This window comes from Astatotilapia calliptera, chromosome 17 (assembly GCF_964374335.1).
Source record: "Astatotilapia calliptera chromosome 17, fAstCal68.1, whole genome shotgun sequence".
NCBI classification, from domain to species: Eukaryota; Metazoa; Chordata; class Actinopteri; order Cichliformes; family Cichlidae; genus Astatotilapia; species Astatotilapia calliptera.
Genome location: NC_137438.1, coordinates 34899423 through 34971511, shown reverse-complemented (window position 1 = coordinate 34971511; position 72089 = coordinate 34899423). Strand labels below are relative to the sequence as shown.

General features: G+C 41.2%; 1 long non-coding RNA gene across 1 annotated transcript; it reads left to right on the top strand.

The window, feature by feature from the left end:
• Positions 1 to 27904: 27904 nt before the first annotated feature.
• On the top strand, positions 27905 to 28478 carry LOC145421239 (uncharacterized). The gene is made up of 2 exons (XR_013902560.1): positions 27905 to 28168; positions 28252 to 28478. It is a non-coding gene; the product is annotated as an uncharacterized LOC145421239 (long non-coding RNA).
• The last annotated feature ends 43611 nt before the right edge of the window (positions 28479 to 72089 follow it).

The window sequence follows — 72089 nt, the reverse complement described above, 5'->3', positions numbered from 1 at the left end:
TGGGGTGCTGGAAGGTGCTCTGCCTGGAGACTCTGTTGTCCTACTGGGAGACTTCAATGCTCACGTGGGTACCAACAGCGAGACCTGGAGGGTCGTGATTGGGAGGAATGGCCTCCCTGATCTGAACCCGAGCGGTGTTTTGTTATTGGACTTCTGTGCAAATCACAGTTTGGCCATAACAAACACCTTGTTCGAACATAAGAGTGTCCATAAGTGCACGTGGCACCAGGACGCATTAGGCCGCAGGTCGATGATCGATTTTGTAATCGTATCACCAGACCTGCGACCATATGTTCTGGACACTCGGGTAAAGAGAGGGGCTGAGCTGTCAACTGATCACCACCTGGTGGTGAGTTGGATCAGGTGGCGGGGGAGGACGTTGGACAGACCTGGTGCACCTAAACGCGTAGTAGAGCAGAGGCCCCAGTCCGCGAGATCTTCAACGCACACCTCCGGCAGAGCTTCAACAGCATTCCGAGGGAGACTGGGGACATTGAGTCCGAATGGACCATGTTCAGCATCTCAGCCCATTGCTACAGGCCATTTGATCCCTATACAACCGTTGCAAGAGCTTGGTTTGCATTGCCGGCAATAAGTCGGACTCGTTCCCGGTGGGTGATGGGCTCCGCCAGGGTTGCCCTGAGGTGGTTTGGGCATCTGACAAGGATGCCTCTTGGGCGCCTCCTGGGTGAGGTGTTCCGGGCATGTCCCACCGGGAGGAGGCCCCAGGGCAGACCCAGGACACACTGGAGAGATTATATCTCTCGGCTGGCTTGGGAACGTCTTGGTGTTCCCCCGGATAAGCTGGAGGAGGTGGCTAGGGAGAGGGAGGTCTGGGCTTCTCTGCTTAGGCTGCTGCCCCCGCGACCCGGCCCCAGATAAAGCAGAAGAAGATGGATGGTAGCAAAAATTCTCTCTGTTATTAATGTCAGTGTGCTTAATTTAGTAATACATTTATCAAATTAATAGGTATTGCTGAATTTAACCTTGACTTAGCCTCTCTCAACCTTTCTGTAAATATTGCAAAATCAAATGTTTGAACCTCTGACATGATCACTGTCACACTGTGGAGGCTCTTCATCATGCAGTAAGGTTAGTGGTCAACATCGAGTTAACAAAGTGTTTGAGGGCATTAACATCATCAGTTTTTTTCCAGGATATAAGAAACATTTAATCTATACAGGCCACTAAAAGTTGTACCACCTATTCCACTGTTCTACCAGCTAACCACACAGCACTCAATCTGGCCACTCACTGATACAGTAAGAATATGATAAAGAGACTGACAGGCAAACTTGCAAGCCACAGCACACATGTAAGCAAAATATGATGAGCAGCTGTTGTTAATTTCCCAACCTGTCTGTCACCCAGACCGTTTTTGCAACTGAAGGCATTCTGAACTTTCTCTACGGCTCCAAAGAGGCCAATAAAATGAGCCATAATTGTTATGTAGATGAGGAGTGAGGTTATGTCCCCGGGTATATAAAAATATATCTTTATATGGGAGCATGGTAGGTAATGAGCAGTCATTATGATAGGAGCTGTCTTAGATTGCACACTGAGTCACATCCCAAGGGCTCCACGCTGCAATATAAACACAAATATACACACATGCACGCACACACAGACAATGCTGGGAGTTTTCTCTCTGGGCTGCAATCAGAAGGAGGGCGAAGAGAACAGCTAGCTGAAACCGAAGCTTTTCAAAGGTCTCGAAGAGAAAGAGATTCATAGAGAGAAGGAGTTACATACAGAAAAGACTGAAAGAGAATAATCCCGCCACACAAATGTAGGAATGTCTTGGCTTTTACACACATCTACCATCAGTTTAAAAAAAAATCTGGAAAGTTTGGTGTGTTTGGCAGCAACACCCTCTAAATTAAACACAACCATGAATGTGATTTTATCGGCGTCACTCCTCCTATCTTTTGCTCCACTACAGGAGTTTCTGTACGTCGTGCATCACATTTAAATACTATTGTGGAGTCAGATAAAAGCAAAAGGGCAGTATTATCATTTTCACCACAAGAGACCCCACATTCACAGCTTTAGCAGCAGCCGCACCTCTCTTCAATAAACTATCAGCTGCGCTGGCACACTTTGAAGTCTCAACCACATTCATGCAGGAATTAAAACCAAAATTAGCACAAATAGGATGAGGTGTTGTAATCATGCTGTTTTTGGGCTTAATTAAAACCTCTGTGTCTTTAAGAATTTGACTTTTGCACTTTTAGGATAAAATAAAATTGGTGTCAAGTGAACATTATTGCTTGTTACAATGAAGTAACCAAAAAGTTACAATAGGACTCCTTCTTCAGCCTGGTGGCTCCCTTCACCTCTGGTGTCCACCATTTGGTTCGGGGGTTACCACCATGACACATGAGCATTGAAGTCTCCCAGTAGGACAACAGAGTCTCCAGGCAGAGCACCCTCCAGCACCCCACCCAGGGACTCCAAGAAGGTTGGGTAGTTTGAGCTGCGCAGATGACAGTCAGGACCCATTCCCCGACCCAAAGGTGCAGGGAACAGACTCTCTTATTCTCTGGGGAGAACCCCAATTTACCGGCAGCAAGCGAAGGAGATACTAGAATACCCACCCCAGCCTGCTGTCTCTCACCGGGGGCAATTCCAGACTGACAGAGTCCAGCCCCTCTCCAGGAGACTGGTTCCAGAGCCCAAGTCATGCATTGAGGTGTGCCTGACTATATCTAGCCAGTACCTCTCAACCTCACGCGCTAACTCAGGCTCCTTCCCCACCAGAGAGGTGGCATTCCATGTCCTAATTGCCAGTCTTGGAAGCCGGGGATCAGTCCGCCAGGGCCTCCGTTCCTGACCACCGCCCGACCCACAATGCACCCGACTCCTGCAGGTGGTGGGCCTGCGGGACGATGGGCCCATGTCCCCTTTTTGGGCTGTGCTCGGCCGGGCCCCATGGGCTAATGCCATCAGATGCTCGCCCTCAGGCACCCTCCCCAGGCCTGGTTCTAGGGCGGGGCCCCGGTAACCCTATCCCGGGCAGGGTGAACTGTTCCCTTGATGGTTTTCTCATAAGGGTCTTCTGAATCGCTCTTTGTCTGGTCCTGCACCCAGGACTAATTTGCCATTGGAGACCCTACCAGGGGGCAGAACCCCCCTGGACAATATAGTCCCTCCACCACAATTAGGTAGTGATTCGCAGAGGGGCTCTGCACATATTTCATGCTTTAAAAGCATTTTTCAGACCTGCCTATTCTTAATGTAGCTGTTCACACCGAATGTGTAATTTTGCTGGACAGATTTGCTTCATTTATTTTATCCAACCAAGATTGATTTTTCCAATTTCTGCAAATAAACAGATCTGACCAATGAAATCACTGCATTTGGCAACATTGCGCTTGTAACTCAAAATATGCACCGTTAATGATCCATATTAACGGTGGATAATAAATCCACTATTTATGAATACAATGATCCATAAATAGTATAATAATACTATTTTACCCCAGACACACAGCTAAATGCTGTTTTCCAGGGAACTGATTTGCCGGTGAGTTTTACCCGCTGATCTGTAATTTGGAGCAGCTGAAGAGCAGGTCTGCAGGTCAGGTTACAATGGCAGTGTAGCCTGGTAAGAAGCGAACTGCCTGTGCAATACCGAAATCCCAGGGTTAACCTTAAAGTTACCTGGTTAAGACCAAATCCTGCTTCGTAGTACAGGGAACGGGAATCAGAGTGGGTAGTGCCACTTTATATTTTTAGCTTCTTTCATTACACATTTTTTCTGTCTTCCCCTGTCTCTGTTTTTAACGTCAGTGTTGGATTTTATCTTGCAGTGTCCTCATGTATCTTACAGTTTTGGATTCCTGTTTTTGTTTCACTCTTAGACTTTGTGTATTCTGGATTTCAGCAGCTAAATTACAAGCTCACTTGTTTATTTTTTCAACGTGCCTTCTTATCCTGCATATGTAACCTCTGTTCTTTTAGTTTAACATGGCACATGCGTCACATTGTTCAGGGGTGAAAGACTTTGACCTTTTGATCCACCATGACCCAGACCCTGCCCATACATAGATATTTTCACTCTTTATTACTTTTCATCCACACTTAAGTGGTTTTCCCAGCCTCAGTGATAATACAACAGAGAGACTAGTCAGCTGCACCATTGGTCTTACAATGCAACTGCTGCATGTCATGTAGTGAGAAAAAAAACCTTCAAATAAAAGTTCATTTTCTGCATCTGCTGGATTTACAAGCAGGTAATTATTAACTACGACATTAGAAATATCTTTAAGGTAATATAGTGTCTTCTTTTTTCATGCAGCTTGCTCTGCTCCTGAATAGGGAAAAAGATCAGTTAATATTTGTGTAACGAATTACTGTTAGCATTATAAGGCATATGTTTTGGTAAGCTGGTGTCAAATGTGTTTGTCTCATAAGCCAGTTTGCACAGGTCTTTGGGTACGCAGAAAAAAGGATTATGAGGTCTCAACCAGTGCAACGCAGATGTTATGCACAGTTTAAATCCCTTTCAATAAACTGTCTTGAACAACAAAGAGATCCACAGCTCAGTACAAACAGAAAGAAGTGCCAACAAAAAGTACAATATCAAAATGGCATGGATTAGAAATGCAAACAAAGCATGGACCATTTTAATTGTTTTTAAATGCCATGGACAGATCAACATGTAGACATAATTCGCTGTGATATTCTGACACCTACATAGGCATACACGCTGGCAACTGTAGAGGGGGTTGAGCACAAAATGTGGTAATGCACACAACGCCATCAAGGAAAGGTAATGTAAGGACATCTAGTCAGGTGCAACCAAGGAAGGCCTGGGTGTTAACTACACAAGTCAGGGTAAATAATTAACTGGCAGTTGTCTACAGACTGGTGATGCCCATTTCACAACACTACCCTGCTTGAAGAACAGAAATGAGGCAATGTGCCCACTAAAGGCTAGGATTAAAAGGCAGCTAGCTAATAAACATACACACAGTTGAAGGAAATCTAGTTACTAACTGAAAGGTGAAAGTAAATAGAAATAGGTAGAAATATCAACATGGGGATTTTGCTGAATAACATGATCAGTCATTTGTGGTGTTTTTTGTAATGCTGACTTTTCATCATGTTATTAAACCTAAGGGTCATTTTCTCTGAAAGGAAGCAGAGGGCACTTTCTAATATCCACTGTCCTTGGCTGAATTGCTGGTCAACTTCAAAGCTATTAGAGTAGGACAAGGTCAGTGGTTGTAAAACAGCTTGTTTTCTGGGGGTAGAGTCAATGGACCGAGGAGAAGGGAAGAGGTAAGTGGAGATCTTATCTGGGCTGCGCACGCTCTGTTAAAGAGGAAACTCCTTTTCAACTGCCTGTCAAGAAAAGTTGATTATCTGCATAACAGTGACAAACACTTGAAGCAGATCTGTACGGGCAAATTAATGAAAGGGTGTGGGTAGGGTTAAGTAAAGTCAGTAATATGACTAATGTTTTTACGTGGTCTGGATAAAAAAAAAAAGGTATTTCAAATACCAAATAACAAAGTTCAAGAGCCTTTTTGTACCAGCAAGGTGATTCCAAAGAGCTATTAGCGTTAAAACCTGGGCCTGAACCGTAGTTATATTAATCCAGAAACAACACTGACTTGATGATATCTGATTGAACAGCCCCAAAAGCCTCCTGTTAGTTGCAGTGCATACACACATTAAAAGGGAGTTTTTCCTTCACCACTGTCACCAAGTGCTTACTAATAGGGGTTTGTTTGATTGTTGGGCTTTTCTCTGTATTATTGTAGGCTCTTTATCTTATAATCTAAAGCACCTTGAGTTGACTGTTGCTGTGATTTGGAGCTATATAAATAATCCTGAACTGAACTGAAACGGAATAGATGTTACAAAGCTGTGCAGACCTTAGGAGAACTGAATGTATTGACCCTGTTCTTTAGGTCTGTCAACGCTTGTAACCTCTTACAGTTAGTCCATAAATGTAATTTTACGTACTTAATAGGTCCAGGTTTTTTTTTTTTGTTTTTTTTTTCTTTTTTCTTTTGCAACATCTCTTAGGTGATTCTGCGAAGGTAAGCGGGGTAGGCAAGGTAAACAAGTGGGATGAGATGCAGTTCATCATGAGCTGACAATAATATTTATTCAAGGTCAAACAAGGAAAAAAACAATAACAGATGGAACCTCCTGTGTACTACATGAGCAAACAGTGAATAAACATGGATACACTTTGTTTCCTCTTTTTAGAACTCAAACTAGAACTCGTTTTTCATCGGTTTGCCATTCTTTATTTTCAAAAACGTCTTTCACACATCTTTCAAAATTATAGTTTGAAGACACAGAAACTACTTTACCACATGCTGATGAGTGGTGGATGAAATGAATACGCTGCTGATTGGAAAGTCAAAAATCTTGGCTGACTGATGGAGTTTCAGATCATGTTTCAACCTCAAAACTGACAGCCTAAAAATTTTTTGGAAGCGAACATACTGTATGCTCCAACCACCGAGCCATAAGTTATGCCCTGGTAGGAAATCATGGAGAACACTGAGGCTCAAATTCATTCCTTGTCAAAACAGGACATACTACAGTGGCCATTAAATTGAAAGGAATGTAGGGAGCGCGTCTCATAATTTCTCTCTCTGTGTCTCTCTTGGCCTCGGCCTTTTGGAAAAGCAAAATGAAAGACAGGCTCTTGTTTGCATGCTCAGGGCAGATGCATGCGTGTGTGTGTGTGTGTGTGTGTGTGTGTGTGTGTGTGTGTGTGTGTGTGTGTGTGTGTGTGTGTGTGTGTGTGGGTAAATGAAGGATTATTAGATGATGATGAGGGGACACAGGACAAGGAACACATTTCGCAGATGACCAGATCAAAGAGTGACAGCTTGGTGGATCCCTTTGTCTCACTTTGTTTGACATCTCTCTCTACCTGGCTCCTCTCTTTTTTGGACAACCACTAAAAGTCCACTAATCTAATTAGGGTTTGCTTAAAGAGACAAAGTGGAGCCTCATCTGGACTGAGTTCGAGAAAAAACGGCTTTTTTTTTTAACTGTGGCTTGGAAAATCTCCAGTTTTGAGGGAGGAGCAGGGATTTTGCTTATCATCACTGCTTCACGTCTCATCTCTTTGCTGCTTTCAGGTTTGCTCCTTTAAGGACAAGAGCTTATCTCTTGTATCCAAAAAGTGCTGCATTCAAGGCAATCGCATGCGTGTATAAGACAGACGCTCAGGTTGACTCTAGGGACACGGAACAAGTGAAAGATAAGAAGCAACTCTAGATTAAAGCAGGGATTAAAATGAAATGGATTATTAATACTGGTAGATTAATTGCTGTTTTCAATCTAATATTTAAACCCCAGAGTAGATCCATACTGAGCAGCCACATACAGCTGATTAATAATGGAGATGGAGCTGGCAGCCCACATGTAAACAATGTGTTTAACATCCACTCACTCTGACAAAAACATTACACTGTGATATATCCAAAACATGCCAAGTCATCATGATGTTAGCTATTATATTACAATTGAACTCAAAGTCTGAAATGACAGTAAATATGCATTAAGATGGGAAAGCAGATAATGTCGCACACATCGCCATGTTGACACTGTAGTTTTGAACCAGCGGTTGGGTTTTGTTTGGCTTGCGGCGTAATGGTGAGTGTGATTTTACTACAACAAGGGTGTGGCTGCTCTCAACTTTACCACACACACACACACACACACACACACACACACACACACACACACACACACACACACACACACACACACACACAAACTGTCTTTCAGCATTAAAGAGCCAGTGTAGTCATAAATCTGAGAATCCTCACTCTTGTTCCTCTTTGTCTATGTGTAGCAGCCGGCAATAAGGGGTGAAATTCACAGTAAGATGTAGATCATTATTTAAACTTATTTCTCTGTCTAGATTTATTTAAGTATTCTAATCTAAACATTCAGAAATAAGTGTTTGTTGGCATGCAGAAAAGCTTGAATCCATCCTGCCTTGTAACAGTGGTTCAGGCTGAAGGTGGTGGTGTAGTAATGTAATAATGTGGGGGACATTTTCTTGGCACACTTAGTAACAACTGAGCATCATTTAAGAACACCACAGACTACCTGAGCATTGGCGCTGACCATGTGCATCGCTTTATGGTCACAGTGCTTGCAGCAGGATAATGCTTTCTTGAAGGTTGTTTAAAGAATTGTGTCATGGATGCGCAATGGACAAATTTGTGATGCCATCATGTCAATATGGATCAAAATCTCTGAGGAATGTGTCCTGCAACATGTTGAATCTATGCCATGAAGACTTAAGTCAGTTCTGAAGGCAAGGTGTTAATAGAGTGACCAGTAAGTGTACATTCTGTCTTTTAGTGTAGAATTTTCCTGTGTATACTCAGGCATCACAACCTTTTGCAACTTAAAATCTGCACACAAAAGACAAACAGATCAAACAGATATACTCTGTCATGATAGTAGAACTGCTTTTACTACTAGCTGTGTTAACCAAACCGGTCAGGCAAGCCAGCCTCCTTTAAAACTGTTGGGTGGAGACATGTGCATGGGTAACGGCACGTTGACCTTGCTGCTCTGCAGGCATTTCCAAACAGATAGAGGTAGTTTTCCATCTGTAAAGCACCACAGGAATCAGTGCCAGTATTTTTCCTCATGTTTTTAGTACACAGCATATGGTATAGAGAATGTAAAGGTATGACACAGAGGCGGAAATAAAATACTAGTTTTAGTTTCGAAGAGTTCGAAGTGGGCTCTCCAGGAATTGTGTGTGCAGTACATGTGTTGGTAAACACGTGCACTTGTCTACCTTTGCACTCAGGTCTGTGCTTATAATTGTTAGAACACTATGACCTTGTAGGTGCAGCTCAGTATGTACTCTTGTGTGCGTGCAGACCCGGGTAAAACATTTACAGTCACGGCCAAAAATCATGTCATGCAGGTGGCGATTAAATTTGCATTACAGGCCATAAAACTCCGGGTGTGTGCTGTATATTATCAGCAGGTACTTGAGTGTTTATATATGTAATAAAATTATTGTTCCACGATAAATCTGCAGTGATAATTCCACCCTGATGCCAGCAGATAACAACTGAGGAATATGCACAGATTACTTCACCTTTGGTTTTTTTTTTTTTTTACCTTGGTGTTAATAAGCATGACTTCCCTCTTGATGAGCATTTAAATGCAGATTCACTTCCTTTTATTGTGGCTTACAGTAACTGGTTCCGTAGGTTTTATTACAGTTTGTCGCGGCTACGGTGCTCAAGGTATTCACGGACACTGTGCACTACATATTTAACCAACCAAAACGTATAACTCATTCACTCGGTCGTTAATTTCATGTCAATAACGATCTCAGTCTAACTTCAGCTTTTAAATATTGCTACTGTAGCTAATTTGGTCAAATTATATATATATATATATATATATATATATATATAATTTTTTTAATTTCTCAAACCCCCCCTGACCTCTGCCCCTGAACCACTCCAGCCTCAGCTGACCATTAGTCAGTATTCTTCTGGAAACCACTCTGACCCACAAACCACTCTGGATCACTTGCCTCTGGCTCCTCACTTCCCCTCTCAGCTCAACCTGGTATATATATCTATCCCTCTTAACTGCACAGATTAAAAGCAGCATAACATTAGTCTTTATTAATAAACAGTTTAAACAACTGCAGTCCTGTCCTGGTCTGTGTTCTGCATCTGGGTTTAGCAGTAAAGGCCACTGGATTTAAAGTATACAGACTTAAGAGGTTCTTAAGGTTAATGTGTAGACAACAACAAAAAGCCAATCCTGAATTTTAATTACATCAGAAATCATTATTAAATCATTAAATCAATTAATTAGAGTCACATACATAAATGAGCACAACTCTTTAATAACTTCTGATTAATAACTTATGCCTCTTTTCCACCAGTACCTACTTGGTTCAACTCGACTCTACTCACTTTTGAGCGTTTTCCATTACAGTCGAGTACCACCGCTATGTGCTTGGGGTCGTTACAGCAATGTGGCCGAAGGTCCCGTGACATCATTTGTATGTGACACAACGCAACAATGGAGGAAATGGAGGTGATGGTATACCTGCTGAAAAACCAATGGTAAGCGTCTCCACCTCGTCGCCGGACCGTGGTGTTGGTTTCTGCGGGGTTCAGTTCTCTTGTTGTCGAGTTTCAAAAATGGCAGCTTTGATTTTTGAGAAGGGGTTGCTCTTATGATTCATCGAGTGACACCACTGACTGACCAATCAGTGGCACGCAGTCTACTGATGTCACATTTTCGACTTGATTCACTTGGAACCACGGTGAAGTAGGTACTAAAAAAGTACCAGCTACTACTAGAGAGTGCGAGAATGAAAGTCTGTGTCACACACCAGCAGTGTGATTTTGCAACCTGCTCAGAATAAGAAAGTGTGCACTCTGAGAGATATTTTAATGTCCTTTTACAACTTGTTCTGGTTGTTGTAATTGATATATAACACCTACATATAGTCACCTGATAGATGGCAAGGTCAGAGTTCACCCAAAGCTGCTGGAGGTTTGGGCCTGACAGGTGAAATATAGCTGAATGTATTAAGTATTAAATAAATATCTCTTCACTTATTCATTATACAGTAAAGGCTTTAGCTTGACTATTACCTCATCTGTAACTGTCTCAGTGTGCTGTAACTCTTCCTACACGCACACAATCATACACACTGCATGTGAATGAACTACCAAATACTCCAGTACTCCCTGCCTGCCTTGTCTTATCTTGAGCTTTAGCTTGTGCCTGAGCACTTCATTAGTCACACTGTCCTAGTATTAGGTTGGACCAAGAAAAATATCCCCCACGCATTACTCCACCAGCAGCAGCCTGAGCTGTTGATACAAAGCAAGATAAATCCATATTTCCATGTTGTTTATGCCAAATGCTGAGACTTTGACACTCATCAAACCAGGCAACATTTGGTGAGCGAATTGTAGCCTCAGTTTCTTGTTGTTAGCAGACAGTAGCGGTCTTCTGCCGCTGTTGCCCATCTGTTTCAAGGTTTGGAGATGCTCTTCTGCACACATTGGCTGTAATGAGAGGTTATTTGAATTAAAGATGCCTTTCTATCAGCTCAAAGCAGTTTTGGCCATTGTTCTCTGACGTCTGACATCAACAATTTCCTCTTTTTTAGGCCATTCTCTGTAAACCCTAGAGATGTTTGTGTGGAAAACCCCAGCAGGTCAGCACTTTCTAAAATACTCAGAGCAACCCATCTGGCAGCAAGAACCATGCCACGTTCAGTCGCTTAAGTCAAACTCTCCCACCATTCTCATGCTCAGTTTGAACTTCAGCAGTTTTTTTTTTTTTTTGACGATCTCTACATGCCTAAATACACCGATATTTGATAAGCGGATGAACAAATGTACCTAATAAATTAGCCTGAGAGTGTATTTCTTTATCTCTTTCTCTTGGTTCTGCACACCTCTTTTATCTCTGCTTCAGAGCGTGATTCAAACACTGTAATGCATCATCATGAGCCCACCATCCCTGTGTAAGGCACTGGCTGAAACAGCAAAGACATCCTGGGTAAAATGATGTCATGTTTAACCTAATTTGGTTGTCAAAAGAGACTTAAAGGTGTGCTAAGAACTGTGTCAGCACAATGAAGCATTAAAAGAACATGACATGTTTATCACTGTTTCTAATAGACTCAAAAGAAGAAAGAGTAACTTATGTAACTCTTAACAGATAATCAATGTGTGCATTTATAGTATATTCAAGATCTAAGAGTCTGCAGCAGAATCTACAACAAATGTGTAAAATGTGTGAAATTAACAAATAAGAGCCTTACTGTGGTTACTGATTTGACCTCCCCTGGTCTTATGAGAGGCTTTTGAGCGGCACGAGGAATCACTGTGTTTGAAAACTTCTTAAATTAAGACAGAGTAATAAGGGAAGAGTGTTTGTTGACCATCTGTCAGGGTGCCATGGAAACCTTGGGTGTTGCTGCTTGTAGCCACATATGTCTAGAGGAAATTGTTTGGTGAACACACATGACACAGCTTCCCTATCTCGTCTTATCCAACCTCAAACCAGGTGCTCGCACAACTGTTCAACAACAATAATCCCAAACAGGAAATGTTGACAGCAAGATGTCATTGTCTCTTTTGGTCTGTGAAAATGTTTTGGTTTTGTCAGCCAATAAATCAGTGAATGGGAAGGTGGAAAAAAATGGAGGCAAAAGTAGGTCTGTAAATGCCAAAACAACAAATCTGAAATCCAGATTTTATGTTAAAAGACAGACCTTTACATTTACTTTACAGTAAAGGATCGTAAATTGCTCTAACTCAGTAAAAGGTCAAAGCAAAGTGCTCCAAATTACCGGAAAAAGCTTTTTATACGAAAATGAATTACAATAAATATATATGCCACATTTAAGGAGAACCACAAACTAAATGCATACATGGACTTAAATAGCTCATTACATAACACATTTGTTAATTTAAGAGGTGTCGTTGCCACAAATCGATCGGGACGATCGTGGCTCAGGAGTTGGCAGTTCGTCTTGTGATCGGAAGGTTGCCGGTTTGAGCCCCGGCTCGGACAGTTTCGGTCGTTGTGTCCTTGGGCAAGACACTTCACCCACTGCCTACAGGTGTTGGCCGGAGGGGCGCGATATGGCAGCCTCGCTTCTGTCAGTGTGCCCCAGGGCAGCTGTGGCTACAACTGTAGCTTGCCTCCACCAGTGTGTGAATGAATCGTAAAGCGCTTTGAGGGTCTCAAAAAGCGCTATATAAATGCAATCCTTTATTATTAAATCATTTTATACTTTGCAGGATATTGCTGTTACATGGAACATTCCAATTTTTTCAGATGTTGCTTAGTTACATTTCTGCTGGACAGAGATCTGATGACTGTGGAGGCTGTTTGTACAGGATATCAGATGATTGGATCTTTGTGACCACGGTGTGGTCTTCTGCCGCTGTTGCCCATCTGTTTCAAAGTTCAAGATGTTGTGTTCTCAGAGATGCTCTTCTGCATACCTTGGTTGTAATGAATGGTTATTTGAGCTACTGTTGGCTTCGTATCAGTTTGAAGCTGTGTGGCCAGTCTCGTCTCCTCTCATCCGTCTAGAAGCCTAAATAAATTGCTACAATTGGATTGGTTGGTTAGGAAGTTATGTTAACGGGTAGTTTAGACTATGGTGGCCAGTGAGTGTAAATTAATGAGATGCATTTTGTGTTGTTTTCTAATCTAAATGGTCTTAAACAGGCAGCTGTGGATTCATCTAGGAAGATTTTAGGCAAAAATCTTGTTGAAATTCAGTCAACACTGTACATGAAAGAGGGTTGCACACTGCAGGACTCCAAACCGTAATCTTCTAAACATGGGTGACATCAATCTAAGTTATTATCAGCTAGCTAATGCACAATGCAGCGCTTTGTTATGAAGAACAGGTTTGCTTGAAATGTTAGGTAAAAGTTAAATACTCTATAATCTGTCTCAATATAAATATATTAAATGAGATAACATAAAATATACTTAGTGAAAAGCAAACACTGATTCCTCTGTATGTTTTTTATTACAACATGCCCAATCTGGAGAAAAATTAAGGCTCAGGCAATCTTCTTTCTCATCCTTTCTTGCCAGAGTGGCGGAGAATCTCCATGGATACCATTATTGAAATATGGGTCAGTCCTTTCACCTACTGGACAACTGGCCAACAAATTTAGCCGAGATGGGGATGTACCTGAATTTTTTTTTTTAAATGTAAGTCTAAAGTTTCCTCAAAAGACACATGCTGTTTATGACCAGAAAGAAAATAGGGTCACAATAGCGTTGGCAAGGGCAGAGCAGCTGTCTGAAATGACATTTCCTCCAAACAAACCAAGAAAAAGAGTTTATGACTGTGCATCATAACCAGATGTGATGGTGTCCTCGATGGGGTAATCCTATTAGCTTAAATCAACAGCAGCCTGGACGCTGGGAAATCAAAGTGAAACATATTGCTTGCACTGGGAGAAGGTCAGATGTAATTTGAAGAGTAGGTTATTTAAGTCAGTCAGCTAAAGCATGCAGTCAGCGCGGTTATTAAAGCACGAGCGCTGAAATTGAAAAAAGATTTTGATAGTTTACCTTTACACAGTATGATGTGTTCTGCTCTGCAGGAGAAGCTGACTTTATGAGAATAAATCAGCGGGACACCATCCATTCCTCAGACAGAACTGATGCCTCAGTTTTGCCAAAACATCTAAAAACGAAAAGAAAAAAAAAGAAGTGGGCAAATTCCAGAATAATTTTAAGCGCTCCTGACTCCACTGCAAGTCAGCCGACAAATTTATCCCTCATTAATGATAATAATACCCTTTTAAGGCTATTTTCAGCCAGCAGTGGTTGCCATCAGATACATTTTTAGCCTGTTTAAATGCTCTGTGCTTTTTCCAACTCAGTTTCAGAGGGAAAATAGATGCTGGTTAGAGAGACCTCAGACCGCAGCATGGAACTACGTCAGGCCCATTAAAACACCAGAAGTTCACTAAGTATAGGGAGCGATCCTCAGGTCGCATGCCGTTCCCCTCTCTCCTTTTCGCTCTTAATGTGTGATTATGAGTGTGTGGTGGTTATGAAGTCCAGGTTCATTTGTCAAGTTAGCAGGAAGCCTAAAATTTAGTGGAGCGATCTAAAATACAGGGCTGTAGTACTCAGGTTGTGCTTAGCTGAACCCCCATGATATTACATTTCTTAATTAACTTACAGATTAAAATCCAGTGTCAAAGCAAAGGTAAACACCTTCAGCCAGTGCCGAGGAAAAAGTTGGCAGTTTTCCCCACACTAGGGAGCGGGATGTCCTGACCCAGCTACGGTGCACTGCACATTTTAAAGCACCAGTCTTACCACCAGTTTTTATTTCAGTGTTACATGTTTAAAATCAGAGCTTAGCCACAAACAGCAGCCTATCTGAGCATGAAATCTACACTTTTATTTACTATGAAAGTCACGGTGATATTTACACTGTCAGGGTTACGGGATGTTAAAGGCCAATTTTGGTAACGCTCACTTCACAAGACTTGTTTTCAAAATGTCAACACTGATATTGAGATCGTAACGGTTATGATGATGCGTGCTGATCTGGAGCTGGTCTTTTCTGTTATGCGTAGTGACTGCAGCAGAGAAAAATGAGAACAATTTTAATTGGTTTACTTATTTCTTTACGTATTGCTTTCAAGGAGACGGACATACTTGTCATTTTTAATAAAGTGGTGTTGAGTAATAGTTCTTTGAGCTTTCTCAAGATCTTTCTTTAAAAACGTCACATTTTCAGTCCCTTGTATCAGAGTAATGTACTTTGTTTGTTGAGCAAATTCAAGCATTAAAAAAGTACCGAGATGTGTCAGATCCAAGAAATTATTTACGGGAGCTGCCAAGAAGCTTTTCTTAAAGAAAGAAAACAGGAAGAAAAGGCTCAGTTATGCAAAATTAAACAAAACCAGTGAGGGAGAATCTAAATTTGAAACTTTTAGTTCAAATTGTACAGAGGATGACACAGGAGTAAGGTAACAGTAACAGTGAGAGTCTACAACCATCTGTGAAACACGGTGGAGGCTCTGTCATGGTTTGGGACTGCATTTCAGCCAGTGATGTTGGGAATCTTTTCAAAACTGATGGAATTGTGAACACAGAAATTTCAGCTTCATTTTTCAGCACGACAGTGATCCCAGACACACTGCTAATGCAGTAAAAGCATACCTGGAAAGAAAAACACTCAGTGGAATATTATCAGTCATGGTACTGTTGTTGGCATTGTTTGGGTCAGATTCTCACACAGTCCCTCCATGACTCTCTCAGCAGTAGTGCGATACATAGTCAATGTCAGCAGCAGCCCTTGATGGAAAGGCTGATCCAGAAGCAAGGACTGCGATGGTCTGGCCATGTCTGCACCATGAGCAACCATCGCCTGCCATACCGCCTTCTGCTGAAGGAGCGGCCTGCCCACTGGAGAATCAAGTGTGATGCACCCAAGAAGACTTGGATCGAGCAAATTGAAGACGATCTTAAACAATGACGTCTAACCATCGAGCAAGCAAAGGTCAAAGTATATTGTTGACCAAGATGGAAACCCTGGCTTCGTGGACCGCCAGCTAGGGACGGAAGAAAAGATCAGTAATGAATTAGCCTCCCCGGAGCCTGGACCTCAACCTTTTTGAAGGACCGTGGGATCATCTTGACCGAGAGCAGAACAAAAGGCAGCCAACATCCAAAGAAGAGGTTTGAATGTGCTTCAAGAAACTTTGAGAACTATTCCTGAAAATACTGTATAGGAATTTCTTTTATTTATGTATTAATCACATTATTTTATTGTATAATGCCTTGGTGCCACTGGATTTTAACATGTCTGACACCCAAGACAAATGGTGGGGGTGTAGTAAGGAAGTTGGGAGAAGCAGACCACTCCACAAGGGAGTGTGAACCTTAAGGTGTGAAACAGCTGTGTACTGCCTTTTGTTCCTGGAGAAGGTATTTAACTGAGAGACATGCTAGGCTCAGTGAGACTCTGCTGACCTGCCCCGCGGTCATGTAGGTTCTCCACAAGCTTGGTTTTCTGTTCTTTGTGTGTTTGGATTAAAGAATGTTAGCTACCGCTCACCGCTCGTCTGCAGGCTTTATTTAAATGGAAAACTTCCACAACAATACTTAAAAACAAATGACAAGAAAGCTTTCCTAAGAGAGTTCAGGTTGTGTTGAAGAATAAAGGTTGTCAAACCAAATATTAACTTTTCAGCTTATTTTAATTTTACATATTTAATTTTATGTACTGGACTGTTTGCATATTAGTCATGTCACTACTGCCTACTGGTGATGGCCAGAGGGGCCGATGGTTCGATATGGCAGCCTCGCTTCTGTCAGTCTGCCCCAGGGCAGCTGTGGCTACAACTGTAGCTTGCCTCCACCAGTGTGTGAATGTGAGAGTAAATGAATAGTAGAATTGTAAAACGCATTGAGGGCCCCGAAAAGCGCTATATAAATGTAATCCATTATTATTATTATTAAACCTCTGCAAATATTTCCAATTTTTTCTTGTGAAGTACAGAAAGAAAAGAGGGCTGGCTCGAGATACCTCCACCCTTACAGCTCATAGTCTGCTCACGCACTGATCTAGTCATTTACTTCTTAGCAAAACACCTGAATAGTGCCTCTTGCCCTGGCCTGTCTTGTCTTCATTTTTTTTCCTTCAGTTTCGCTTGCTCTGCCTCCAGCATAGTCTCAAGCTCATGCTCACCACTGCACCCTGCCCTCTTGACTCAGCCACCAGCCCGGCCACCTGCCATCGCTTCCGTTGCCAGTTGGTAACCACTGGCCCTCTCCCTTCAACTGTTATTCATAGTAAAAAGAGTTTAACCAGTTTCTTTGTCCCTCTGTCTGTGCCTGTACCTGGGCTCACCTGAGAACAGAACACGTGCGTTTACATTCATGCCCTTTTATTTCACAGAGAAATATCCTGTATGATTGATGGCAGCGCATCGTGAAATACTTCCACACACAATAACTGCTAAATGTAGTTTAAAGAAAAGTGTATATAAAGAGCATGACTGCTACAATAAAGCTGCATCTTCTATCCAATAATCTTGTGTTATTTCTTGTTGCATAGCAGATTTCATCATTTTAAAAGGAACACACACATACACACGACTGGCAGGTTTACTGGGAAATGACTGAAACCAAAGGAAGTGAAAGGAAAACTTACAAGAAATGAATTTTTGACCTGTTTTCTGTGCCAATATATTATCACACTCTCTGACACTCCCCTCGAAAGCAGTTTGAACCAGTATCACTGGACTATCTCACCCTACCAGTTTTAATTTTTCTATAAGGAAATGGATGCAGATCTTTTCAACTGTTCATACTAGCCTTTACTACTACCTGATTGCTGAACAACTCTGGCAACGTGAATAGCTGACCTGGTTACACAGTATCGGCAGTCTGTACTTGTAAACACACGCATGATGAGATAATGAGGAAAACTCGTCACAACCATCTATAGATAAGAGCTGAGTGAACTTTGCTCACATTTTCCCTTGGCTCCAGCGATTTGCCGGGTTAGTCTGGAACAGGCACACCAAGTCTGATCAAAAAGTTCTTTGAGTTGGCCCCCCCAAAAAAATATAGGGGGGTGGTTTTCCCTTCAAGGTCATATCCCTGAACACATCTAAGAACATGACACTGAACTTCCACTTTGATATTCTGACACATGCATGACTCACAGCCTTGTGAACTGTTGCACTTCTTTTAGAGCATATGATATGTATTTCATAATTCAAATGCTGCTGCCAAGGGACTTTCCTGCTCAAAGGTACAAGGAACATTCTCTTAAATTGTGGCATGGATGCTTTAGTGTGTGAGTGTTCCATCTTTTTGGAAAGATACTCGGTTTTATTATGAAACTGAGTTTAAAAAATATATATAACTGGGTTGGTCTTGATGAGCATTCCTCCACGGCAACAGATGACACATCATTTATTTAGTATTTCTTAAAGATCAACAGTAGAGGAGTAAGCGATATTTTTCAGGGCTGTTCCCAGGGAATTTCCTACATGATTGTGTCATCTCGTACGAAAAAAAAAAAAAAAAAGAAGAAGAAAGAAAGAAAGAAAACGAGACAGACTAGAATCGACTGCATGCCAAGCATAATCTTCCTTTTCTTTTTCTTTTTTTTTTCTCCATAAGCTTTGTCCCTTGATGAGCAACATGTGATGTCACACCCTCTTTGGTCCACACCTCTGGGAGCTGTTAAAGGTTTCATTTATAAAGTATGACTTTGTTATGTGAGGCAAGAGTGGACAAACTCGATATTTGTGATTTTTCACCATGGAAACTTTCCTTCTGATCAACATGATGTCAGCAAGTGCTTTGAAGCTCAATTCATATTCAAAATATATAAATGATGCTGTAAATTGTGACTACATACAAGCATACCAAAGCAACATTACTTTACAGCATGGAGAGCTGCTAAAACTAATATATTAAATTAATACATACCTTCATACCGTGTACATTGTAACATACACGGGGGGGCAGGGATAGCTCAGTAGGTAAAGTGGTCGCCCCATGATCGGAAGGTCGGCGGTTCGAATCCACTTAACGGCTACCCTGAGGTACCCCTGAGCAAGGTACCGTCCCTACACACTGCTCCCCGGGCGCCTGCTTAGTGGGCTGCCCACTGCTTCACTGAGTGAATGGGTCAAATGCAGAGAAAAAAACAAGTAATTTCCCCATGGGGATCAATAAAGTATCCATTATTATTATTATTATTATACACATAATAGACCCATATTTTGTACCCTCATACCTATAACACACCTATTTCTGTAATATATCTATATATCTATATTATTGCTAATATACATTTTGTAATATATAACTATATAAACTATATTATGGCTAAAGCACTTTCTGGATGGTTGCAAACTGCATTTCGTTGCCTTGTACTTGTAACATGTGCAATGACAATGAAGTTGAATTCTATTCTATTCTATTCTATTTTATTCTATTCTATTAAAGTAAGAGAGGTGAATGCACTTCCAGCTTGGCCAATGTCCAGTTCAGAGTTGATTACTGAACTTTAATCTTCATGAACTCTGGTGAGTTACTACCCAGTCTGGGCAGTGGAAATGGGCTTGAATTGCAACACAAAACTTCTCAGCACACACCAGGTGGGGCAGAAATTTCACTCTGCCCGTATTTAAAATTCTGAATCATTGTTTGAAAGCACAAAACCTCATGTTGTACCCATTGGTAAACCATTTTACGATAGCAATACCACAGTAACAAAAGCACAAGCTGCAGCAGTTCCTTTTTAAAAAAAAATTCTACGAGTGTTTACTAAGCAAAATGTTAGTCTCTGATCTATCCTATCACTGACAGGGGGGAATGTCTCTTGAATCACAAGCAAATTGCTTCCAAAGTTTTAGTCGTTTTACTAAGAAAGGTGTATTAAATGTAATTGTGAACAATACCTGTTATTTGAAGTCATGTTCATATCTGTGGAATGGATTAATATTCAGGCTTGTTGGTTCCATTTTCACGTCCACATCATCTGCAAGGATGCACTGAGTCTTAAATGAACACAAACTTTAAAGTTAGCTGTTGTGATGCTGAAACAATGAGTTGAAAGCTACTTTTTTATTTTCGGTAACTGTTTTCATGAATATAAGAAACAGAGTTCATGTCTGCATTGATCTTAACTGATCTCATCAATTGTTCTTTCTTTCAGTATGACTAGTGATAGAGTGATAGAACTATGTCGAATATATTGGTGGAAAAGAACATTTAACCTTTTGCTAGGTACTTGCTAGGCAACGTGATAATGTCATAATATCTGATATAGGTAAGAACCTCAAGCAGCCTAAAATGTACCAATGTGCTAAGTTTGGTTGCTCATGTTCTGTTCACATTCATGTCACAACTGGCATTAAATTCAAAATAAGTTTTTATTTTTAGAAAAATGCAATTTTCCAGCTTGTCTTTGTTTGATTTTCAGAGTTTGTGTTCTTTTTTCAACAGAACAGACAAAGAAGTAAAACTGCTGTAAACGATACGGGTGTGCTTTTAGATATCTAGTCATCAACTGTGCTTGCGTGGTTTGTGACATTACTCAGAACAGTACAGTTTTACTGTAAAGAGATGCAGGATTATCCGGATGTGCTAGATTGGGCGGTAAGAAGCAATGCAGTTTGAAAAAAACTGGGTGAGGTTCTCGAACTATTTCAATAAGAATTTTTTGCTTAAAACTCAGGAGAGATCCTGACCAGATGGCTTTTAACAGTGATAACATTGTGAGACTGAGACGTTGATTAATTTCATCCCATTTGTCTCACTAGGCTTTGCTACCATGGAGATATGAACAATAATGCACTTTATTCTGCTTGTTTATGACAAATGTGACCTCAAACCCAAGTCATGGCACACAGTGAGACATTAACCTTTATTTAGCTACAACGGTCTGCTGATATTGCTTCTGTGATCAGAGGTCACATTTGCTGCTGTACAAAGATTTTCCTTGCGTTTGACTGACAAACTTAATAACAATGGCATATCCTGAGCCAAGAAGCAAATTAGTTGCCACCATCTACACTTATTTTGCACTCGGCTAAAAATAAAAGACTCGGGGAGCAAAACATCATACATATGCCTTATAAGGTCTGGGCTATTGGGGCCCTTTATGGTTTCCTATAAAAATAAACAAGCGTGCTGTCATCACAGAGGCTGTTATATTCTAAAGCCAGGCAATTAAAAATGTGCTGATAGTAGCAGGGTAGCAGCCGAGAGCTGAGTCCGTGCCAGGGCTCCATATGTGCGAGGGTGGAATGAACTCACAGCTAAGGTCACAGGAAAGAACAGAACATTTGGTGGATGGCATTGTGGAGTTTGTATGCAAAGGATCTGCACGTGTGTGAGTGTATTTACGTTATGTGCTGGTATGTAAATGCTTTAAACGGTTTGCTTACTTTGTGTGCGTGGGCCAGAGTGTTAGCAATGCACCTGCAAAAAAAGAAAAAAACAAAGAATAAAAATGGTCTACGATTATAATACACATTATAAGTTAAGACCAATTGTTGCACCGTGACAGCTTAATAGGGTGTGAGCAGGACTACATTGTTTGCTGTCTACCAGAATTACTCAGTTAAGATGAATGGCGTCTTACACACGCACTCACTCTTGCATGTGGGGTTGTTTGGGATGTGGCGTGCGAACAGGATTATGCACTCAATCACTCATCAGCGTTTATGACAGGTTGCACACATGCACGCTTGCGCACACACAGACACACACACACACACACACACACACACACATTCAACCTCACACAGACTCCAGGAATATCCCCCTGTCTTTCCTTGGAGGAGTGGGATCACGCTTTACACTCTTTCAGGGTGGCCCATACTGCTGCGTGCCAAATTCTGGCATGTAGGGAAACAAAAAGAGGAAATTCTATAAAATTCTATACGGGCTTTACCTTTTTACTGCTCTGCTCCCTTTTGTTTGGAACACTAAAAATAGTTTGGCAAATGCAGCATATGAATTTTCTTACCAACCTATTTGCAACACAGGTCTTTAGAAGAGCTGGCTCGTGTTGCGAGATACGCGTAAATGGTGTAATTTGTGTTTACACTGCAATCAAAGCCGAGCTAAGAAAGTTGAGAGAAGTGCAGTGAGAAGTCCACCACAGTGTTGCTTTTATCACGTTACCCCAGGGAAGCTTGATGATAAGCGCTGATGCTTATCCACACATACATTTCAAAACTAATCTTTTGGGGTTTATTTTCATGTAGGCATGCAGTTTAGAGCATGCAGCCGTTTTCTGCACTGTGTATTTTTTTGCTCACCTCTGCCTCTTTGGTAGTGCGGTGAGTCAATAAGCACTACAGTGGGAGGATAACTGTGTTGGCTTGTTTTGGCTTGTTATTAGAAAATATTAGAGGCTTGTGAAAAGTATAATTACAGGAATGAGTCTTAAAGAGATCATTTAATTTAAATATGTGCTAGCATTTAATGATGTATTTACTTTTGGACCAGTTAAGTAGGAGATCAAATCTCCTGCTTAATCATCAATCAGCGATTATACACCAATCTAAGCATATAAACTTTTTTAAAAGATTTTTGTTTTTGCTACAAATTCCACCTATCAGTTCAATTGACACAATAAGTGTAAGTGTAAGTTTTTCCTAGAGCAATTGTGTGCTACTTTAGGCTTCACTTATACAGGCATAGAGACTGGTTGGCAACCAAATGGTAACTACTGGTTGCTAGGAGAATATGAGCATCCCTCCGTCAAACACTCAGTACTTGCTAGCATGAAACTGTTTGCAAACAGAAATACAATGCTGCACCAAAAACCTCTGTTCAGTTGCTCAAGCTGATTTATCTTCAAGTGGCAACTCCCACGTTAAAAAATAATGCCAACAGTGGAACATCAAAACTACAGTTTATGCAAACTGCAACATGAGGCTGGTTTCAAAAATGAATCATTCCCAATAGACTTCCATGTTTGCGTGATGCAGCTTGTGAGTAAACCTTGCTCACCAAGTTAGCTAGGGATAGCAGAACATTTTGTACTCCACCCTCTCAGCCAAATGTGATTGGCTATGGCTCCAAAAAAATACAAACAAACACAGCAAAAACAAACCTCATGTTTTTAACACTCTGGTTTAAAATGACATTTCATAGACAACTAGATACTGTTATACTAGCTATCACCATCTTTGATATACAGTCTATGGATTATTGGATTCTTAATACACCTGTTGGTAGAATTGTGTGATCATAATGTAGCTCAGAGGTGTATAAATCACATTGTCTCACAGAGTCTCTCAAAGTCAAACGTCTTGTTGTCTGCAGAATTCAGCTCACAACTGGGAATCTATTATCTAGCATGGATGAAAAAGAAAGCAAACATATGACCTACTGTGTCTGACTCCTGGAGTCTGAGCAAGCAGGACTCTTATTTGACAAATGATGTCACCGAAACTTGGATAGGGCAAAAACTTGGGAGCAAACACCGATGTGCGGAGTCATAAGCACACACACACACACACACACACACACACACACACACACACACACACACACACACACACACACACACACACACACATTGTAAACCACAGGGTCTCGGGTCAAAAGAGGGGTTTGTCTGTCACGAAACAAGGATGCAGTGGGTAGTTAGCCCAATCAGTTATAGCCATAAAAGTCAAAAATACAATAGAGCCACACAGAAATCTTGTGCAAACAATATGCAATTAAAAATAATTGCACATTTTTGCTTCCATAGGAAAACACTGTTGAAAATTTTGAATTAAATCTTTTGGTCATTTCGGTTTCTGTCCACACAAATTCCCTGTTATGTACACTGGTAATACACAAAAAGAGCCTCAGTACCATTTGTTTATTGAATAAAAATGTAAAATGAAATTAAAATGTCACTTCTAATGAATTCAATCTCAAATTCATTATATACACAGATAAATCTAATGATAATCTGTACTCTTGACTAATTTGAAGAGGAACACGTGGCCTACTTTCTGCACAACCACAGCCCACTAAAGCTTATTTCTCTGTGTCATAGAGCTCGATTGTTGCCCAAAACAAATCCGAATACCTCAAGCCACACCGCTGATCATTTTAACATGGTCAGTTTTTTCTTGCAACAAACATGGGGCCTCTAGTTTATTTTGATTCATTCCCACAGCTATTGTTCTGCTGTCATAAATACTAAGGCACCAAATGAGTATTAACTAGCAGCTGAAAAATTGTCCAGGTATTGCTGGAGTCACCATTGTTGAGAATTACTACCAGCTGTTTTTGAAAACTAGTTTGCCCTTTCTAAGGAAAGACTGGACATTTTTTTCAGGAACAACCTTGGAGTGGTAAAGGAAAGTTTAAGTCTGCACTTTCTAAGGGACGGGTTAATGCATTGTTAGTTTTGGACTTTTGTGGTTTCTGACATTAAGAAAACCTGCCTTTTAAAGTTCTCCAGAGCCCTGGTAATGAACTAATCATTTGATTCACATGTGCTGATCCAGGGTGATCTCCTGCAGGACAGTGGCCCTTGAGGCCTGGAGTGACCCCCCACCGCCTGATCTAAAGAGTGACCAAGATCATAGATCAAGCTGTCCAATAATCATACACTTCTTTTCAATCTTCATGCAACACTCTAATTTTTGCTAAGTGGTGGCATTAGTGCCTATGGTGGCCATATGTGGTAGATGCAGGATTCTAGATGACAAATGGTAGCCCTCACTGAAGTGGGGGTAGAGATTTAGGGTTTTCCTTTATTTTGCTAAAAAAGTATTTTCAGTTTCCATGGCGAAGTCCAGCTGGCAGCAAAACCTGTGTTGAAATGGGCTGACTTGGCTTATGATGAAAAAGCAGAAACAGAAAAATGTTCTTTCAGTTGTAATCTGAGCGCTAATTTACTGTAAGAAAGATAAAAACAAAAGTGTGAACGAACTGGTTGGGCTCGTCTTGATTATCAGACCAGCTGGGTTAGCCGTCTTCTTACCATTTCCTCTTGTCTCTAAATCCACCAAGACTTGGACGTTGTTCGGACATTCTGGGCTGTGAATTCACCTTTTTACTTAATCTAGATAATGCATGGTGCACAAAAGAATTACAATAAAAGAGATGACATTTGTCCTATTACGTTTCAGTCTACTCCTATCTAATATCTTAAAGATATTATATAATTATCATATAATAGATATAATAGAATATCATCCATTAAAATTTTTTGCTTCTTATCCAGGTCTGGGTTTTGGGGGCAGCAGTCTAAGCAAAGGGACTTTCTCTACAGCCATCTCCTTTAACTCTTCCAGGGAGACACTGAAGTCTTCCCAAGCCAGCTGAGAGATCTAATTTCGCTTTTGTAGGTCTGGCCTGTAGTCTCCTCCCGAGATGAGGTGTTTCAGGTATGTAGTGCATACCTGAAACACCTCATTTACGAGGCATCCCAGGGATGTCCTAGTCAGATGCCCGAAGCATGTCATCTGGCTCCATTCAATACAGTCGTGTAGCGGCTCAACTCTGAGCCCCTCCCAAATGTTCCGTCTCTTTTCATTACTTGTATATGTGATTTCATTCTTTCAGTAGTTACCCAAAACTCGTGGCCATAGATGAGAGTAGGAATGTAGATCAGCTGGTAAACTGAGCCCTTTGCTTTCACACCCAGCTTTGTCTTTACCACAACAGACTGGTACAGCATCCGCATCACCACCCGTGACGCACCAATCCATCTGTCAGTTGTCCATTCCCTCCTTCCCTCACTCATAATCAAGACCCCGAGATAATTAAACTCATCTATGTGGGACAGCAAGTCCTCACGAACTCAGAGAGGATACCCCATCCTTTAACGACTGAAGCGTGGCCTCAGACTTGGAGGAACTAATTCTCATCCCAGAGACTTAAAAGTCAACCTGCAACCTTGGCCAAAGCGATCTTATGCTTGGCCCAGTATAACCTAGAAACCATCAGCCGACAAAGCTATGAGAACCACATCATCCACAGAAAGCAAATCAGAAACTCTCTGCTGCCTGGCTGCACCTGGAGGTCCAGAAACTTTACAAACAGATAAAGAGACAAAGAATAGCCCGAGTGGAGTCAAACTCCCACCAGGAACAGGTTTGACTCACTGCCAGCAAGCTCCTTAACAACAGACCAGATGTACCTATACTCATGAGCACTCCCCACATGACCTGCATGACATCCTGCAGCACAGTCGAATGCCCTCTCCAAGTCCAAAGACTCATGTTGACTGTTTGGGCAAACTCCCACACGCCTTGAATATCCTCAAGAGGATTAAGTCATATATGATGCTTTAATACTAAATATGAATGTGCTTACAAGTCTACATATTTCCACATCAAGATGTGTTATTAAAGAATCAATTTCTTGGCTCTTTAAGCACCTACAAGAACAGAGAATAAGGGAGGTAAGAGTAGGCGAAAGTAATGGATATTTGCAGAATGCATTTACCTGATGTCATCTCTTTCCAAATGAGCTGTGTAACTGATCCTGCCAGCCAGCTGGTCTTCACCGTCTGTGGTTTGGGTATAATGAAAGAAGGAAGGGAGGAAACAGAGAGTGAAAAGTATAAATGATATATTGAGGTGGTTACGTTTACTGCAGCAGTAATTTTGAGCTCTTACATCTGAGTCACTGCCTCATCAGTCATCATCTGTCGCTTTCTAGCTCTTATTACCTGTTTCTGCTCTAATTACATGTTGCACTAACATTTTTAGGGTTTCTTCTTTGATGGTTTTGACTAACAGGAGAAAGGGAAGGACAGGGATATTGGATTTGATTCACATTAACGCTGATACTGTGCTTAAGTGTTTTACCAAGCTCACTTCTCAGCTAAACGTGTGTGAATAAGGTCCAGTCTGGTAAACAATTTTATTCAGCGTGCAGCTTCATCCTTCACGTCACCTTTCATCATCTGTGCTTTCTCTGTACGCCTGCTTTTACCTCAACCCTCTCTCAATCCTCCCAAGCACGCTCTCTCTCTCGTGCCAAGACACTCTGTTTTATGCACCCGAGAAGGGAGGGGGGGGTCCCCCTCTGTCTATTTCTTTACCATGTCTGCACCACAGGCAGCACACGCGACTTCCACTTGTCCATTAATGCTGTTGGATCAGGAACAGGTGGTTAATATAGTTCAGTTTGACGGCTTTTCCAATGCTGGCTGCACGCTCTGTTTTGCCAAGCAGAAAGATTGCGTGAGTAAGTGTCCTTAGTATTTATACAAGGCCATTATGGGATTAAAGATATAGAAGCTGTTTGCTCCTCTGATTTTTGCAGTTTTAGCAAACGCACGCCTGGTGACAGGAAGACATGGGTGTGTTTGTGCACGCACGGAGGGAATGTCACACTAGCATGACAGCCTGTCCTTGTTAAGCAAGTACAACAGAGTCTTGTTTGACAAGATAACAACTTGCTGTGGAATTACTGTCATCTCTCGTGCAATACATAATTCAGAGCCATGGATGAAGACACAGTGAAGGGCTTATATGTGCTTTTTTGTCATTCAGAGGTCGCTCTCTTCCAGTATTTCATGTGGTACCTGTAGATGGGGCTTGTTTGTTTATGCTTTCGTCATGGTGGCAAGCTGACACTGCAGGCTTAATGCCAGCTCATGTGTCTGCACAAGCCTTGGTGTTTTGGCACTGCCACTGTTATGATAAATAAGGTAACATAATAGGACCTGAACTGTTTTATCAGAAGTTCAAGGTCGCAGAGTTTATGAGTATCTATATTTCCTCTTTCTCTGAATGAGAAATTTAAAATGAGCGCACACAGTATTCAACACAGATATACCAAGGTGTCAAGTAACAGTTTAGCAGCACATTGATGAATGAATTTAAAGTGGGCCATTTATGCTTGTGTCATGGTCTCCGCCCCTCGTCAGCTGACAGCCGTCAGGTGTTTTGTTTTTGTTTACCTTTCTCTCTCACCTCTGCTCTCCCTTTCTCTCTCGCCCTCTTCCATTCTCTCTTTCTCCTGCCGGGGCGGAGCTCAGTATGGGCTCCTGCCCCTGGCCTACGCACCTGGAGGTGATCAGCACATCTGTCGCTGATCATGAAAGATTGGAACCCTTCTTAAGAGGGCGAGTCTGCTCTACTCGTCGCTGGATCGTTGAGTCATCAGCGTCAGTCGTCCTGTATTTTGTAAAGTCAGTTTATGAGCATGTCTGAACCAGGAGACTAATGGTTTTTTTCTGCCTGTGCATAGATTGCCTCTGGACTTGTTCTTCCCCTGTGCCTGGCGACTGAACGGGAGCAAGAGAGATAAAGGAGAGGAGATGTGCTAGGACTGAATGGAAACTTTCCCTTCCTGGACTCCTGCCTCTTTCACTCCTGGACCCTGGAACCCCGGCCCCTTTTTCCTTTGACACTATTATGTGTATATATGAATTCCACTGTAGGAAACACTGTAAATAAATGCACCTTTTGAAGACACTAGTGGTCTGCGCGTGAGTCCGATCTACGAAACGTGACAGCTTGTGTCCAGCATAAACATAAAAGTTTGATTCGCCAATTTGATACATTTGATAGATTAGCCAGTGGCAGCGCACTTTACTAACATGGCACATGATGTAGCATCTTTACAATTGTTTTTGACACTGAACATGTTCCAGCACCTCCAATAGGTGAAAACTTATCATTCAAAATCATAATTCTATTCAGTCTATTATTGCAGACTGAATGATGAACTTGTACTCAGTGTAATGTTGCAGTTTCTTCATTACCTTTTTTGGGGGAATTTGACTTTATATTTGTGATCATTTGTGGATCTAAGTGATATTTTTGGAATATATAAGGGATATGGATGGTCCCGTTTTTGGATCAGGTGGTGATGTTGGTGGTGTGTTAAATGTTGTATGAATACTAGATGACAAAACCACAGAAAGCAACTTAAAAAAAAAGAACACAATATAAAATTATGCACATGCATTCTTATATTTAAGTAAGTAATGTGCAGAAGAAGTAGAAAGAAATTAGAAAAACAAGAATCCGTAACCCGTAACTTCAGTGCTGACAAAAGAAAAGGAAATACTTCCTTTTTGTTAATTTAATTCAAGCTTAAGATTGAGACAAGCTATCTTTTGCATCGGCCGTTTGTCGGGTCCCAGAACATAGGTGGGTGGCAGTGGTTAGCAAAAAAACTTCAAAACTGCACCTTTAGATATGTTACCTGAGATCCTGGAGCTGCTTAAACAAAGCTGCAAACTCTCTACGTGTGTTCTGGTCCTTTATGTGGTTTAACATAAGATGACAGACTAACTGCACTTTTTCCTGTGATTGCAGTAAAAAGGCACCAAGTTTCTTTCATTCAAAAGAAAATAAGAATGAAAGAAAACAATGGAAAGATTAGATACGTTAGTGGTAAGTCAATAGTTAAGTGTTAAAGACTGAACACTACATTACACTCCAAAAGCACTCAAAATAATGTCACGGCAAGGCTTTACCTAGAAGATTAAATCAGTGAAAAACAGTGGAAACAACTGTTCTAAGCTCTTGATGTCTGGATTTCTACAGAAGCAATAATGAGCTGTATGTGATCTTTACATTACAGGCTAAACATGGAAAAACCATCCGATCTGGGTCACCTATGGGTGAAGAAAAGCTGTCTTTTTTCCCCTTTCCTGTGCGATTCTATGTTGGCTTATGAAAGCCTACAAAATGAGTGATGTCATACCAATTACAGCACAATGAATCTGGTGCAATAAACCCAAAGAGTTTGACTGCTTTATTAAAAGCCTATCAACAGCGACCGCATATTCTCTTTCCCGCTCACATTATTTACATGATTTTCCTTCATTTCTTCCCCCATTTTTGGACTTTAACCTCAGCTTGCCTTTTTGAATGGGACAGAGAGAAATGAGGGTCAGGTCAGATCTGAATGGTGAAGCGATAGTGAAAAATAAAAGGAACCAGCAAGAAGAAGGCCTGTGCTTTTGTTGGAGGCTGGCCAAGACACGGAGCAAAGAAAACAAGCGCAGGGGAGCTGCTGCAAAGACAGTTGGGATATTATCCACTCAGAACATGCACACTCCAGCTGATTTATAACAGCAACCTGCAGTTTATCAAGCTTCATTTCTCAACAAAAATGTGTATTCTACCTCAGAGTTGTTCATATGGATTGCGCTAAGCTTTTTCTGGGTGTGAGTCTTTACGCACAGTTCTTTTTTACTTTTCTTTTTTCTTGTGATGTCTCTTTCCATTCTGCAGGAAATGAAAACAATAGATTATGCTCTGCTCTGCTCTTCTGGTGGAGCACAACATATAACATGTGTTATCTGAATTATCTGTATGTGGTAATATTATGCATCATAGAGTACAGTCATGTGCCAGTCCATTCGCCAGATTGAAGATTTTTTACTCATACTATAAAGGTTATATGTTTATGTTTGTTATATGTTTGCTTTGTTCATGCCTTTATCCTAATCTCAATATTTTGACTCTTTGATTAGTCCTACCTGTTCCTAATTGCCTCTAATGGTGTACTAATGGTGTCTCCTTTTTTCTAATTTACTTCTAACTGTAGATAAAGTGGGTTTAAGATCACTGTAGCCTCTTAAACTCACTTTATTTCAACTGGCCACCAGGGGGCGACTACTCCAGTTGTAAAGACAGGTCAGATGTTATGTAAGTCTATAAGATAATGATCCTACTTCCTGCTTGATTTATGGACTCTTAACCACTTCCCTAAGGCGCCAGTTACACAAATCCAGAAACTTGGCAACTGCCTGACAACCAGCAGTTGCTGGGGAAAATTAGCATTCCCAGGCTGGTTGAGTTGTTGCCGCTAGTTCCTACAAAACTGAGTGCTAAAAAGATTGTATTTAAAAAGATTTAAATACTTATACTTTGTTCTCAATTTACAGCTTATATGACTATTTTTCCACATTTGACTGCCTCAAACGTTTGCAGACAAGTCTGTGTCTTCCCCACAAACTACAAGCAACCACAGAATCTGCTTGCAAGTAGGTTTTTGATGCAACATCCTTTGTGACTGATGTCACCCAGCAACAATCAGTAACCTTGAACAACCACTTACAACCGGTCTGGGAATACACATTTTTCCCTAGCAACCAGACTGGTTGCTGTGGGGTTGCTATGACTGGGGACTATTGAATTCATGCACTGAAGCTCTAGTTTAAAGTCTTCTCAACACAAAATGATCTTCATTCTGTAAATTATAGTCTTGTTGGGGTAAAATAAACCCTAAAGGAAAGCCGTGCCTACCTCACGGCTTCTCACTCAAATTCACTCTGCTTGTGACTCCTAGTTTCAAAGGGAAGAGTGAGACGGGAATCCACTAACTAATGAACAATGTCAGGGTGGCTTTTGTTGCATTCTACCTGCCAGGCGTTTGCATTTGAGCCTCTTACCTTGAGCTGAGCTTTATGTTACAAACTAAAGAAGAAAATGATGTACACTGGAATCTGTATACAGGAATCCTAAAATCCCTTTGAAGCACTCAAAATAGACACCATCGCATTCGTTTCTGCTGGGTGTCACTCTGGATTACATCTCTGTATCCCTCTGCTCCCCCGAAAGGTGCAACAACTGCTTTACTTTGGAAAACTCACTAATGCTTCTGTAGCCCTAGATTTTCCTTAAAAGTGAAGCAGGCCGACCATTATAATCAAATTAAGCCTCTGTCTGTGTAAAGTATGTGTGCAGTTTATGAGCCAAAGCAATGACTATTAGCTGATGAGTGGAAATATCTATAGCATAAATCCAGGGTCCAGTCAGTACTGTGTGCTGCCTCCCTCCTCCTCCTCCCTTTACTCTCCTCTGCCCTCCTCCTCGCCTGCTTTCCCGCCAACTGAAACACTCTCTTTCTCTCTCGCTCCCTCTCTCTGTTTGTCTTTTGCTCTCTTTCTCTCTCTCCCATCTTGTTTTCTTTCTCTTTTTTCCACGTTCTTTATCTCTTCTCTGACTACTAAACAGGTCTCACGTGAGCTCTTTTTTTCCATCCGCTCAGAAAGGACACCGCCCTGTCTGGCCTCTGTGGCGGCCTGAGCCATACTGTGATTGGCTGGAGGTCGAGCACTGCAGGCATAGCGTGTCTAAGACAAAAACACAGGGCATCCTGCCAGTTGTTGTCCCTGAGGGGTGAGAACTGTGAGTTGGAGAACACTGAGTGAGTGCCTGCTTGGCTGGAGGACAGTTTCACTGCAACACACTGTACATCTGTTTTGCAACCACTTCGTCCCCACATATTGAACACTTCCAAGTGAAGAAGACAATATCCTTTTACAGTGAAGATAAGTGAAGATAAAGTTTGATCCCTCATAAACAACATAAATATCACATAAAACCATTCACTAGGAGCTTGTGCAGTTTTTAAATGGATATCAGCTTTTGAAATGAGACCCCTGTGTACTGGCAGCGTGATGAAATAACACAATGCTTCAGCATATGACAGAAGCTTGAAACACCTCATGGAAAAAACAACAAATCTTTTTTGTCTGTTTTAAAAGAGTTCTCAAAGCTCTCAAAGCAACATGAGAAAGCAGAGCTCTATTTTCTACCTGACAACTAAAGTTGTCTATTTCCAAATCTGATCAAGAAGCCTGCAAAATGATTTCATGGGGCAGAGTGAAGTTCCTGGCTGGAGTGGCCGCTTGAGGCTGTAAGGTGGAAACTGACTCAATTTTGAAGTCATCTCTGACTCAAGAGCAATGGAAAGTGTAAACAGCCTGGTCCTACAAAAGAAAAAAGAACAGTTCGATCAAGGTCACCGCAACCAACATAGCTGCGTACTTACCCTAGACTGTTTATAAATGATGGACATAGCACCTGTTCTCATCTATCTGATGGTATAAAGGGCTTTTGTACCATATGACTCTTTCCTGATGGTTTCAATAAATACACACAATTCACTAGTCCATGAACATGCAGTGTCCCTCAGCGAATCTTGCACATTTGGCCCCCAGTCGTAATGTTTGGTTTCAAAATACCAAGATGGCAACAGTAAGATGAGTGATAAAGATAAGTATCTGAAAACCGACTGTGGCTGTTATTCTTCACCAGATTGTTGCTTCCACCATGGTGGTAAATTAGCTCACCAGGTTTAGTTGCTATCCTCATACTCCTTGACTTTTTTCTTTAATCCTCTTTCCTCATTTGTTCCCCATTGGTCTGCCTGGAGTTGACTGTTTGTTTCTCAGGAAACAAGGGCTCCTTCACCATCCCTAGATTCCAGCCCACCTGCCCACCTTGGGTTGAACTTGGCGGGAAGTCCACTCTTGGGAAAACTGGTATACTTAGACTTTTTAACCCTTCACAGACTGACAACCAGCAACATTTTCAACTCTAAAATCTCTGCTGATGTCTTTTCTCCTTGCCATTATGTTTGCACATGGCTCAATATTCCAGATCAGCAATTTGCCAATACTGGCACCTTGGTGCTTACCCACCACTTACCCTCATAGGTCCTGGTGGAAGTTGTAAAGCAATAAAGATGCACTTAGTTTTTCACACACTGCTACCTGCATTTTGGCTTAGTTTTTGTTAAATACATAGAGACATGGTGTAGCATATCATGTTATGTTATTCATCTTTGGTTGAATTAGAATATTTTGAAAACCTACACAAACCTTTATTGTGTTGTGACACATTTTATTATGTCCTGATGTGTAAAGCCTTAAAATTGAAAGAAAGTATACTTTCTTTTTCCATAACTGTATGCACACTTCAGTGTTGGTAGTTAGTTCCAATTTTTTTCTATTCTTTTTTTTAAAATTATCTGCAACAGCCATCATCCTTGACCAGTTACTGTATAGTAGTGAGACTGAAGAGAATTGGCTTTCATGTTTCCACACTGTGACAGCTGTGGGCTTATAGTTTATATTTGTCTTGTGAAGGTATTATCTCAGAAATACTTTGGCACAAAAGTTCAACCAGACTCACAAATGTACTAATTTGATTTTGGTAGTCAAAGTCATGTTGGCCTAATTCTTGTGAAGCTCAGTCATACATGGAGGGATTTTTATCTGGTCTGGGACAAATTTCTGAAAAAATCTAAAGGATTAATTTTTAGAATACACTTAAAAGCCTTTAATTTTCTCAAAATTTGACAGTGCGCCTTACAATCCACCTTATGTATGAATTCTGGTTGTGCTTACTGACCTCGAACCATTTTTATCTAAAATCTGTCAAAAAATGTTTTAGTACGCTACAAAGTAACTATGAAGTAACTACGAAGCCGCACCGCTTGATGGATTGTCGGAGCATTACGCCTACCGTAGTCAGGAGCCTTGCGGAGTAATCTGGGTCCAAAACTCTGCCTGCTTCAGGTCCCAAAGTCACATGAACATTGCAGCATCACCGATAATTACAAATGGTCTAAATTCTTTCATCTTTAATAAAATGATCAGTGTTGCTGCTTTACCAGGTTTAACAAGTAAGTTTAACATCCAGACAGCCATGAAAAGAGAATTTATTAAATTTAACAGAGTTATAAGTTAGCAGGAAGTTAGCTCGCTTTCCACCTAAACACGAGATGAAAACATACCCGTTCATCGACAGTGTGCCTTATAATCCGGTGCGCCTTATCGTCCAAAAAATACAGCATAAATTGATGACAATTCAAAAATTTTAAGTACTGTTTAAGAGTCACTGCAGCTCTGCTAATCATAGAGCTGGCGGTTTGATTCCTGGCCTCCTGAGTCTGCAGGAAGGGGTTCAGTATCTTTACCCAGGGACACACATTTCCCCCAACACTTAAAAAAATTGTATTTATAATATTTAGTAAAATTATTGCTTCATGTTTATGAGGGAAGCTAATCTTTTTTGTTTGTTTGTTTTTGTTTTTAGTAAATGGATCAATTGGGGTGTGATTGCGTGTGACAGAAAGAGCTTAAAAGACATAGAATAATAATGATAAAAGAATTGTATGTATAGCTTGCAATAAAAAGTGCTCTGAGTGCTCAGGTAGAGCAGTAGAGCATGATATAATTGCCACCCTATTTACTTTGTACAGAAGAATAAATGGATGTAAACTACAAGTTGATGAGCTTGCATAGCCATCCAGTCATGAGATGGCAATATCAAAGGTTTTGTTGTTGTTACTGTTTAAAATGACATCTCTGGGGTCTGGCAGCCACACCTAGAAAGGTGCTGCCGCCAATGCAACCTTGTATATGATGAGTTAGGTCAGTCCACCAAATGAATATCTTAGATGTAGAAAAAGGTTTGGGGGGGGAGGGGGGGGGAGGGGGATAGAAGCCAGACAGCTAATTAGCAAAGACAGGATAAAACAAAAGAGGCACTGAAAAGAGAGACAGGATTTCACAGACATCCCTGTGTGTCACTGTCTCACTACCACACCCTAAACCTCCCCCCCCCCCCCCCCCCCCTTGATAAAAAGCATTTGGCTGTATATGTCTGAACCTGCCATGACTGAGCAGCTCAACTTCTTAGAAAAATGTCTGCATGTGTCATGCAAACATAGATTACCTCACAATCTAGACCAGACATTTTACTTGGTTACACCGAAGCCAAGACAGACCTTCAACGTGCTCATCCCTAGTTCAAGTCCTAAGTTGGTAATTTCTGGAAATGGACAGTCGCCTTGAAGTAGAACACATTTGGATAACAGAAAATTAGATGCACATGAGCAATATTTGTTTGTGTATTATAATAATGTGCAGTTTACCCCCCTTCACTTGGATTTCAGAAGAAACTACCGTCAAAGTGCTGACTGGGCTTCTCACAGTCTCGTATTCTAGAGCATTAAAGCATTATCAAACCATGGCAGTGGTTGAAGTGTGTAAGCCATTGAATTAAGGGGGATTTAGGAATGAGATGATATTTCAACGAGTCAAAGTGTGTGTGGAATGTCATGTTATGTCATACTATCGCATTGTCTTGTATCACCTAAATGCAAAATCTTGAAACAGAATACGGCAATTTCAGTGGAAAATCCTTACAAGCCTCATTAGTGTCTTAACAACACAAAATTTGTGGTTGTTAGAAGCCATAATTTGCTAGTGAAAGTTTGTTCACTTTCTAGAGTTTCAAGCTGACTCATTTTGAAATGTTGTCAGAGTTTGAAATATGCACTAAATAATAGATTGCATCTCACTAAAACACATGAACATCCCACCGAGAAACAAAAAGACCACTGAAACTGGGTTGACTTGTGACTGTATTACAAATATGATAAGGAAAATATAAGGTAGTGTGCATTTTCAAATTACATGTTTCACTTAGTTTTAGAAATATCAGATTGTTTGGCAAATGTAATGCTATCATAACGCATGCATCTGTAACATATTACTGTTTTAAATTCAGTAATGACTGGGGTCATTACTGTCACTAATATTATACAACTTCAATCATCTGCATAACTGAAGGATAGAAACAAAAACTGACAAACATCCCTTTCCATGCATGCTTGTGCCACCATCTACAGTATCTAAGAAGTGGATAATTCCACATTACTTTGACCTTATTTGCATGGAAGCATAAGAATGTGAATGTAATGCACAAAGTGTGGCCAGGACAGGAACAGCTATCCACTGCTGCAAACACAACATCACATCTCCCCAAGCTCCTCCAAATGAAGCATGCCAAACACAAAGCTAGCTAGAAAGACCAGACTCAGAGTGGTGTTCAAACCATCACATAGAGTGAAGAGAAATGTTGCCATTACCACCAGTAGATTTGGTAGAATCAGTAGCCACATTTTTCTATAAAGTGCTCTTTGGGCTGGCTTCTAGCAGCTGTGTGGGAATACTTCAATACTACAAGAGCAGATCTTGCGTAGGATCTCATTTTAACTACAGGGTCTGTATGGGTGATATGTGGTTTTATAAAGTTTAAGTTGATTTAACTCAGCTGGCTTGGGTGTCCCCCACAGATGAACTGGAGGAGGTGGCCCAAGAGAGGGAGGTCTGGGCGCTTCTGCTTAGACTGGTGCACCCGAGACACAAACATGGATAAACAGCAGAAATAGACGGATGGATAATTCACCTCATGTGTACAAAAATGTAGTAGCAATTACCTTTTGTGCATTGAATTACTTTCTACAACAAGTGTGGATATGTTAGTAAACTAAAACCGAAATGCTATATACTTTACACAAGGAATGCCAAACTCATTTTACAACATGGGCCACATACAGTCCACTTTGATCTTAAGCGGACAGGACCAGTCAAAACTCCCCTTTCTGTCAAGTTTAATTACACAGTGAATCCTTGAAATGTATTAATGTAAGAAAAATGAGTGAAATTTCAACAATGCATCTTAATTATGCATGATAAAGAAATGTTAATGTGGTAATTAGAAGACATTTGTTAGCAGAAATAAATGTGTAAAATTGCAGAAAACGTTCTGGTAGCTCATTACCTAAACTGTCCTATAATTCACCTAATTAGTCACCTAATTAGCCTTAAGAGGTGTCATGAAGAAATGACACACAGGTACGCATTAAGATAGTTGCCCAGAGAGAGGGCATATTATTTATATGATCATCTCAGACACACAGCTCGACTGCAAGCACAGAACAGTACAGAACCCCACCCACAACTGTTTAAAATGTTCTGTTTACAAGAAGTTTACAATAAGAAAAAGGTTGTCTTTAAAGGCGTGTCCCTTAAAGAGGGAAGAGTTACAATGGCTTGTTTCAGGAAGATGATCAACTGAGGGGTTGCACCAAGGCTAGGTATTGGAGAAACAAGGTTTATTTGGTTTATTTCAAACTGTAAATCATGCAAAGCAACCATAGTCTATTGGTGAGTTATGGTACTGGAAATCAGCATAAAAGGGCCCCTTTAAAGTCAAGTAAAGTAGTTTCAGATAAGAGTCCAGAGAAAACACTACAACCTCTGTAAAAAAGGAAAAAAAAGAAAAAAGAAAACACTATCACACTGACCTTTGCCCAGAAGCTTCCTGCTTTTTTTGGACTTCAAAAGAACCCAAAGCATAGCCATCACCCTGAGAGCTGTTTGTCACCAGGATGTGATGCGTGATGGCGACCCATGCGTCCCACTAAACAATAAAAAGCAGGACTTTCCTGCTGCTGGAATGTAACTTCTTAGAAATTCATCTCTCACTCATCGCCTCTTTCGGAAGGCTGGCAGGGTCAAAAGGGTGTTCGGGTCAGTGGAAATGAACATGGCAAACAGCAGTTACAGACAATAGGAGGACCTATAGGAATGAAAGCTTTATCTCCTACGTGTGGCTTCGTGAAGGCGGATGAAAGCGAGAGCTCCTGGTACAGGTCAAGTATCAGCTCAGCAATCGGGGTTCATATTGCACATGTGTTTCGTGCAGCCTTTGTTTTGACTATGTAAAAATCAAGGCAGAGAGGCTACCTAAAACTTACGTGATTCATTTGTTAATGTAGGAAAATGTAGCAGGAAAATAATTGTTAAACTTGGCTGTTTATTTATTTGGCACTTCTTGGAAATGCAGTACACAGAAATGCTTCTGTTTTCAACAGTAAAAAGAAGAGAGACAGAATGACACGCTTCCTTAATGGTTTACATGACTCACAGGCAAATACGAGCCTCGCTGGTGTCCTCTCCCCCCCTTGTTCTTCTCTTTGTTCTAATTTTAAAAGCCTGACATTGACAATAAATAACCTCCCCTTGGAGTTTCAAATGAGTCAACAAAGCTTTTTCACCGCACACCGAAGTGTCAGCAGGTTCAGACGTCTGTAACTCGATATGAGCTCCGAGAGAGCCCAACTTTGCCCTTTGACCCCTGGACCGGTTCTGCATCCTCTCATCTCTCGTGAGACGTGATGCAAAGCTACAGAGCTTAAACACTGCCAGGCCCCCCAGACATATGAGCGCTGTGACTTCTGTCCTCAGCAGACACGCTATGAGGACAACAGACACAAGTCACAAATGATGTCCCTGATTGATGTTGCTGTTTCTTGACTCCCCCCCCCCCATACATTTCTTCCTGTCATGCTAAAAAGAACAAGTTTGTGATTAAGCATTGACCGCAGACACCTCCTACTGCTTTCATTCCCTTTCTCCATAATCCCCCTAAATCTCCACCCTCAGCCCTACATTTTTCTCTCTTTATCTTATCACTGTTGCATGTGTTGTCATGCTGCAAGACAACAGTAAGACTGTGCGACTTTTATCAGCACACAGTCCTTGTACTGGTTTATCTTGACATTTCTGTAAAGCTGGGATGTTGCAGCCACAGAACGTGACGTGACTTGAGTGATGCAGTTTCACTCGAGTCCTATAATGCAATTCAGTTGCATAATACTATTAAACCTATATGTACCTTGTAACATGGACTTCTTTTATATCTCGTTCCTAGTCAAATTAGACCCTATCGCCAGGGGATATACATAAAGTCACGTGATGATTACTTTTCCAAACTTCTAAAAATTTCCTTTCTGAGTCATGTTGGGCGTGTTGTTCAGTACCTCTTTTGACAAGTGAATTATTTGTACTTTGCATGATTAACTGTTTAAAATTATCCTTATGAATATTAGATTAGGCCTTAGCGCAGCCCCCTCAAGCTCCTGTCATATTACGCTAACTGTCTTCTTACCAACTGCCAGAAAGTGGGTGTGGCTTCACAACTGTGCGCCTGAGGTGACCATTTTAGGAATATCCTCTTTCTTTGACATCATACAGATACGGCAGTAGAAGTAATTGTCTGAAACAACACATTTAGAGCAGGCAAAACTCTGAGCTTTTGGGTCAAATGAAGCTTGTAAATAATAATAATAATAATAAATCTCATTATTCATTATTGTAACAACAATTATATGATTTAAAAAAAAACACAGAATTTGTGATGCTTGTGACCATGAAAGTAGTGCTAGGGAGCACTTTTGCCTCCATGTGAGTGAGACAACATAAAATACTGGAATAAATGTTAAATAATTCAAAAATAAAAGACAGCTGTGGTAGGACAGCTCCAGAAAGAGCCTGTCTGGCAAAACATTTTGGCTTTAGTCGCAGCTTAGTAAGAATGTGAATAAAAGCCTACAGTCAAAAGGTTAGACCTGCCCGCAGGCCAGTGACAAAATAAGTACACCCTCTGATTCCGTAGCTTGTAGAACTAGCTGCAATAACCTGAAGTCAGTATATTCTGTATAACTTTATCACATCATTGTGGAGGAAATTTGGCCCACTTTTCTTCAAAACATTGCTTCAGTTTGTTTAGGTTTGCAGGCATTCATTGCACATCTTTCCTAAGGTCGCACCATGAATCTTTGCTTTTAAATCCACTCTGTTGTAGATTTGCTGCTGTGCTTGGGATTATTATCCTGTGCCAAACTTTAGCTGTCAGACAGACAGCTTCACATTTGACTCTAGAATACTTTGGTATACAGATGAATTCATGAATTCAATAACTGTAAGATACCCACATCCTGTGGCTGCCAAACAAGCCCAAATCATCACCCCACCACCACCATGCTTGACAGTTGGTATCAGATGTTTGTGCTGATATGCTCTGTCTGGTATATTTACCAAATGTGCATCTCCACTTTGGTCTCATTTGCCCAAAGGACACTGGTCCGGAAGTTTTGCGTTTGCTGTCATGTTCTTTTTAGAGAGCAGAGGCATCCTTCTGGCAACTCTTCCAAGCAAGTCATAGTGTTCAGTTGTTTTTTTTCCAGCTGTACTATCATGAACTTTAACATTTAACTTGCAAACTGAGATATAGCTTCAGGGTTTTTGGCAAATACACACTTGGAGACAGCAAAAATGTCTCCAATAAGACCTTAGAGACATTTTTGCTGGGACATCAACTTTGGAGACTATGCTCCAGACCTGTAAACTGTGAAAAAACGTCTGCTTTCATAGAGTTGCTCACACTTGCTGATGATAAGCTCATGAAGAGCATTGAATTAGCAGCAACATAGCTGCTACTTACCTTCTTAATACTCATGAAAGCAGCATTAGTGGACTATTTATAACAGGACTGCATAGAGTTCTGTGGAAACTTTATTTTTCAAATGATTGTATAATGCATATACATGCAAATACATGAATACACAAACATTTTCTGCACACATGCACACACAGAGTTGCACTCCAAGAAGGAAAGAGACACGGAGCTGTGACAGATTTATGCCTCTTAAAACCACGTCAGTCAAAAGAGTAATAACCAGCCAGTCTTGGCACTGAATTTTGCTTTTCTTAACCTGCTGTAGAGCGCTGATTAATTTAGTTGGCAGAGCAAATATTTAACACAAAACATCTGTTTGCCCAGGATAACTCCATGTAAAAAATGTTAACATTTGCTGACATGTTAACACTTGTTTGTATTCTCATGAGTGGGTTTGTGTTTGAACAACAGAGGGGGTGGTGTGTGATAGAGCTAGAGATAGTCTGTTGATAACTGCTGTCTGGTGTAGAAAACCGCACAAGGCTGTGAAACCACTGCTGAGGTCTGAATAATGAGGAACTCTAACTGTCAGGCTCAGACCCCCAGCACAGAAACACACACACACATTTAACACCTTAAAACCTTTACCAGTATAGAATATGAAGCCTTGCATCGGTTTTAGGTGGAATCCCCTGCAGCAACATGTAAATGTATTAAATTAGCGTGATGTGAAAGCGCTCCACAGCTGCTTTATAAAGTTTAATGACTGACTTAGAGAAATGATCTGAAATGTTGGACAAGTGTGCAGCATGATTGCATCATCCAACTCATCCACCCCTTTCTACATCAACCACAGACACCTGATTAATGCTATAGACACACACACATACACAATTCTTACACACATACACACTGCCTGCATGCATGCCAGCACACTGAAGCACATGACTCACATGCTCCAGCCTATTATTAAAACTGAATACGTGATGGACATGTGGTGAAAGAGAAGGCAAAAGAGCGCCAGGGAAGAGGAGAAGAAGAAGGAGGATGTGGAGGTCATTGGGTTCCTCGGCTGCACTTACTGGTCACACCGCAGAATCACGTCTAGCTTCTCCTCTCTTCTCCTCCTCTCTCCATCTCTTCCCAACAGGCATGTAGCCTTACCACACACTAACGGTCTGAGTCAGAGACGGGCTGCTTATGAAATCCAGGTTTGCCACAGTGCGGCCCCTAACTCGGTTAGATAAAAGACACCATAAGTCAGCTCTGAATTTTTGATGCTCACAAAACCAGCTCACCAGTGGTGCAAAAGGTAATGTGCAAGATCTGATGCATCTGTGCTTGTGTGCATGCCTCCATGTTTGCGGCCTTCTTGTTGATACATGGACCATTTCATTTTGATGGTTGAGCATGGTGACAACAAGTCAGTTGAACATGAAAGTGCTCAGCAGATGTTCAAAAGTTGTAAAGACTGACGTATATCACAAACAGAAATGTGGCAGCACATACTGTATCACCCGACTCACACTTTGAGCCAGGATTTGAGGGCTTTGAGGGGAAAAAAGGCAGCCTTGTGTTTTAAATATTTTGCACAGAGACGTGCAAGTAGCAGGGAGATATCAAAGAACATAATCCAAAGCTTGGAGGGAACTTGGTGCTGCTTTTTACAAATAAAATAAACCAACCACACAATTAGAGTGAAGCTTTCGGGGGTTTACTTTCAGTTAAATAAACACAGAAGAGCAACAGAGCAGTGCAGCGGGAATAATGACACACAATTAGTTTCTTCAGAGTTTACATGTTGGTGCAGTAAAAAGTTTCCCATCGCTTTTGAACATTTTCACATTTTCCACTAGAGAATAAAACTCAAATCCTGAAACTGACAGTTGTCATTGTTTGCAAATGGAACAGAGCACAAAAAATAAAAAATAAGAAAAGAAAATCTCAGTCATATTTAAAAATAATACCATAAAAGCTGTAGCGCCCACACACACAGTTTCGTCACTTATGAAGTCCACAGGGCCACATGTTGGATCACGTTTGTTCAAGTTTAACCAACATGTTTTGTATAGGTAACAGCTTCTACTGAGAAATGACAAACAAACACACCGCACTGCATTAAACACATAATGTTCCAGTGTTACTAAACTGTACTTTCATGCTCTAGAGCAAAGGTTCTTGCACTTTGTGTGGCCAGAGATGGCTCACATCTGTCTTCGCATGTCAGCATGCCGCCTATTTTGGCTTAGCCCAGGATACCGTTGCAAAACCAGAGTTCCTGTTATCTCAAACACGTTTTAAGTCAGCAGACTTAGCCTTTGCAGGGAGGGCATTTTCTGGTAGCCAGCAGAAGTCCCTGTTCTATTCAGCCCTCTATTTCTTTTTTTGACAAAGATAAAGATACAGATTAAAAGAAAAGACATAAAAAAAACCTAAACCCTACTCAAGTAATAGCCACGGTTGTAATATTTCAAATTCAAATTCAAATCAAATTCAAATTTTATTTGTCACACACACACAACCATACACAGTATGAAATGGGGGTGAAATGCTTGTAGCTGTACAATGCCCGACCATTAAATGACAGAAGAAAAGTTTTACAATATTTACAATTTACTACAAAAATTTACAAATTAACTTAGGAATTTACAGTAAAGAATGTGCAAATAGCAGAAGAGATTATAAAGATAAGGATTATAAATTATAGGAATTATAGGATTATAGGAAATGTGTGGTGGTGCGTGTGGTGACGTGTGTGAGAGTCCAGTCTTATAGTGACGTGTTTGGGAGAGTCCAGTCCTACACCTTGTCTTTATATCTTATATCTTTAGCTCAGCGATAACACGGGGCTGGGGGTGGGACATTTTGTTTGTGTGAATGATTTCCATGTGTCATTAAGCAGTCTTATATATTAGAGTAAAATTCTAAGATTTAAAGCAAATCATTTTCTGGACCTCTTGCCCCTTGGGGGTCCCCCGAGTCCGCTTTGAGAACCCCATCTCTAAGGGATAAGAGCAATATTTGAAGTAGCTGTGAAATTAGACAAAATTTTCTGCATGAATTTACTGTCCTAAGGGGAAGCAACTCTGCAGTCACTTCCAGATTACTGACTGAAATGATTCCACAGAACTCAAGACAGGAAAAGTTACTGATATGAGGTCGCCTCGGGCTAATGAACAGAAATACAGCTCAGGGTGCTGCAATCAAGCAAGAACTGCAGTATAGTAACAGTAGCAACTCTAAGTGTATAACTGCTAGCATCTCTTAATGAAGGGTCATCAGTCAAAAGCAAAGAAAGAAAAATTATTATTTGACATCATGGAGTACACGGACAGCCGGCCGCAACAAAACAGTCAGAGATTAAAATAAGCAATCGGGGGTATGATAAACCTGCTAAACATGTCGTGTATGTAGGCTGCTGGCAACTGCTGCTTATAGGCATGCAGCACTGTTTATAAAAGGGATTAAGACCCTTAACATTCTGTATTTGCAACATCCCCTTCCCTTGATGTTCATGTAATGTAGCCATAAGGGCAAATACATGGATAGAAATATGGAAAATCATGTCATGAAAACCATGATCAAAGCAATATGAAGAAGCACTGTGTTAGCATAGGCTATGAAGTTGCACTCAGCTGCTGTCCTCACAGATCAGCTGGCCTTTGTATATGGAACACCATCTGCAAGCTGCTTCGCGACCCACCACACATAGATACACAACTACTTTTTAATTGAATTAATTAATAACTTGGCCTTCATCTGCTGGCACCAATGCCGTCTCTCTTCTGCCCTGTTTTTGCAATTTTTTTTTCCACCTGTTTTTTTCACTGCATGCACACAGAAGTGCAGAAAGGTCCCAAACAGAGCCATCCCACCAAATATAAATTACTGCACATCAAAATGACACTTTCACTCTGGCTAGCAGCGGTCCTGACTGAATTGTTATACAATTTTGAGGTCTCAGAGTTCATGTCCCGGGAATATATTCCATAATAAAATTAGCAAAGCCTCTCTTTTCACAACAAACCACTTCCTCGTTGGAAAAAAAAATTTACGTTTCCAACATCATTTTGTCGTTGAGATGCAGCCACAATTGGCAGAAACAGCCCGATGTGCTTCTTCTAGCCTGACAGTTTTACCGACTGAAGGATACTTTGGATAACAAGGACTGACTACCACCACCAACCCACATTTAAACTACATCCAGCCCAATTGAATACACGCACATACATGCTTTTTTTTTTCCATATAAGAAAGTAAGAAAACAAGGATCCTCTATTGCTGTCTTGTGGCCAGTAACTTTCCTTCAGGGCACCCATGGGAGCCATACATTTTCACTTATGGCACGCTGACTCTGGATTTTATGAGATGAATTGTTTTGGGATTCTGTGAGAAGAGAAAGAGTAAAACTTTAACCATCTGTGGCAAGACAGAGCACGGAGTAAGAGAGAGAAAGATGTTTTCACCCACAAAAAAAAAAGTCCTGGGCCTTTTCTTCTTAATATAAATAAAGATGTAAAACTGCTATTTAAAAAAAGAAAGAAAGCTCTACACTTTGATGCGAGTTTCCTGCTTTTGCAGCACATTTCCATAAAGGGGATTGGTGGCCTCTTTAAATGCAGCGTCTGCTCGCAGAGACATAACAATCTTAATCTTCACAGTTTGATGCAGTCTTTGCACAATGATCCCAGCTGAGATAAAGGAAAAATAAAAAATAGGCCAGGATCTTCCTTGAAGTGTGTCAACAAGTAGAATTTTACTGTGTCAGTCCTGGGATGCATGGTTAAAAATAAAACAAACTGGCAGAGCTCCTCTTTGCAGTGTGTTTGTTCGCATTTCTGAGAATTTTTAGAGGAGATGCTGCATCGCCTTGTTTTCCAGCAGTGAGCTGAGGCCTTCTAAGTTGACCTCAGTGATTGTACATCAAGCAGACAATGGATGCACCGCCCCCTGCTGGAAGATGGAGCATGAGAGGATCTGTGTGTGTGTGCTAATTAAAGAAAAGAAGAACATTTATCCTGGAAGATTATTTCATCTCTGGAGTAACTGCAAAACAAACAATGAAATCACACGGGCATAAACAAGGAGAGATGGTAAATGGTAAATGGCCTGTATTTGTATAGCGCTTTACTTAGTCCCTGATCCTGATCCTCTAGAATTTCTGAATTGCTGTATTTGAAGGTCAAAAAAGACTTAAAATCTGTGCTCTATGAGAGTCAAACATCTCTCCTCTGGTCGGCTGGCAGAGGCTTTCAAAATTATAAGTTATCTTTAAAATGCATGGTGTCTTTGCTCAGACTGTGTGATGAAGATTAAGACCTGGTGAACGGTGATCTCCTCTGGTGTTCTCCCTGAGGTGGAATAAAAGCATCACTTGTTGTGCAGTGTGTTGAGCTTTGCATGAAATTCATTTCACTTCATCAACTTCCCTGAGAAGTTTAAACATCATATCAGCTTCTTTGGCTGAAATTAGCTTTGGCTCTAGAGTAGACTTGGGTCATTTGACCACCTTAGCAATTTAAAAAAGAATAAGGTATACGTGGGATTTGTATGGTGGCCTTGAGAGGCCAAACAGTGATTTTTTAAATTATTTGATTGTGTTTTTTATGCTTTTGCAGCATTTTTACATTTGCTGTTATTTTCTAAAGTTGCAGTGAATTTGACCTCTCAGGGCCACCATAGATTTGTATCTCTTTACTCCTGTAAGTGCAAACTAGAGACACACATTTGAAGGGCTTGAAATACAAACAAAGTGTATAGTTCCATTTAAAAACACAAGCTGAAATGCATCGTGAAAGCTACAAATACAGTGCAGTCACTGGTAATGTTCATTAACCCTGTCCACACCTTGCAAACGATGCTGTGATCATTTGTTCTATGGAGCTGTCCATTTTCAAAGCTCAGGTTGCATTAACTGAGTCATTTGCCTCCATTAAAACCACAGCATCATCTCTGATGGTACCATTCCCCAGTTCGCGCTTGCCTTCCTACTTCCTAAAACATGACTGTATTATTTGTGTGCAGGGCATTTTTTATTACCCGATCTTCCTGACAAAGGAGTTTTACTTATCTTAAATGTATGCCGTTAAAAAAAAAAAAGGTTGAATGAAATAAAGCTCTGCTCCTTCTTTACCTCTGAACCCCCCTCCACCCTATACAACCTGTAAACCTCTGATTTATTGTTATTACAGCTGAGCTGAATGAAAGAGTGGCACAGACAGGAAGGGTAGCAAAGAGGGAGGGACCTGACGCAGCCGGAGGCTACAGTCTGCAGACAGTACGTGGACTTTTAAATGGAGTGGGCTGATATGGCATTTAAACATGTCTGTCGCAGCAAACTCCATTTCTTCGTGTGGGCAGGTTGTCGTCTGGAAGGAAATCAAACTCATTTATGAAAGGCAAACATGGTATGTACTGTGACAAGGATCACTGCATTGGTTTGCTTATGAAGAAATATATGTGCTAAAGAAGATGGGCTTAAGAAAAAGATAAATCATTTTCTATATTATTCACCAAACGTCTGACACATTCCCACCCATGTTTTAACAAAAGTCCTTTTTTCTTTTTACCTTTTCTTTTAACAACTACTGCAAAACTGCCTTCTCAAATTATATTTCTGTCTAAAATACCAGAGAGCCAAAATTATTACTAATGGACTTTGTCAGAAAGTCACAAGCAGTGAAGGCGAGAACAGGGCACCCTCCACTAATCGCATATTCTTGAGCGCTGTATACAACATAATCATGTTCTTCAGTTGTTATTTGTACAGTAGACTCAGATGAGTATCATAAATCAGATGGCATGGAGCGCTCGGTCTCAAAGTCACATGATTGCCGTTCAAAAGCAGAGAGAGCAGTAATTGTCCAGATGTTTCATAGTTCTGACCCTCTTTTAACATGATACAGCTGTATACAGCTTTGCTGATTGACTGACTAATTCACCCAACAAAAACCTCCTGGCAATATGTTTGCAATCAAAATGTATAATCTTTTCAATATGGCGAGGAACGGTTCTCGGATAAGTGATGTTTTAAGTGATTTCCCATAAGTTTGCGTTTGGCTTAAAGACGAAAAAGATCAGCCGTTAAGTGTTTACTTGATGGTTTATGGCCAGTTTCCTGCAAATGACATTCCACTCAGCCTCAGTGGTAACTTTATGTTAATGTTAATTAGCAAATGCTAAGCCATGACTGCATCAATTAGATTGTCACCACAGATTTTTTAAATAAATGTGATATGATGTATTTTCTGAACAGCCTGTGTTTGAAGCAGGGCGTACATCAATATATAGATAAATGTTATATTTCAACTCTGAGAAAATGAGCATGCAATGCATATGCATGTGTTTTTTTACTGCAGCACCATGTGTAACACTTTTACTTTATCCTGTCACCCTGCAGTTTCCTGCTTCCCAATGCCCACAGTTTCACACGCTAAGTTCCCACCATCCAGTCGTGTCTTTCCCACTACCTCTTTTCCTTCCCGCCATCCAAATGCCCTGTATCCACTTACTGCCCCCTTACACACCTAAATCCCTCTACTCCCCTCTCACCCCTTCAACCCCTTCTTCCATCACTTCTTTTTTCTAATTCTCTGCAGCTCTCCGTGAAAGAGCACACTTCTTTTTTAACATGTTTTCCCATCTTTGTTCCTCTCCTCCTCTCGCTCTTCTATCCCACTTCTCCTCTCCCTGACACTGTATCTCCCTTCTGCCCTCCTGTTCAACCATGAAATCCGTGTCCAGCTGAGTTCTTCTGGGAGCCAGTGTTACCAGATGGCATCAGGCAGAACCCAAACATCTGTGTTACCCAACTCGGCCCGAACCAGACTCCGAAGGATACGCAGCTGTATAAACAGCGGGTGTGTAAAAATGCAAGCTATGCGGCCAAGCAAAGGGGTCCTCACCAGGTCGCTATGAAAAGAAATATTATTAATAATGATAATAATGACAGAGGAAATACCTAAGTTCGAGACGTGACTTTGTGTTTGTGTGACAGTGGGGCATGGGAAAGATACAACACAAAACCCCGGGGCCAAGATTAGATAGTTTGCGAGGTTTAGTAGATTAAAAACATATTGGACTGTAATTACAGACATCGCCACAAACAATACTTAAAATACATGATATATTCTCATGTCTGCAACTCTGTATGTAAGGTTAGTTTAGGTTAGAAAAGCACTAAAACCACAAATTTTCATAGTTAATGTTAAAGTATTGTTTTTCCTAAGCACAGAGGTTTCTTGCATGACATCGTGTGCACATTGCTGAACAGCTGTCTCCCAAATTAGACGTGATGCAAACACTAGCCGCGGGAAAAAGGTGTATATTCCCAGTATGGTCGGACAGCGGTTTCTGGTTAGCTGCTGGAAGTTGTTAGATTAAATTAGCAACTTCCGCCAAAACCCTCCGTCTGATTTCCGGTAGATTGCCATGGTCACATTTAGTTTGCACAGAAGACCCCAACTTGCCTGCAAACACAGACCTTCAAACTAAAATTAAAAATCAAACGCAATTGCAAGAAGGTTTTCACAAACCTTTAGGAAACAAATATTTTTTACTAGTGGATCAACAACCAATTGATTTCACAGCGACTGACACAACCTACAGCAACCATTCATGGAAATATACATTTCTACCATGACAAGATGGTTAGTCTGAAAGGGTGGACAAGTTAACATCACATGGTGGGTGGTCATATCACGGCAAAATTAGACAGTGCCTTGGTAGCTGATCGCAATTGTTTCCAGTCATCATACTTAGCTAATTTGCTATTCAATCTGGCAAGAGTATGCATATTTCTGTGTATTAGCTTAATTTAGGAAAGAAGTGGGGTTAAAGCTACCAGTTATCACTTTTGTATTCCATCCATCCATCCATCTTCATCCGCTTTGTCTGGGGCCGGGTCGCGGGGGCAGCAGCCTAAGCAAAGAGGCCCAGACCTCCCTCTCCCCAGCCACCTCCTCCAGCTTATCCGGGGGAATACCAAGGCGTTCCCAGGCCAGCCGAGAGATATAATCTCTCCAGCGTGTCCTGGGTCTGCCCCGGGGCCTCCTCCCGGTGGGACATGCCTGGAACACCTCACCCAGGAGGCGCCCAGGGGGCATCCTTGTCAGATGCCCGAACCACCTCAGCTGACTCCTTTCGATGTGGAGCAGCAGCTGCTCTACTCTGAGCCCCTCCCGGATGGCCGAACTTCTCACCCTATCTCTAAGGGAGAGGCCAGCCACCCTTCGGAGGAAGCTCATTTCTGCCGCTTGTATCCGCGATCTCGTTCTTTCGGTCACTACCCACAGCTCGTTGCCATAGGTGAGGGTAGGGACGTAGATCGACCGGTAAATTGAGAGCTTCGCTTTTACACTCAGCTCCCTCTTCACCACGACGGACCGGTGCAGCGTCTGCATTACTGCAGCTGCAGCCCCAATCCGTCTGTCGATCTCCGGCTCCCTTCTCCCATCACTCGCGAACAAGACCCCGAGATACTTGAACTCCTCCACTTGGGGCAGGAACTCATCCCCGACCCAGAGTGGGCACTCCACCCTTTTCCGGCTGAGAACCATGGCCTCAGATTTGGAGGTGCTGATCCTCATTCCCGCTGCTTCACACTCGGCTGCGAACCGTTCCAGTGCGAGCTGGAGGCCCTCACCCGATGAAGCCAACAGAACCACATCATCTGCAAAAATCAGAGATGAGATTCTGAGGCCACCAGTATTTTTTTTAATTATTACATAAAAAGATAGACTATCTTGTAGACAGAGCCTAGCTTTTTTAAAGTGCATTCTGATTTTATGCTAAGCTAAGCTAGCTGTCTGTTTGCTGAAGCTATCCATTAAGTAAAAAATATGATAACTAGACTTCATATTTTGACATTTTTGATAGTTTTTTACATTTTTTATCAGTACCATAGAAGTAGTGATAACAAAAAAAATATATGTATTATTATTTAGAGATATGAATCCTGTTTTTCATTTTTTAAAGATGGTTCTGTCAGAGATAAAACCTATCTATTTTAAGTCTGTTATCAACATTCCTACAATGTATTATGGACAATGTGACAAAGTCAAATTTTGTGTCAAATGTCTTTTGCTAAAAAAAAAAAAAAAAAAAAAAAAAAGCATAAATGCATGAAAAACCAGAACAATGTCTGGCATAAAAGCTACAAAAAACAGTGTTATACACACACACACACACACACACACACACACACACACACACACACACACACACACACACACACACACACACACACACACAAAGTAACAAAAAAATTCCCTTCTGGTGAAAGTTGAAGCATTCACAAAGACCAGGATATACTAGAACAATGGGGCAGCACACAGTACATGACTGAGTAAGCCGTGCTTGATGAGTCGGGGCTAAACTAGGATTACCTGCATGTGGGCTGTAACACAAGTAACTTATTCACGGCCTGAAAAAAATTCAACAAAAGCCTGATCTGTCTCATGCCGTACAGTTTGCTGATACATTCCAAAGAAACACAGATTTGGGCAGTTCGTGTTTGTGTGTGCATTTTGAGTGGATTATAATAGTTTATCTCACAGGGAGCCTTTGGCCTATTCTTTTTTGCCTCAAACTCCAAAACAACACTCAGGCCCACTTGAGAGTACTCTGGGCTTGGATGAGCTTTGCCTCTGGCACAGAGTCATCTGCACAAGAATCTGGCTGCTCTCCAAGCACAATATTTGTCAGAGTAGCTTTGTTTGAAACCTTTACTGTTTTATTACATTCTACGGCCTGGAGATGAGGTTTTAGATTCAACCTTAAGATTCCAATTAAAAGCCCTTTCATGTTTTTTTAATCACTCAAAAATGTGTACAGTGTTTTTAATCAGCCTGCACAGCTGCACAGAGTGGAAAAAAACATGCATTAATTTTTCATCTGCATCATATGGTTTGAATAATCTTCTTTCAGTATTTTTTGAGACGTTGACTTGAAGATCTTCCACTTCGCATGTCAGCCCAGAGGAGAGGAAAGATGTAAGCAATCTGGATTTGGAACCGTTAAAGGCCACGATTGAAAAAAAAAGAAAAAATCATAGTAATAATAACATCTCGCCCAGTTTCAGATTCGTCCTTTGCTGAAAAACATCCCAGCTGGGTGGAAAAAACGCTTCGTTGCCACTACAGATTTAGAAGGCCATCTCTTAAGTTGCAATAAATCTAGAAGCAATAGAGCAGAAATTCCTGTTTTAATCAAAACAATCTGAACATATGTGCTTTTATTGCTATGTTAGAATAAAAGGTGAAAAATATATAAAATCAATCTCACAGGGTAACCTGGTTTTCAGTGCCTGGACCACGAGACTGACGTTTGGCATTTGTGTAATGGGAAAAAAACAAACCAAACAAAAAAAGAACTGGCTCCTGTTTAGTCAAATATTTTATTAAATGCTTAAAACAAAGACAATGCAACAAGACACTTGTTGAATTGTCTTGTAAGTCAGCACTTTGGGTCAAGTATCAAAAGGCAGCAACGTGCGATGAATCCAACTATACCCAGTGCGCAGAGCTGTTAGCTTCCTGCAGATGCAGGCCTGGCATATGGGAGAAGTCTGGACCTCCCATGATAGGTCACTCACAATATTGCCAAAAAAGAAAAGAAAAATCAGACATTTTAGGTTCTTGCACGGTGCTGCAGCACCAAGCTTTTCAAAGATTACTGGTGTAACAGTCTACCTTCATGTTAGTTGCTTTTTTACTTTTCCTCACTGTTTAGGTCTGCTCCCTGACTTTGTTTCTAATACATAAAACACACCAGAAAAACCAGATTACACTGTCTTTTCAGCAAGACCTTCAAACTCCTTTGAAGATCAAAGAAACATGTGTACTTTTGCATCTGAGCGTGTGCCCTCGCATTTCTAGGTTTAGTGCCAGGTCCTTTCCTGTTAATCGTGGCCGGGACTCTGTGGATGGCAGGCGGCCACGGCTCAGGTTCCTCATCATAAAGCAACGGAAACCCATTCTGTCCATTGTTTGAAAGTGCTCCCGATGGCACACCAACCGCAGCTCTCAGCAGTGCAGATTTGCAAATGTTCTGTGTAACGTTAATAGAAAATGAGCACAGAGGTCTCCATTGAATGACTTTCCAGCACATTAGTGCCAGGAAGCCGATCGTTTTAATGTCAGTGGTGTATTAGCGCTGCTATATAGGGTTTTGACTGTAACTATCCCAGCATTTACTATAAATATACACTTGGAATTCTTTTTCTCCCTAGCATATCTTTAAGGCATAGTTAAGTAATTACTGGAGATTTTTAAATAAACACATCCGTTGCACAGGCTCGGTTTTGTTAATAGGACAATGGTTACCACCCTTTCATGGTGTAGCTCCAGCACTGTTTAACACTTGACTCGATGCCCAGAGAACATGACACATGAGGTGGAGTGCTGCTCAGGGCTGCGGTCCAGCATCTCAGCTCTGGAGTATCCATCATATTTCACACTGTCTCACTAAAAGAGCTTTTCATTTATAAGGCCCTGGCTTCCTGGTTACTCAAGCCCACCGGCATTTGTGGTATGCAATGTGCCGTGCGGCGCATTTAAATCTGGCCCGTTTCATACAACTCCCTTTTCCCCTTCTTATCTCATTTTGCAGAAAAAAAACACATTAGGAATATTATGTGATAAACAACAGCAAGCTTTCCAGTTAAATTAAAAAAAAAAATGCTTTGATTCATGCTGCAGACACACTGAAGAGACACCTGGAGCTGAACAGACTGGAAAATCAGTGCGCATACTCTATGCAGTAAATACTGAATGTGAGGTCAAAAAGCAACGGGCAAACTGATACTTGAGTAATGTCCCAGTAAAGTGATGCAGCCTTTTTCAACTGTGAACTTGCTACTTATGTTTATAATTTGTCATATTTGTAGAATAGCGTGCCCATTATGTCTTGCCTTATGTTCTTGCATATATCCTTTTACAACAGTGGTTGCAAAAATTATACATGGCCAAAATTTCATATAATGAGGTCAGGATTTGTACGAGTAATCTGAACCAAGAGATCAGTTTCTCTAAGTGCTCTAAATCGGAGGTGTCACATTCATTTTAGTTTACTGGCCACTGACCTCTAGAGTGCCGGAGAAGCAAAACCAGTCATATGAAATAAAAAACTCCACTCTTTCAGCGTGACAAACAGCTTTATTTGCCATAGCAACAAAATAAGTGTAATTTCACTTAGGTTTTTCCACTTTCTGTAAAAATACTCTCATTATCAGTTTCAATAATAATAATAATAATATGTATTTTGTAGGGCAGCACGGTGGCACGGTGGTTAGCACTGTTGCCTCACAGCAAGAAGGTCCTGAGTTCAATTCCACCATCAGGCCGGGGTCTTTCTGTGTGGAGTTTGCATGTTCTCTCCGGGTACTCCGGCTTCCTCCCACTGTCCAAAGACATGCAGCTGTGGGGATAGGTTAATTGGATAATCCAAATTGCCACTAGGTGTGAATGTGCGAGTGAGTGTGAATGGTTGTCTGTCCCTATGTGTTAGCCCTGCGACAGACTGGCTGGGATAGGCTCCAGCGCCCCCCGCGACCCTGAAAAAGGATAAGCGGATGGATGGATGTATTTTGTAATAAAAAAAAAACCATGTCTTTTCCTGGCTTATAGGCCTTGCTTTCGCTGTCCATCTATCCATCTTCTTCCACTTCCACGTCCAATTCCGGGTCAGCATATTTGTGAGCACGGGACATGGGGTGGGAACAGCCTCCAACTGAAATGTGACTCCCCACCTACCAAAACTACTTGACTAGTGTACTCTAGCCTTGTAATTCCCAGTACCATTAGATGAGAGCATGGATAAGACCAGAAGCATTGTAACTGAATTGATTTACTCAAGTACTTTACTCAGATTTAATGTACTTGCACTACAAGTATTTCCATGTTATGCCACTTTCTTTCTAAATTATTAAACGTCATACTCCAAACCTATTTTAAACCATAAGTTACTTATTATTTTGCAGTGTAACTACAGTACTATGGATCAAGCTAACAGGAAATATATAAGTAATTAAAATCATCAAAAGCTGCAACAGTAGAGATATACACACCAATAAATCAATAATTATGATCCAATAATGTATATCACCAGAGGGGACTTTTTTATATTCCACATAATTATTTCATTTACTTAAGGTACTTTAAATATATTTTGATTATATATATATTTTTTAGATTATGAAGTTATTTAAGTAGGATTAAAACTTAACTAAATAAAGTCTTCTCCAACATAAGATTTTGTTTAAACTCTTGTGTGTCACCTTGTTTCAAATCAAATCCCTTTTATTGTCACATTAAATTACTGGTACAATGGTACAACACATGTGAGTAACCAGTTACTACACTGAGTTTATTTCTGTTTGGTCCTCGCTATGCCACCCCATTTCAAAAGTCCTGGATACACCCCTGTTCAAAGTCACATGAGGGGTCTTGTTATGAGAGGGCTGTGTGCAGGCAGGAGTGGTGGACCCAAAGTGCAGACTCCGGAGACAGACGTGAACTCAAAAAAGGTAACAAAACTGAGACTCCAAAAACCAAACTCAGGCAAACAGACAGAACACACAGCATCATAAACGGTAGCTCGCGACACAGACAAACTGAAACACAGGGCTTAAATACACAGAGGGAGCAATCAGGGAATAGGTAACAGGAGGGAAACACAGCTGGGGCAAATCAGGCCTAACGAGACAAAGGAAGCACAACCAGATGCATTTACATGAGTCAAGGACTTTCAAAGTAAAAGAGGAAACATAACACAGACTGAACTTACAGACACAGACTCACAGGCAGGCACTACAACAGAGGGAACAGAGACGTGGGACCAGGGCAGACACAGAGACATAAACCATAAGATAGAACTCTAACAAAAAAACCAAAGACTAGAAAAGATAAATAATATAATAAACTCAAACCTCTGGGTCAACGACCCAGGCATCCTAACAGGTCTAGCCTATCCCAGCTAGGGATGGGTACCGGTATCCGGTGCCATTATGGCACCGTTTCTGACATAAACGGTAGTAACCAGACCGAAAAGCAGCGCACATTTCGGTACTGATGAAATATCTGGCGACGCATAGCGTTTTTTTTTTTAAAGCCGAGAAATGCACCATATTTAATAGCTTGCTGCAAGACCGACCACCGAGCACATCTACTTGCAGGTGTGGTGCCTGTTATCGACCCGGAGTTAGCAACATCCCCCAAGAACCCGAAGAGGAGAGTCCTGCCCCTAGCCCTGCCAGTGTAGCAGAAATGAAGACGGATGATGATGGCAGCAGCAGCCGTTCTTCTCTGCGTGAGCTAACCACATTATTACATTAATGCACGTAAGGTGAACTAGCAAACAGCGTTGTAGTTACATGCGGCTGTCTTCTTGTTTGATAGAATGATACCATATATGCCCTATGGCTGCAGAAAAGGCTAACATCGTTATCTTTTTACAAAATCAGCTGAACATGAGAGGTTTTAGTACAAGCACCGGTTCCAACCAAAGGAGGTATGTTGTATCAACAGAAAAGGCTAACTTGGTTATCATTTTGCAGAAAAAAAGAGACTTCTAAAATTAAAAAATAAAAATAAAAACATAAGAGGTTTTTGGACAAAGTTTGTGTTCTCCATTCTTTAAGCACCGGCACCGTTTCAAAAGTACCAGTTTGGCACCGATATCGGATAAAACCTAAACGATACCCATCCCTAATCCCAGCTGGCACAGGGTAAGAAGCAAGGTATGTCTAAGGTCTTACTTTCTTCTTTGTAGAAATACAGAGACACAATTAATCTTCTCTGCGATCTTTACGCTTTGAAAATCCGTCCAGTGGGCTGGACTGGTGGCCCAATTTTGCCCACATGTCGTATGCATCACACTTCTAGTTCTAGTTCTGCTTCAGACAGTTATTTTTACTCTTGGCACTTTATGAACGAGGCTGTGAGTACAGAAACTCCCCCCCCCCCCCCCCCCCACCTGCTGTTGAAACCTTTTATTCTTATTGAACTATTTTTTCCCCAATCAGAGGCATAATGCAGAGAGGGTGGCCTAAGAGGGGGAAGCTGTTTTTTTCCACACATTGGAAGAGAAGGTCCATATGATAGATATGAATTATTCTGAACTGCCAGTCATGTAAAGCTATTCTAATAGCATTCAAGAATAAGAATAGGGGCCTGGAAATGTTAGAATACGACCCCTTTAACCATGCTCACCATCTTAGTTTATAAGCCAAGTTGTGAGACTAGTATTAGTACTAATCAGGTGCATGATTATGATGAAAGGTAAGGGCAAACAGAAAGGCTATCCCAAATAGGCATTACAACTTCTTAGTCAGGACTAAAGTGATGGTCAGATTGATGGACAAACATAGAGAGTGTCCATAGAGAATAAGGGAGTAAAACACAGCTGCTTAAGTTCACATTCTGCAGGGAAATTGATGGGGTGATCAATTACTCTGAGAACTTGTGGCTTTTCAAGGTTTCATTAGTATCTGCTGAAGCCATTGTTTCCCCGATCTGCATTGTCTGTAAATTCACTGTCTTGGTATTCAGCCTGGCATTCACTACATTCCAGCTATCATCAAGGCCAATCCCCACAGTCTGGCACCAGTCAGTAGTATTACAGTAACATCCTGTCCTCTGTTCACAAAGAATGCTTGCTTTGGCATATATTTGGATGTGTTCTCTATTAGAGGCTTTAGCGCTCTTAGTCGCTGCATTAACTGCACTCATTAATGACTGTCAAAACACAGGAGGGATGTTACACTGCCAGACGTAGAGCAGGATACTTGACACCACTTCTAATCTTTGTCTGCTTGAAATACCAACCAGACGTGAACAGAGGAACAGACAAGGAGGGAGAGGGATTGTGAAACCAATGTTTGTTCAGGGCAGTGAATGGATTTTAGAGCAAATAGTAAAATTAAACTGTGAGTTACCATGTGTTCGAGTGACTTCTGTATATGCTACCCTTACAATTCAGCTCAGGTCCTCCTAATACAAACTGTCACACTGGAAAAGCGTGCACTGTAGTTTTTCACTATGGATACAATAGCCAGTGTGACAAAAACTTTGAAGGTATGAGTATGCCATAATTAGTTGTCAGTTAGCTGGTTAATTGGTTAGTTAAGTTAGCTACTTCAACCTAACGGAACCACATTTAGACAAACTGGAAACTTGATTAGTTATCAGCTAATGCTATCAGTGGTTAGTTGGCATGATTAGCAAACTGCCTCCATTTTTAACCATGATATTGGACATGCTTTGGATAGCAAAGTTTATGTAGAGAACCCATGCAGACACAGGAGAACATGCAAACTCCACACAAAAAGGCCCCAGCAGTCCAGTGGATTCAAACCGTGGACCTTGGTGCTATGAGGTGATGGGGCTAAAACAACACAACACCATGCTTCCGTCAAACAGAACATAATGCTTTTCAGTTATTAAATATAAAACTGAACACAAAGAAACAGCATATGAAGGTGGCTGAAGTGAAGCCTAGCAGAGCATCTCTGTGGAGGAACCACAACATTCGGTGATGTCCATGAGTTCTAGACTCCCTGCAAAAGCATTTTAATCCAAAAATTAAAACCAGTCCTCGTATTTAAAATAATGTTTGTTTGTTAAGTTACCTTTGAACCTCTGAAACTGGGTGCAATTTTGCATCTTGATTGTTTAATTTCTAATCTAATGTGGTAGTGTAAAGCAAGAAATTAACTGCATTTGCATTCACAGGTGTTCAGGCACCAAACTCCAAATAAATGCTGACTAAAACAGAGTAATACAGATAAGGTTTTCATGAATTTAACAAGAGATAAATGGCTTAAATGAAGCGCAACAATGACCAGTAAAAGCTAATAATCTTCAGTGCTGCGATAATAAACCTGTACACTTTTACGTCTAATTCTTTACCATGAAATGGACAAACACTATGATTAAATGACAAGCAGAAATAGAATTAGACCTCCTGGGAATTTCTTGCATTTTAAATCTGTTCTTGCTCAGGTTGAGTTAATTTGACCAGACTCCCTCTTCTAATGTGCTACCAGGTCCCCTACAACTGCAAAAGGTGAGTTGTGTAGCACTGGAGGTCAGCCTACAATTAATACTAATGTTAATGCACTCTATAACATATTTTAGCCCAGGTTCACATTTAAAGTCTTGGCTTTCAGCTTCATGTTCATTTACGTTCTACGTAAGGCAATATGTTTCTTCAAACGAGAAGCTTTTGTTTGGAGACAAAACTACCATATTGGAAGCACATTGCATTAAGATTCATCCCACAAGCTCTGTTTTCTGTTGCCTTAATAATGAGCTGGTCCAGAGCCCAAACCCCTGGGAGCAGTATAATCACAGTTTAATGAGCTGTATCAGGACCAGTGCCGAGAGCCAGGGGATTTGGAGAATTACTGACCAGGCTACAGGCCCTACCTGTTACCCCAAATGCTCCCATAACAGAACATCTGGATTCAATGGCAATAAAACACAATTTGTGTGACTGTTATTTACACCGTTATTAGATTTGTCCAAACCGCCTCGTATTTATCAGCAAAATGTCTCCAAAGAAATAAGGGCTACAATCTTCAGCTGTTTGTTTTATGTTTGGCAGTTAGTTCTCAAACTGTGGTACGTGCACAAGTATATACATAAAGCTCCCGCAGGTGGTTCAACAGTATGTGGAAATTCTATTAATACGGCATCTTAATTACCAAAAAATGCTAAAAGGGTTTTTTGTCATGGTCAAATAAAAGCAGCACACACAAACACATCTGACAACAGATCCGGCACACCCCTTGAAAAATGAGTCACAATTACAACTGTTCATGGAAGTAAATATCATAAAACAGCAGCAGCAGATGTTTCAGAAATGGACATTTCCATTGCCTGTATAAGGCATCGGTTCAGACTAAAGAGCTAGAGTAATATGGGCGTAAAAATGAAAAGAAGCACCAAAGCAGATGCGTCTGGTCATATTAATAGAAGAGAATGATTTTAACATGTGTCAAAATGAAGGCATATCACTTTAGGTTCTTAGTAAACTTTGGCCCACCTGGTAGTTGTTAATGTCTGCACAGAAACACGCACCCCATGCACACGTCAGACTAAACAGACAGTTACACCTCCACAGTTCCTGCCGGATAACGCAATGCAACAAAAGGGAAAGTTTGATGTTGCTGGTAGATCATTTCAACAATTTGGTAGACTGAGTAGCCTTGTTGTTAATGAGTGTGCTATGAAACATCTTCTAATTTCAAAGAATATAATCTTTGAGTCCACATACAGCAAAGGTATGGATTCATAAATAGAAAGCAAAACCTTCAGATAAACATAGAACTAGAAGAGACATGCCTAAAAGTGATGGAGCTAAAGGTAAGTTTCATCTTTGTGTGCAGCCAGTTTCCTGCCACAAAACTGGGCTGCATAATACAGATAAACTGCACGATCAAAGACACTTTACTTGACTTAATGAAACATCCTGCACACCTAATCAGTTTTCATGGCGGATGCCTGTAAAACAGCCTTAGTAACACATGCAGACATGTTTGCAGGAACAAAATCATAGACTTGTTGTTTGCTTGATAGCGGCCAAATTAATGAGTGTCAAACAAGCTGTCTAAGTCAGAAGTATGCTAGGTGGAACAAAATCAATAAAAATGCATTCTTTTTCCTGAATAAATGTTATAAAGGCTATTAAAAATTAATCTGGACCCCCACTGTATTTAAAAAGAATACACTATGTGAGACAAGTAATCACTGGCCACTTTGTTAGGGACACCTCGCAAGACCCAAACCAGAACTCCCGTTTTCGAATCTCTGTATATTCCCGTGTGGAAACAGGTTTTCCACCTGAGGCAAAATTTCCCACCTCCATAACAACTGTGTGGACGCACTTCTCAGTCATCTAAACTGTATATATGTTTCAAGTTATGCTAATTAAAAAGATATAGTTGGGCATTTTGTGTTAAAGTTCTTTTGCATTAAAATACACTTTTAAGACAATTTTCCCTGAAAGAATTTGCATTCAATATCATAAAGTTTTGTAAGTGTCAGTGACATTACATTAACTCATCCGAATATGGTCACATCTAGTTTAAAAATAACAAACAAAAAGACAACTTGAGAATTAAGCAAGTTCCAGTGGGCGACATCACAGTGGCCAGTCCATTTTTCATATACAGTTTAGAAATGGAGCATTTCTTTAAAATAATCCCATAAACATGAATACAGGTGGATCAGCTGGCTAATACTATCTTCAGTTTTATTAAATTTCTCCATTTAATCAGTGAATGAATATCCAGTGCAGTTAAATCTTTTCTTTTCCTGTTGTAATCATCACTATATGATAAAGGACTAGTCATATTCATTGCCTATAGACCCATACAAAAAGTGACAAAAGTTTCTTGTGTACCAACAGTCTATAATGTCATGGTCTCCGTTGCCAAGTCAGGATATATTTTGGTTCTTGAGTGGAAACTGCCTGGAAGGAGACCCTACCCCGGAGGCAGCTCTCTGAGTCACCAACAGCCAAATTGTATAAAAGGACAGAGTCTGTGTTTGTACAAGTGTTTCACATAAGACCAGTCCCAGACATATTTCTGAATGAGGCGAAGTGACGGATGATTTTCGGAATTCCAACTTTTCCCTCTGTGAAGGGTCCAGCCAGATCTTCAGACACCTGCCTCACTTCTCAGGAATTTATCTGCAGACACCACTGGGCTACGTTCATATCCATGTATCACTATCTGTGCTGAAGTTCTAATTTTGTTATGTTTGCACGGACAACTCATTAATAACGAACACCAACATGATGCACAGTTATGGTTGCCTGGAAATTATTAATGCAACCCATGATACTTCAACCATTAGACCACCCTCTCCCATGTTTATTTGACATTTCAACACCTAATTGATTGTAAAAGCTGCTGAAATGTAAACTGCATTTTTGCATGTCGGGCCAGGTTTTCTGTTTACTACTGTAGCCCTCTCTTCATATCTCTGGTTTTGGAAGAGGAGACAGAAAGCTGTGAGCAATGACCACATTGAGGATCTACTGTATACTAATTGATACCATGTGTATAGGGAGGTAACGTGATACTAAGCTTGTGTACAACCCAAACACAGGCCACCTGCTGTGGTTTTGGAGAGAGACGAGTTCATCTCCCACCACAGTGGAGGCCATTCTGATTTGAGCGGTTCACACAAGGACACGCTGGCCAGAGTCCATAAGTCAATCAATCAGCGTGTTGAGTCCAGAGTTGAAAAGCTTTGGCTGGAGTGGCTGCTTTTTGCAGCAGGAGGAGAAAATGTCTACTTCCAAGATGAAACTTTAGAGGAGGGAGAAGACTGTAATTAATCACTGTTTCTAAAATAAAGAGAGTCCAACATGTAAAAGTTTTATCAATGGAAGTTTCTTTACTATTTCACTGTGTGCTCTTTGGCAAGACATAGTTTCACCTTTTTCCAATAATGGTTATCGCATTTTGGAACAAAATGTCCGAGGGTTGTTGTTGCCAAATTGCCTCATATGTCATTCAGAGGATTTCATTAAATGTCTCATATGTCCTATAGTCATTAAATGTCTTCAGCGTGCTCTTTAGCCAAATACAAGCTTATGAGTTCTGTACTTTCCGTTACAGCATTTGTTTTCTCACTCCAGACAGCTCTGTACATATCAACTCATAGTGCTTTGGAACATCCTGGAGAGAATTAGCTGAAAACCCTCTGCACCGTCTCTCAGGCTCATTTTGTTGTACAGAGAAACACGCTGCCAGCTACCACACACACACACACACACACACACACAACTGTGCTAGTCACTCCCAGGACACAGCTCAGTTTGTCGCTTGGACAGTCCACAGATAAGATAATATGCAGCCCAGCCACTTCCCCTTTTCCCACATTTATTAAAACAAGGTCCAGCTCATGCTAACTATACATAAAATACAGTATGCCACATGTAAGAACCACTGAAAAATCAACCCACCCAAATAAACTCTGATTTTCCTCTTAGTCAATGACTTATATAAACAACTTTCTACATTTATTAATAGGATTATCACTGATTTGAAAACACTGAACAAAACGCTTTCAAGCTGGACTGGAAGGGCAGCATAGTTTGTTTTCACTTGTAAGGGTCTGGCAGCCTATAAGGAGCTGGACTGCACAGAAACATATTTTCCACATGTATCCTTTACATGGGAGATGGATAGTCAACATCTTCAGAGCAAAATATTATGTTCCAAAAGTTTTGCAGAAAGAAATGAAATCATATTAACTGTCCACAGAAGCATATGCCCAGGCTGAGATGAGTTTTGCTCATTTTTTCTTGGAAACACAGTCCAGTAAATCTGACATCCTGTTTAACCTGCCATCCACTGACAAATGGCTACAAATTAGAGGCTGACTGTATATTGACTCTTTGTCAATTTGGACTCAAAACAATTGTCTGCACTATTAAAAAGTCAACGCACCCATCTTGTAATCCTGCTTACAAGAACAGTAGATTCATGCTTTTCCCCAAAACCTGTGCAGCTGTGATGAAGTGTGCCACTGTAGTGTGGCCACTAGTGTGGACTTTAACATTGACTGTTCGTGGTGTAAATTGCATTTTAAAAAATTCCTATCAGCAAGCTTTCTTTATGTATTTTAAAGCTTTCTCTGTATGGTATATTTGATATGCATTAAAAGAAAATACTGACAAAGTTAATGGTCTGCAGTGATATTAATGACAAAACAGCAGGCAGCCAAACATTTAAAACCACCCTATGAATACAGTTTTAGCTAATGCTAGTAAACATGGTGTAGTCTGCGTATCAAGCAACAACCTCCAGGATTCAAGAACAGCTCAGAAGTACCAACATTTGCAGTTCCAGAAGTGGCCACTGGAGGCTTGTTCCAAAAGACAGTAAATTGGTACTTTCTGCTCGTCCCTTATTTTGCCACAGCAGATGGATCCGCTTCCTGATTCAACCCTGCCATTTATCCAGGCTTTGCATTTTTGATTTTGAGCAAATTCCAATAATCTCCCACTTTAAAATACCCAACGTATGGGCTTCAAAAAGCATATTTACAGTATAATCGAACAACAGGTTTGTACAGTGCTCTTGTTTCCCCTTCATTATGACTGCATGGTTTGCAATTTGTATAGCTTATTGCAGTGCATCTTGTTTCAGCTCAAAGGTAGGGGTGTGGCTGCTTTTACTGATATACTGTAGGCAGCTGTAATGTTAGGCAACACCAGTTTTAAGGCACCACTGTTTTTTAGAGTCAGACTCTAGTATTTGTTATTCTGTTGCTTAGCACTAATTTGCAGGCATCTGTACTTACTTACTTACTTTATTGCACTATGTGAAAACTGAAAACTTCACCCGCCCACCCAAATATGGTTACTATTGGCTTGAAGATCCAACACGGTAGCAGCCAAAATGCTAGCGCTGAGGCTCATAAACACTAGTTCACAAGCTAATGGGCATCACCATAGGTACATACATCTTTTGTGTACAGTCTATAATTTGGGTACACAACCTTTTTGTTTTGTTGCTTCTTTTTTTTTTTAACTTCTCTTAGGATTTATCTGTCACAGAATTATAGTTACCAAAGCACAGTACATGTCTCTCTAATGTCTGTTTGACACAAATTATTTTGCACACTACACTTAACGAGAATGCTCCTCCCACTTTTTAAAACTTAACAGGTCTTCTACTGTGTCTACTTCAACTGTGGTTTGCCTCCACCATTGTGTGAATGTGAGAGTGAATGAATAGTGGAATTGTAAAGCGCTTTGAGTGTCTAGAAAAGTGCTATATAAATGCAATCCATTATTATTATTATTCTAAAGTGAATTTCAGTCCTTCATTTTTGCAGTAGTCGATGTTCAGTTTGGGTGATACCCTATCCTATCCTGTTCCCTCCATAAGTGACTCAGTACAATTCACAACCTGCCCCAGTAGGAAAAAGCCCCTTTTCCAGAACTTTCCAGACCAAAGCCAGTTGAAGTCCTACAGGAGAACAAATCACTGTGGGGACTGGCTGAAGTGGAAAATGAAGAGGACCAAAATAAAGCAGAAGCATGTCTTTTTCATAGCAGCATGTTTTCTATTACTGTCATCTTAAGTGAGGACCAGCAGGAGCCAGGGAGTATTACGGTAAAGATACACCATTCGGAGCAAAGGCATATACTGCATTTCATCAGATAGTGCCTTGGCAGGACAAATGACAAACCTGAGGAAAGTTTCAAGGTTGTTTGGACAAAATGTACAGGAGCCCAAAATGCAAGTCAAATATTGTTGAATGTTGGTGTTTGAGTCCAATTAGATCAACTAAGAAAAATAGGTATATAATAATAATAATAATAATAATAATAATAATATAGAGAGGTTTTTTTTAAAGCTACACCTGAGTGGGGGTGTTGATCATCCTAGATGTACAAAACTGAAAGAAGGAAAAAGCGCTTCTGTGACGGATCTAGTGGAAAATAAACATGACCACCACGAGATAAGCATTTCTAATCCCCGAGAATAAATACACAGGCTGATGAATGTCTGAGTGACAGCTTAAAGACAGAGCTTATTTGTATGGGCGTACTTCCTCATAGCAACATTACTCACAGGCGCATACAGTTGTCAGGCAATTTTCCCTCTCTGCAAATAGCACCACTCTCTCAACGCACTCGGTATGCGCTGCATGCCTGCACAGTAGTCCTGATTTTGAAAACGCCCTCATTTACTGCAGTTTGAAGAAATTATAGTCAACAAAACAAAAGTTACAAAAGGTTCAATCACACTTATTGCAGAAATAAGATCTTAATGCACTATAGTGGCAAGGCAATCCCTAATTTGACACACATAAAACACACACACTAAAATACAGGGCTTGTGCTAATGTGAAAAACATATGTTACTGTATATCTTCCCTATTTACAGCAAGCAGTACTAGTCACTCAAGCTTTTTTATGTTAAGCTGGCCATTGTAAAACTGCAAGTGTGCCTTGACACTGAGTGCCATCGCAGGTATGAAAAGATCACATTTCATCTGGATCACTTTAACAGATGGTAGGCTTTACAGGAAAAGATATTACGATTGTTGTGCACTCTGATTGGCAGTCACGTTGTTCATTTTGGCAAGCTGTCAGGATGCTGAGAAGGAAGGTGAAGAAGGAGAGTGAAGAAAAAGAAACTTGTACAGACAGGCTTTTAAACCTATGTCGTTTTACTTGGGCCATCACCTTGCTCCAGACCAAAATACCGTGATCTCTGTGTTGATCCTTCTTTACTTCTCGATTTGCTCTCTTCTTTTTCCATGTGCTTCCTGCTCAATGCCTCTTTCCATTTACTCCCTGCTTTATTTTGTATGTTACTTCCTCCTGTGTTATTTTCCCTTCTGTTTTCACTTCCTTTTTTACTTTTCCTACAATCGTTATTGTCTTAATTGCGTTCACTTGTGCCATATCAACTCTCTCCATGGTACAGGTATGTAGTCTGTGCATATACACAGGTATTTTGGGGATTTTGTCCACAAGTAAACACCATGTTAGGAAACTGAACAATGAGATTGTTTTTTGTTTGTTTGTTTGTTTGTTTTTAATGCTTAAAATGTGAAGAACAAACAAAGAGAAAACATTTGGTTTCCCTTTGGGTTAAATCACCACTTGTTGACAGCACTTGACATCTTTTTTTTAGTTTTTATGTAGACATCTATTTCAAAAACAAAAGCAGAAAATCACATTCAAAAAAATACCTGTGTACCTGTGAACTCCATCTTTGTAAGCTTTAATATGCATCACATTCTTCAGCAAACCATTTGTACAGATATTTATTAGGTCCAACGGTGAACCCCAATGCTGATCCACTCACCTAGCATCACCAAGGCAACAACCTGTACAACAAAGCCATTGTTTTGGCTATCTCCAAAAGCAACTCAGTCCCTGTAGACTCCCATGTGAAAATGCTCAATTTCACTGACAAAATTAAATGTTTATAGGCTGGTACAAAAAGGTAATTCTCCTTTTTATGACATCAGATTAAAAAATAATAATAAATTGCCAGTTTGGCTTAAAATTAGAGGCACGATTCTGTATCTATTGATGAATATCAGAAATGGTAGCATGCTTGCTACCTCTAAGCGTACGGTTACATTGTAACCTTGGTTCTCTCTGGTTTCACTGACCTGAAAGATGGGCTCATGGCCAAGCTTGAAACCTGGATCCCCCATAGCCAGTTACCAAGACTACGTTAAGTACCCTAAGAAGGTCTGCTAGATGATGTTTATGCAGCACTACGGACGATACCTACAGCCACCATTACCGAGAGTAACAAGCTGATCTACACCACGGCAGTAGTGATCAGTGAGATGCTTGGCTACAAGTTGAACAGCCAAAAGGAGCAGTACCCTCCATGGATAAGGGGGCTATAGGCTAAGATCAAGGTAGCACATAGGGAGGTTAGCCAACTATCGGAGCTGCAGAAAGGTGTGATGAAGAAGGTGCCTAAGAAGTACAGCAAGGGTCTCAAGTATGAAGAATTGGACAGCACCAGGCCCTGACATGGTTCAGGCCTACTGGCTGAAGAAGCTGACTGCATTCCACGAGCGCCTGGCAGTACAAATAAACCAGCTGCTAGTTGACGAGAGGCAACCAGAATGGCTAACCGAAGGCCGGACAGTCCTGATCCTCAAGGACCCTCAGAAGGGACCGGTCCCCTCCAACTACCGACCAATAACCTGCCTCAGTACTACATGGAAGCTCCTGTCAGGCATCATAGCGGCTAAGATGAACAGGCACATGGGTCCATACATGAGTGGGGCACAGAAAGGGATGGGCAAGAATACTAGAGGCGCAAAACACCAGCTACTGGTAGACTGAGCAGTCAGCTGAGACTGCAAGACTAGGTTCACCAACCTGTGCACTGCCTGGGTTGATTACAAGAAGTCCTATGACTCAATGCCCCACACCTGGATCCTGGAATGCCTAAAAGCTATACAAGATCAACAGGACCCTAAGACCCTTCATCAGGAACTCAATGGGGATGTGACAGACAACACTAGAGGCCAACTTCAAGCCCATAGCACAAGTCACCATAAGTGCGGGATCTACCAAGGAGATGTTCTGTCCCCACTGCTTTTCTGCATAGGCCTGAACCCCCTCAGTGAGATCATTGACAAGATTATCAGCTACAGATACCGACTACAGAATGGAGCAGTTGTCAGCCACCTCCTGTACATGGATGATATCAAGCTGTATGCCAAGAGTGACCGAGACATCGATTCACTGATCCACACCACCAGGATATACAGCAATGATATTGGAATGTCATTCGGACTGGAGAAATGTAGTCGGATGATAACAAAGAGAGGGAAGGTAGTCAGAACTGAGGGGATCAAACTACCAGAAGGCAACATTGCAGACATGGAGGACAGCTACAAGTATCTGGGGATCCCACAGGCAAATGGGAACCATGAAGAGGTCGCTAGAAAAACTGCAACCACCAAATACCTGCAGAGGGTCAGGCAAGTCCTGAGAAGTCAGCTGAACGGTAAGAACAAGATCCGGGCTATCAACACCTGCCCGTGATCAGGTACCCTGCTGGGATAATAAGTTGGCCAAAAGAAGAGATAGAAGCCACTGACATCAAGACAAGGAAGCTCCTGACCATGCATGGAGGGTTTCACCTCAAGTCCAGCACCGTGAGGCTGTATGCTAAGCGGAAGGAAGGGGGCCAGGGACTGGTGAGTGTCAGCACCACGGTCCAGGATGAGACAACGAACATCCATGAATACATCAGGAAGATGGCCCCAACAGATTGCGTGCTCAGTGGAATACCTCAAGTAGCAGAAACCCAAGAATGAGGAGGAAGAGGAGGCACCATCATGGAAGGACAGGCCCCTGCACGGTATGGACAAAATGGTGGTGGCTAACCAACTGGACATAGTGGTGGTAGACAAACAGAAGAAGATGGCCATAGTGATAGATGTAGCGGTTCCCAATGACAGCAACATCAGAAAGAAGGAACACAAGAAGCTTGAGAAATACCAAGGGCTCAGAGAAGCGCTTGAGAAGTTGTTGAGGGTGAAGGTAATGGTGGTCACAGATAATGTGGGCGATCGTGGCTCAAGAGTTAGGAGTTTGCCTTGTAATCGGAAGGTCGCCGGTTCGAGCCCCGGCTTGGACAGTCTCGGTCGTTGTGTCCTTGGGCAAGACACTTCACCCGTTGCCTACTGGTGGTGGTCAGAGGGCCCGGTGCCGCCAGTTTCTGGCAGCCTCGCCTCTGTCAGTGCGCCCCAGGATGGCTGGTGTTTTTAAGTGCAAAAGAAACGTCATTACTCTATATTACTAGTGATGCGTAAAAAAAATCCAGTTTTTCCATTTTTTTTTTCGACTTTACTACTGGAATATATTAAACTCTGTGACGTTTCTCCATCATCTGAGTTCAGAGGTAAAAAGAGCGCAACATAAATCCTGTCTTCTAAATATGGCCACTTCTGACTTCAAAAAAACAGCAACAGCCAAGAGGCAACACTTGAGGCTTTAAAACCAATTGGTAATATGACTACAGCAATCTTTTTATTAGTGTTGCTTAATTGTAATTTGTTCCTTTTTGTTTTCAGGTGAGATCTCTCCACTAGATGGATTTCCCTGATACTGGATACAGATACAGATGTACATTTAATTGTTAATTTATTATTAATTCATTTAGTACTATCATTATATAAGATTTCTATTTGATTTTCACTAAACTTATTATAAATATCTGCAAAAATAACTTAAAAATTTCATTCCTTGTGGAAATTTCAAACACAAAATGTTTACACTTAGACTGTGTGAAGATATTTTTTTAAAGGTTTATTATACCACATAGGTGATAAGGGGTGATTTTTCACCTTGTTTCATTTCTTGTCTCTACGCCAGTGAATTTTCTCGAGGAAAACCTAAAAAAATAAACGCTTGAATCCTCGTGCTTATTACGTTTCCACAAGACTTAATATAACCGCTCAGAGTCCTCAGACACGCACAACGTCCACACATTCAAAACCACATTAAGAGAGACATGAGCCGACATACCGACACTTAAACACCAGACCACCCTGTAACTATCCTGACAAACAATCCCCTGCAACTAGTCTATGTGTGCATGAGTGTGTTTGTCCACGTCCACTCTGCAGGCTCCAGACTGACTCCTCTCCGTGTTCGGCGGAGACACAAAGTCAGACAGCGGTGAGATAGGAAACTTTAAAAGAAATTAGGGGTATGACCCTTTAAAAGATCCTTAGAGCTGAACGACTTATAGAAGGAAAAAAACAACAAAACAGGACGAGCGGAGGATCTTAACCCTTGTCATCGGTTGCCACGACTAATGGTGGTGTAATAGTGGTGTGGATAAACTTGGACACGTATAGGAGACCACATGCAGACAGGCCTGACTGACGCACCCTCAGGCCTGGAAATCTATGTGTGTGGCCTGAGCTTCAATGCCCCCCCCCCCCCCCCCCCCCCACTACTCTTCTTTCTCCCCCTTTCGAATTCTATTTCTGAGCCTCACCGTTTCTCCTCCTTTCAAAATCTGAGATTAAAGGAAGAGGGCAAGAAAAAGAGGTCAAACACACAACCCACACTTATTTTCCTCTTCTCACACTACCCTTGTGTTACATGTTCAGCGCCCCATTCTCTCCTTTTCCCCTCCTTACACTTCTTTCGTCCTCTTTGCTAGCTTCTGGTCAAGCATAGCAGCAGGGGAATGGAAACGCTCCCCTCCTAATCCCCTTCTCTCTCCTCTACACCTACCACTTCACCTCTTCTTTTCCTCCTCTTTCCACTGTTTCCACTGTTCTCCTTCCCCACCTCCTCCTGCCTCGCTGTTATGTTCTCCATATGCTTTGATGGCTCCTCCTCAGAAGAGGGGTGGTTGGGGGAGAAATGATTCAAGCCGCTGGCATGTATGGCAGTGCTGCAGCTGGACACTGCACCTGCAGCTCTGAAAAACAAGCTGACGGGTGCAAGTTCAGGAAACTTTCAGTGCATCTGAGTGTGTGTGTAGTGTACATCTGCATGCATTTTTCAGTGTGCATGGTCAATCAGAGTTTCTCAGATATCAAATTCTTCCCTACTTTCTTACTTTTCTTCAGCCAGAATCAAGCAAGTTGAACTACTGTGAGATGTTTTGGACTAAATAGGAAGGTTTCCCCAACTTTCAGCAAGCACAAGCGCACTGTATGGGCATCCCCCCAGGCACCGTATTTGTGTAGTGATAACTTGAAAACCCTAGGCACACAAAATTTGTGAAAAATTTCATGCAGCACCTGGAGTTTAGAAACACCCTGAGCTTTTTTTTCTTTTTTTTAAAAAAAATCCAAATCCGTCTGGAGTCTAACCACAATGCCCTTTTTGATTGAGGGTTGTGGGAGAGAAGGTAGAAAAAATTGAAAACAAAATGGCAGAAAACGACACAGCACTTTTCATTTTGATTAATGCAAAGTGCTGCTTTTGCTTGCCGCACCTCCACGCCTCCATAAATGACACCATAAATCATGTAAATAGCAGAGGCAGCCTCAAGAGAGTTGCGAACACTGGTTTTCAAGCCTCGAAATGAGGTCGGCGTATCTCTGAAGAGATTTTCCAGTTGAAATAGCTGCTGGTTTTAATGGGCCATGATATTTGTATGATTTTATTTCTGCTGAGAATAATGAGCCTACCTGCAGGCTTACATTGTATTGCCAAGCTGAGCTTTGCAGCAGGTAGCTGTGCTCAAGTCAGGGTACCACTGTGTAGCATCTCTTAAAGGTGGAATGCAGTTAGGTATTAGGCACCCGTGAAAGGGACTTAGCGAGAATTATCGAAGTTTCAACAAGCTATTGTTGCCTCTAAGTGCCAGATAAGAGTCCTCTCTCGCTGACTGCAAACACATGACATTTGTGTTTTCAGCAGTGGGAGATATTCCACTGGGAGGTTTGCTGTGGAAATACACCAGTGCAGGATGTAAGGCTTCGGGGGTCAACCCCTGCTGACTGGAATTAATCGGAACCATAATTACCTCCTCGCTAACGAGCTGGTTGTCCTGAACCGCAGCCAGGTGTTAAGCAGGAAACAGTATGTGATACATTGGGTTTGGGGTTCACCCCTCTCTACACACACAAGCGCACACAGACACACACACATACTCATAACTCCAAGAACCTGAGTGGGTTGAGCAAACATTCCAGCCGCTGTCCGTGCTCTTCTCTCACCACATCCATTCATCTTCCTGAGATGACTCCTGTC